Here is a 72089-nt window from a genome sequence, read left to right as displayed (position 1 = left end):
ACCTGCTCTTTCAGGGAGCCTAGGCTCCCATCCAGAAGGGGCTGCCTACCCAGTTCCTGGATCCAAGAATCACCAGCCCACAATGCTTCCATCTTGCCATGATTTAGTCTCAGTTTATTGGCCCTCATAGTCCATTCCAGCCCAGCAGCTGAAGAGACTCCCCTTACTCTTAAGTTAACAAAATATAGAGATGTGTATCATCAGCATACTACTGACACCACGTTCCAAATCTCCCAGTGACCTCCCCCAGCGGCTTCCATATATATTTAATTATTTACAAATTCATAATCTGCACGTTAACAAAAAATACAGCAAGGAAGAGTACAATGTATAATTATGAAAAGCAACAGAAGACCCATAATAACCTCATTAAAAATAAATAAATACAGAAAAAGAAAAATCATGCCGTAAAGATCTAAGTAAAAAGGTTTTCAAAAGACATTTGGCTCCCCTTCTCTCAAAGAATCCTGGGAACTGTAGTATGCTAAGAGTGCTGGGAATTGTAGCTCTGTTAGGGAGTCTCCTAATTAGTCTCGGCACCCTTAACAAACTACAATTCCCAGGACTCTTTGGGAGAAATAGCTGTTAGAAGTGGTACAAGAGTACACTTTAAATGTATGGTACAGACACAACCACGTTCGTTTCTGGCCCTCCCTACGACTAGCGAATGCATAGCAAAATGCATGATATAAATCATGTGCCCTTGCTGCAGCGACATAATTCATAGTTTGCGGAACTGAGCTTCCCTAGATTACTTTAGTGAAATGTGCTTTTTCTTTCGTTTAGTGTTGAATACAGAGGACACACCGGTCAACAATTTCACACAGTGCTTCTGCCTCCACCTGCCCACCCCCCCAAAAAAACCAACAACACTGTACTGTTATTTTTCTCCCTGTAACTACCGAGTATTGACGCTCTCCCCTGGACGTTTGAAAAAGAGTTCCTTGCTGCTTATCTCACCACGCTTCATTGAAATAACTTTTTATAGGTACCATTTCCTGAGAGTGAGTGGCAGAAGGAACATGGGGGAGGAAGATAAGACGCGGGAGGAGATGATAAAAACGTGGGGGAGAGCCCAATGATTACATTTTCAATGGCGCTCTCCAACGGCACATTGCAGCAGCTCTGCCAAGTGCAGAGAAGGCGCTGCTGCGCCTTTTCTCCTCGCCCTCCCTCTTCCAACAGCTCCTGCCTGCTCCATAGCAAAGGCCTCTTAAAAGGCCAGAGATCTTGATGCAGCCAACCTCAACCTAGCCTTGACCCTTCCCCTAGGGCTAGGCTTCGTGGGCTTTGATGTAGCAGCTAATTGAGAATGACCCCGGAGGTAGATGCCAATCTATAAATTAAGCAAGTCAAAACCACCTTCAAACTCAGCAAAAAACAAAACAAAACAGATGAGACTAATCCAAAGGCTTGCTGTTATTTAGAAAAATATTTCCATATCACTATTCATAAAAAATATCAGCGTAGCTCACCATGATAATACAAAAAAATTAAAATAAACAAATAAATAAGTCATGCAATAAAGAAGTTAACACCAGAAACCAGTTCACTATTATGGAAATATGTGTTCTTGGGTGCCTGCATAAGCCTAAACAGGTTTCCAGCAGGTGTGTAAAAGCTGAGTGTGAAACTGGCAAGGAGTTCGAGAGCGGTAGAATTTTGAGAGTGACCCACAAGACAAGTTGTGGCCGGAGGGGGTCTCTCTTGATCTCTCCGCCTGGAATTCCAAGGGGGGATTCTGAAAGCTGGAGAAACCAACCACCTCTGGTGGGGTACTCAGGAGATGCTATTGCAGGAAAAGCAACTAAGAGTCTTCTGGAGAAAAGATCTGCTCTGTTTGTTGTGCTCCTCTTTGACCAGGCCTTTGGCTGATTAACATCTGGTACCCTTTTCAATGTGTTGGGGGACGGGGGTTATTGGTTTGCTTTCATTCTTGTTTTTATTATGCATTTTGTATTTCTCATCTTGTATTTTTATCTTGCGAACTGCCCTGAGATCTATGGATGAAGGGCGATATACAAATTCAAATAACTAAATCAGTCAATAAATTAAAATAAATAAATGTAAACATTTTTAATATTAGTTTGCTCTGCAGGTTCTTAGGATTGCCCATGGCGGCACTGGATAATTCTTACACACCCATCAAACACTTGGTTGTGGTGAGCTCAGAAGGAAGAGCAAGTTTAAAAGGGTTTGAGAAGCACCATATTAATTCTTCTCAAATCACCACAGAATAGAGGTAATCAGACATTTTCAGACCACTTGAGAGAATATTCTTAGAGTGCTGGACAGGGCATCCTTAGAAACTCAGTCATGGCATGCTATCCTTTGAACACAGTTTCTTTACTTTTATATTCAGGGCACTACCTATTTAAATATCTATCCTAGTTTTGTTTTGCAGCAGAGATGGGGAACCTGTGGCTTGTTGAACTCCAGACCCCATCATCCCTGACCACTGGCCATGTTGGCTTGGGTTGATGGGGCTTGGAAGTCCAACAACACCTGGAAAGCCACAGGTTCCCCGTCTGTGCTTCACAGCCTGCCAGGAAGGGCTACAGGTCTGAAGAGATCCTTGGCAGATGCCTTTGTGATCCTCAGCACCATCTGCTTGCTTGCACAGAGCCACTGGCAAGCAACCATGCACACAAACAGACAATGGAAGCAAGGATCAGGGAGTCAAGGGTAGGTAGTGGTCTTTTCAAAGCACCGAGACATCAGCAACTGCCTGAGGATGCCAAGGTCTAACACTGATCCTCCTACACCTCGTATTGGGAGGTGGGGCAGGGGAATTACGCAGGTATGTGGCCAAGACAGATCATTATTCTGCACAGATACGCTGGAGAAAGAACTGCACTGCTAACTTCTATACGTTTCTGAGCCTGGCATCATTACCAAGAAATCACTCCCTGCCTGCCAAGATTAATTAGAGATAGAGCAATTCAATAAATATTTAATTACAAAACAAACTTTTGAAAAAAATAATTATTTTATTTGGGCTGCTTGTTTGTTTCGTGGCAAGATGATGCCAGACAAACAGGAGGAGGAAAGTGTTTAAATAAGTCTCATAAAAAATAAGCTGTAAGAAAAGGCACCAATACATTTCCACCAGGGAAAATGCGAACAGCGGTTATGAGGTCACTTCATTGTTATGCTGTTTCTAGACTTGGCACAGGGAGAAAAGGCAGATGGGCTCCGTCCTCTTTCAGAAAACAGTCTAAGTCTGGTTTGATCACTGATAGAAACCCCTATCTCCTCTGCCTGCTTTCTCAAGGTTTTCTGGGGTTGCCTTTCTTCTATTCACCATCATCAGGAGTGAGCATTTGTGGATGACGCAGGGGGGCTTGCTGCTTACCTGACCTCCCTCTGAGAAGTCAAGGCTGGAGGGAGGGAGGGCAGGTAAGTGGTGCAGGCCCACTGAGTTGACGTTGGTTACATCTCTGTCTTGGTGATGCTCTCACATCTATGAACAGCAGATGATGTGGGAAAGGGCCACGGCTCAGGGTCAGAGCACACACATTGCCTGCAAAAGATCTAAGGTTCAGTCTCAAGTATCTCTAGGCAGGGCTGAGAGAGATCCTACCCAAAATTCTAGGCACATTTGGAAATCTAAGAAAACGTTGTGAGCAGCACAATGTATCCATTTCACAGAATAAAAACTAGTGATGGTCAGAACACGCTTGACTTAAAGTCATTTATATCACTGGCTCTACTGCTAGTATTACAAACTAGAGCCAGTGTGGTGTAGTAAGAGAGCCAGTGTGGTGTAGTGGTTAAGAACGGTAAGCTGGGGAACCGGGTTCGCGTCTCCGCTCCTCCACATGCAGCTGCTGGGTGACCTTGGGCCAGTCACACTTCTTTGAAGTCTCTCAGCCCCACTCACCTCACAGAGTGTTTGTTGTGGGGAGGAAGGGAAAGGAGAATGTTAGCCGCTTTGAGACTCCTTAAAGGGAGTGAAAGGCGGGATATCAAATCCAAACTCTTCTTCTTCTACTACTACTCATATATATAATCGAGGCACCGAATAGCTCCTTAAACCGTCGTCAATACAGTCACCAAAACGGAATGCCTGGTTGCCATTTTTGGGCCAGGCGGCTTGGAAGTCATATTTCTCAATACGACTTTTTGGTTCCTGAAATGTATTCTGATTGTGCAGATAAAACACAACGGATAGAATTCCACAGGATGTGTTGCTAGCATGTGAAAACAGTCAAGATCCAAGGATCTCCAGGCATGCACTTCTAGATCCTGGCGCCCAGGAATCTTCACTTGGTCACAAGTGCAAAATGGGTCTGCAGCCTGGCAAATTTTGAATGCTAGTCTGCCACGATCAATGCATCCCTAATTATTATTATTGTACAAGTATAAGATTATTATATAATCTTGGAAAGTTTATAGTCTTAGGAAGCATGTGGCTGTGACTATCATGAGGGGACCACACATTTCTGAATTTGCCACTATGCTACTGATTATGACGAACCAAAAATGCCACAGAACAGTAAGCAATCTTTTGAGTCGATTAGAGCACTTCATCAACCTGAACTCTGAGCAAAGTATGGGGGGGGGGGGAGAAGCAGAAGGGAGAGGAATAGTAATTGTTGTTGTTGTTGTTATATTTATACCCCACCCATCTGGCTGGGTTTCCCCATCCACTCAGGGCGGCTTACGACATATCTAAAAACATCAATCCTTAAAAACTTCCCTAAAAAGGGCTGCCTTCAGATGTCTTCTAAAAGTCAGATAGTTGTTTACTTCCTTGACATCTGAAGGGAGGGCTTTCCACAGGGCGTGCGCCACTACCAAGAAGGCCCTCTGCCTGGTTCCTTGTAACCTCACTTCTCACAGTGAGGGAACCAGCAGAAGGCCCTCAGAGCTGGACTTCAGTGTCCGGGCTGAGCGATGTGTGTGGAGACACTGGGCTGAGGCCATTTAGGGGTTTAAAGGTCAGCACTAACACTTTGAAACGTTCTCGGAAACATTCTGGGAGCCAGTGAAGATCCTTTAGGACCAATGTTATATGGTCCTGGCAGCCACTCCCAGTCACCAGTCTAGTTGCCGCATTCTGGATTAGTTGTAGTTTCCAGGTCACCTTCAAAGGTAGCCCCACACAGAGCACATTGCAGTAGTCCAAGCGGGAGATAACCAGAGCATGTACCACTCTGGCAAGACAGTCCACGGGCAGGTAGGGTCTCAGCCTGCATACCAGATGGAGCTGGAAGACAGCTGCCCTGGACACAGAATTCACCTGAACCTCCATGAAAGAAAAGAGCTGGCTTGATATTGGTTCCACAGCACAGTGGTACCTTGGGTGCTACAGATGCTTCAGGTTACAGACTCTGCTAACCCAGAAATAGTACCTCGGATTAAGAACTTTACCTCAGGATGAGAACAGAAATAGCGTGGCGGCAGCAGGAAGCCCCATTAGCTAAAGTGGTACCTCAGGTTAAAAACAGTTTCAGGTTAAGAACGGACCTCCAGAACGAATTAAGTTCTTAACCTGAGGTATCACTGTATCTGCTTTACTCAAAAGTTCGTTTTTATGTTGCAGTCTTAGAAAAGGCAGGCTATGGGGACATGACTATGGGGATTGGAATAAAGAGTGCCTGCACTTCAGAATTAACCACAACACCTTGCTAACCTCGCATTTCCAAATTCTTACCCCACCCTGGCTTTGTTGCCTGCTCACCTCTAGCCCTGCTAAATTTTAAGTTCCTCTAGGTAGGGATCCATCCCCCCCCCCCTTGTGTTACTCGGTAAATCACTGTGTAAAGTGACAAAGATTTTAAAAATGATTTCTTGGGATTTTGAGAAAAAACAGTGCTGGGCTTGCTGGGCTGATGGGAATGGCTGTCCAAAACAGGTTGCCAAGTGCTTCTCTGCAACAGCATTCTCCAGCATTTAGTCCACCTGTGTTGTTGGACTGCAGCCCCAGTCAACTAAGCCAGATGTACTCCAACAACACCTAAGAATGGAGAATAGCGCTCTGCGGTATATTAGTACATGGATCACATGCTACACTTGAGGCTGTGGCAAGACTCCAGCTTCCCCCAGGAAGCACAGCAATGCTTAGGAGGCAGGGAAAACAGTACTTTGAGTTTAGATCATGGGTAGACAAACTAAGGCCCGGGGGCCGGATCTGGCCCAATCGCCTTCTAAATCCGGCCCGCAGGCAGTCGGGCCAGATTTAGAAGGCGATTGGGCCAGATCAGCATGTTTTTACATGAGTAGAATGTGTCCTTTTATTTAAAATGCATCTCTGGGTTATTTGTAGGGCATAGGAATTCGTTCATATTTATTTTTCAAAATACAGTGGTACCTCTGGTGACGTACTTAATTCATTCCAGAGGTCCGTTCTTAACCTGAAACTGTTCTTAACCTGAACCAGCACATTAGCTAATGGGGCCTCCTGCTGCTGCTGCGCCGCCACCTCTCGATTTCTATTCTCATCCTGAAGCAAAGATCTTAACCCGAGGTATTATTTCTGGGTTAGTGGAGTCTGTAACCTGAAGCGTATGTAACCTGAAGCTTATGTAACCCGAGGTACCACTGTATAGCCCCCCCCCCCAGGTCTGAGGGAACAGTAGACCAGCCCCCTGCTGAAAAGGTTTGCTGACCCCTGGTTTAGATGATGGTTTGTATTGGGCTACCCAGCAGCAAGTCTCTGTAGCCTAGCAGCAAGCCTTGCAAGTGTCACACATTATAAAGTGTGAATGACACCTGCAAATCTCTTTGCCTAGAAGTGGCCAAAGTGCAGGAATCATCTCTGCTCCCTTCTCACCCCTGCTTTAGCACTAACTTAGCTCACCCGCTGGAGTCAGGTTTACAGTGGTGCCCCGCAAGACGAATGCCTCGCAAGACGAAAAACTCGCTAGACAAAAGGGTTTTGCGGTTTTTGAGCTGCTTCGCAAGACGAATTTCCCTATGGGCTTGCTTCGCAAGACGAAAACGTCTTGCAAGTTTGTTTCCTTTTTCTTAACACCGTTAATACAGTTGCGACTTGACTTTGAGGAGCAACTCATAGAACGCGGTGTGGTAGCCTTTTTTGAGGTTTTTGGTGATTTTTGAAGCTTTTCCAAAACTTTTCCGACACCGTGCTTCGCAAGACGAAAAATTCGCTAGACCAAAAAACTCGCGGAACGAATTAATTTCGTCTTGCGAGGCACCACTGTAAATCATTTAAAACTGCAAAAGGAATTCAGGCGAGACAGCTTTTAGACTGCAGGACTCCGATGAAGGAGATACCGTCAAAATAGCTCCAGGGACAAAGCCATGTTTCCTTATCCGAATAGTGACGGAATAGAAATCTTTCTTGAGGGTTAGAAGGTTTCTCTGTGCTTTCCAGGCTTGTCTCTTAAGCTTGGGAAATTGGGAAACATCTAGAATGCACTGTTTTAAAGTTTGAACTATTTTTGTTTCTGTGGGGGGGGGGGCAGGGATTATGTTCCTTGTTTTAAAACCTCTGGGCCAGAAATGTACTTCTTCACACAAAGAAGTGGGGCTATAAATATTTATTGGAGATTAAATATAGTGGGGAAGCCACCCAAATACAAGCAATTTCAAGCAATCATCTTCAGTGAACCCCAGTAAAGTTGTGAGACCCAAGCAAGACAAGCTTTGTAGTAGTAGTTTAAATTCCACTCAAACTGAATACACATAAAAACTAGAAGTATGTAAGGAAAAGTTGGACCCTCCTACTTAAAATATGTACAGACAGATGATGCGTTTCAAAATGCCCTGGTTTCAAGTATTTTGTTTGTTGCGATTCTTTAAGCAGCCTTCTATTCATCCACCTTTCGCTGGTATTTTGGGCAAAACTGGGATCTGAATAAAGCAGGGCTTGCAATTTCAGTTGCACCAGCATCCTAACCCAAACCATCATCCTCATCCCCATATCCTATCGTCACTATTTATTGATTACATTTATATCCAAGAAGCTCAAAGTGGGGTACTTGGTTCTCCTCCACATTTCATTCTCCCGACAACACCTTGAGATAGGTTAGACTGAGAGAGTGTGACTGGCCCAAGGTCACCCAGTAAGTTTCATGGTTGATCAGGGATTTAATGGTTTCATGGTTGACCAGCCCAACACTCTAACCACTACACCACACTGGCTCCAACTAGCAACGCAAAACTATGGAAGTTTGGTCAAGGGTTCCACTGTGTTCAGAGGGGCCGACTACCTAGTAAGAGTGTTTGAAGATATCAAGTGTCCCTCTTTCCCAGGGACAGTCCCAGATTTACAGAAGCCATCCCAGTTTCTGAATTGATCCAGAAAGTCCCGGTTTTCCTTAGGATATCCCTATTTTCATCAGATAAATGATCATTGGATAAATGTTTCATCGGAGAAATGTTGGAGTGCATGAAGTTATCTGACCCCTAAGCCATCTGAAGGCAGCCCTGTATCGGGAAGGTTTTTTTAAAACGTTTAATGTTTTATATATATGTTGGAAGCCGCCCAGAGTGGCTGCGGCAACCCAGTCAGATGGGTGGGGTATAAACAGAAAAATTACAACAACAATTGAATAGGATGTCCCTATTTTCATCAGATAAATGTTGGAGGGCATGCAAGCAGAGGTAACAGAAAGAAACACATATATTTCTATAGCCGATTCCTTCTTCCATGACCCTGCCCTTCCTCCACTGGTCTCCCCATATTGAAATTTCAGTGTTAAGTTCCCCGCAAAAGCTGTAAGAAGTTTCCAGATATCTGCAAAATACTACCTTTATTTGCCCTAGAACACAGGAGGTATATACAATTTTTGCTGTTTGAACTTTAATAAATATTACATGAAAGAGAGTATAACATTCTGAAATGCTGATCTAAATCTCGCTCTGCAAAACCTTTTTCTGACCTCAGTGCTGGGCTCTTTTTTTTTGTCCTGCATTCATGTCTTCCAGTCTGTTTCCTGCTGCCCTCAACCATCAACACTGACGCCTGGAGTATTTCATAATATACAAAGACAACCTCAATTAAATGGACGTGAACTGACATGACGGTAAGCTACTACTCTCTCTCTCTTTAAACATTCAGGATTCCACTCCTTCCCCACCCCAAATAAACGCTATAAAGAAAATGCTATTATTTGGATGCAAACAAAGATATGATTTGTGCAGGATACATTATAACAAGACGGTTACCAACAAGACACAAAATATTTTCCTCTATATGGAAGCACACCACAGCACCAAACCTATCCCAGTTTTCCCCACTTAGAGGTAATTAAACATAGCACTATAATTGCTCCCCTGCAGTATGTATTTATTTATCTCTCTCAAGGGAAGTTCAAACATACATAACATTTCCCTTCATGGGAGAATTTAAAAAATAATTCTCATGGAGGAATTACTATTACATTATTATGGAAACATTCAAACTGATTTGGAAAACCTTGGTAGCCTTGCAGGAAAGATTCCCAAGCAAGATATTCAATTCCCACTAGCTTCTGGTATTGGATTCTTCCCCACTGCAGTAATTCCACGTGAATTAAAATTCCAACACAGTCTTCTACACCCTTGCACATATCAAGAGAGCAAGTGTAATCTATTGGATCAAAATCTGAACTTGAATTTGGGCACAGTGCCGCTAAAGTTAAGCATTTGTAAATCTCATTCAATGGAAGAGAATTAAGTACATGCTTAACTTCTAATTTCTTTAAAAGTTTGCTTACTTTAAGTTTAACTGTGCAAGTTTTAAAGATACATTGACTGTGAGGTCAAACTTGTGGAATGAAGTACAGAAGAAGGGAGGAAAGCAAATCCAGAAAGGAGAAAACGCTGCACAAAGGCTTCCATCCTTATGCTGATTTAAGAGCAAACAAGTCAGTATAAGAGCCCATTACAGACCCGCCCTCATTCTGTTTTTCTTTCATGCTTTTCATCCATGAGGTCACCAAATTCTATTGACTCTCCTAGTTTTAATTTGGCTTTCAGTTCAAAACAATCAAGCCACCAGGAGATGCAAATTCAGAAACCTCCAGCCAATCTTATCATATATACATTCAAGCAGTCTTTTAACAAACAATACTCCTCCCACCCTGGACTGGCCTGTTTCCTGCTTGGCAGGGGGTTGGACTCGATGGCCCTTGTGGTCTCTTCCAACTCTATGATTCTATGATTCTATGATCTTGGCACCTGACACAGACCCCCAAATAGCTACCTGTCAGCTAAGAAGGGGTCAGGGAAGATCTGCATCAGGAAAAAGGGGGTAAGAAGGTTCGACATCAGGAACTGCTGCTCTGGTGGGACCCTTCCCCTTGCCTCATGGGCAGGCTGGCTCTGCTCCCAACTCCAAATAAATGAAACCCCTTCTTGAGATGATTGCCCCTCTGTCCAGGATATCACAACTGCTTGGTACAAAATGTGCACCCCTCGGGTCCTAACACAATGTAATGCTTTCCACTATACCCTATATACAACCATGACATGCTCGCTTATAAAAATAATGGCGTTCATATTATTTGTTTGGTGCCAGCAATGCACATGGTGCTTTGCAAAGTATGAGAGCAGGTTCCTGCCCCAAGGAGCTCACAATCGAAAATTCAACACAGAGAAATCAACAGAGGAGGGCGAAGGAGTATGCAGTTGCTTCAGCTGCATGTGACGAGATTTAGTTCCACGGGCATTATGGGATATGCCAAAAGCTTCGTGGAAAAGGTGGGTTTTGAGAAGGGATTTCAACGGGGCTTTTTTTCACCCGGAACTCACCAGAACTCAGTTCCGGCACCTCTCAGGTGGGTGCCGTTGCCATCCAAAGCGAACAATGGAAGCATTCATGCTGAGTTCTGGCGCCTCTTTTTCTAGAAAAACGGCACTGTTTTAGTCATCATCCCCTCACCGTTTTTCTAAACTAAAGACCCCCAAATCTTGCAACCCTTGCTTATAGGAGAGTTGCGTCAGCACACTGATCATTTCTACCACTCTTTTCTATAGCTGCAGGATCTGTCCACGTTCAGGATGAAAGATACCCACTCCCTTGTCCTGCAACCTTTGACAAAATATGTTGATATGTTATCTTTCTATTGAATATATCCATTCTCTTCCATTCTCACAGTCTACTCAGAACAAGAATGATGGCGAAGCCATGATCTCAGATTGTCACTTTGGGCCAATTTGTACAGTTTATTGCCAACTTTTTTTCTGGCAGAGCTCTTTGCCTTTCACAGCGGTATGAGAAGCAGAAATTCAGCAAGTGAAGCTTCTTCCAGCATACGGATGTAAAGCACATGCAGATTTCCTGCAGAACATTCAAAACTTTAAAATAAATCTGACATATACCTTAAAGTGCCACAGTGTTCCCTGTAGGTTTTTTCTGCAACAGACTAACATAGGTAGCCCCTTTGATGCAGCAATGGGAAATTCACCTGTCATGCAGGTGTTAAGGTTTGAAGCTTTCCCTAGAAAAAAAATTGGCAATGCCACTGCAATTCAATGCACACCTAAATGTATTTGATGGTATTCAACCTGTGTGGTGAAATTGTCCAGTAGCAACTGGCATTCACTCATCAGCACTCAATAAGGTTTATACACCTTTACCTTGCATCACCATCTAGGGATGGGCAAACAAAACAGTGACATCAGAAAGCCACCTCTTCATGCAGTCAGGTTGAATGATCCACTCAAGCAGCCTATCTACATGAAAAGAGTTGTGTAAATCAGCCTTTGTTCTCACCCCTCTGTTCCTCAGCTCTCTAGAACAGTGTTTCCCAACCACTGTTCCGCGGCACACTAGTGTGCCGCGAGATGTTGCCTGGTGTGCCGCGAGATGTTGCCTGGAGGGAGGCGGGCGAGTCGGGCGGCGAGAGGCGGGGCGGCGGCGGCGAGGAGAGGCCGCCCAGCGCGGGGCTCTCGCCGTCTGCCTGCCTGGCTGCCTGCGAGCTCGGCGGGCAGCGCCTCCGTCCGCAGCGCCCGCCTCGCGGCTCTCATTCCCTGCCCCTGCCAAAGCTCACCCAGCCAAGCCGCGCTCTCCTTCCTGCCTCGCTTTGCTGCCTCTTCCCCCCCCCCCACCCCCAAAGCTTGGAGGTTCCCCGGCAAGGGGGAGGGAAAAAAATTGAAACTTACACTTTCGTGTGTCCCTCCCGGCGTGACGCTGCGCGCTGACGTCACGGGGCTGTAATGGTGGTGTGCCTCGAGATTTTTTTCATCAAACAAGTGTGCCTTTGCCCAAAAAAGGTTGGGAAACACTGCTCTAGAATCATAGAATCATAGAGTTGGAAGAGACCACAAGGGCCATCGAGTCCAACCCCCTGCCAAGCAGGAAACAGTTCTTTCTGTATATTTTCCAAGAGGTGAAAAAGGCCAATAAACATCGTGGGGACGGGGGGGGGGGGAGCAGTGCAGAAAAAATAGCTTTCACAAAACTAATGAGTGCAATCACTTTGAAAGATATCACAAAATAATGCATATTATATTCTTAGACTGTGGCTTTTCAAGTAGCACATATGACAAGAGAATTAACAAGCAAATTCTGAAGACCTTTTCAAGAGACAAATACATATGATGATTGGACTAAAAAATTTACCCATCCAATCCACCCATAGGCATAGCCAAGGGAGGGCAGGAAGGCAGCTGCCCCCCTAAATCAATCAGTAAGGTACCCCTGCCTGTATGGGCCAGTCGTATCCGACTCTAGGGTTGTGCGCCCATCTCACTTAAGAGGCCGGGGGCCAGCGCTGTCCGAAGACACTTCCGGGTCACGTGGTCAGCGTGACGAAGCTGCTCTGGCGAGCCAGCACCAGCACAGCACACGGAAACGCCGTTTACCTTCCCGCTATAAAGCAGTACCTATTTATCTACTTGCACTTAGGGGTGCTTTCGAACTGCTAGGTGGGCAGGAGCTGGGACCGAAAGACGGGAGCTCACCCCGCCGCGGGGATTCGAACCGCCGACCATGCAATCGGCAAGTCCTAGGCACTGAGGTTTTACCCACAGCGCCACCCGCGTCAATCAAAATCAATACAAATCAATACAAATCTGAGGTTCTGCACCCCCCCAACAAAAGCCTGCCCCACAACAAAACTCCTGGCTTAAATAGTTGTGCCTTGACATATGGCTTCAAGATCTGCTGTGAGTGCAGACATAGCCATGTCTATACTCTACCTAACTTCATTTCCCTGCATCCTTACAAGTTGTACCAGAGTGCAAAAAAAGGCTGATATTTAATTCAGAAGCCTTTCAAGATGCTTCCAGTGAATAAGATGATGGAAGAAAATGTGGTATCCATCATACAAAGACTAAGAATCTCTACTGGTACAACCAACCTGGAATAGGTGACAGTGAGCATAGTGATGTAAAAATCATAACGTGAGATTTTTATTTTTACCACTTTGGTCAGTATAGTAATATGAAAAGAATTCTATGTGTCTTACCGCACATGCAAATAATTATAAATACTTGATGGCTTAACTGAAAACATTTAGCACCTTCATGAAGTTAAAAAAACAACAACATTTCTCTAATAAAAAAAAGTATTCAAATCTTTTTATCAATTCTTACATCAAGTAAATGACAACTCCTTAACGGTAATATATGTCTGGCAGACCAATCCTGTGCACAATTATTCAGAAAGTCCCACAAACGCAGTGGGCCATAGTACCAAGTTAAGTAATCAAGGATAATGCAGCCTAAATGCTACACAAATTAAGTTTTGGCACTAGACCAAAATGTGTATCATGAATATCTGAATCTCTATAGCCATAGTCACAGAGGATGAAATGCACTGTACTGTATTTCAAAAACCAAACCAGCCTACACCTGTTTCTTCCCTTCTACCAAAAAGAGTAGAATGTTCAAAACTCTCAATACATTTTGACTGACTCACATTTGAGCACATTTCAGATATGCACGTTTCAGATACTGATCAAAATCCTTATTTTAAATTATTGTCCCTCATACCAGAACATAATGGACACAGCTTATTTTGTAACACAAAAAGTACCACAGACCAAAACCATCAACTTCCAATTGTCCCAAGGGGTGGTGAAACTGTATACCCCTTCATTCTGGATTATGAAACCAAAATTACCATCACCTTTCAGCTCACAATCTCTAACACAATTTAGTTGGTACCATGTATTGAAATGCACACTTTAACAACCTTCTTATGGAGTTCTTTAAAAACTGACAGTGCAACAAAATGCAGTTGAGTGGTCATAATACACCCATTTATTTTGAAACTTTGACCATACACAAGTAAATTCCCCTACACAAACATTGGGCAGAGGGGGTACAATACAGTTATTTTCTGGTTACAAAACTTAATGTGCCTCGGCTCTCAACCCAGCCAGTCTCCCCCCACCTAACAACCTTCTCATGTTAGAGATTTGTCAGATACCGCACCCTCTGTCTGTGGTCAGAACCACCACTTTGCTTAATAACACCCTCCCTCTTTTCTTCCTCCCCCTTTCCAGATGTATGTTGTAGGTCAGCCTAGGCCACAGCTCCTGTGAGGGACTTTCTTCCCTCTGTACATGTGTGTGTGTAGCAGGGAGGTGAACAAGCTCAGAAGAACAATTCAAGGTAAATATATATCTATACTACTCCAGATCTTAAGTTCCAGCCCACTGCAAGGTGCTGGCCTCTCCTTTGCATCAAGAGCATGATCTGATCTGAAGTCACCAGTAAGAAAGGAGCCAGCAATGTCCGCTGAAAAGGAAAAATAATACAACTGGGGTGGAGGAGGAGAAGCAGCCTATGAAAAACTTCCTATCTTTCCTCACTTTGCACATGCAGGTAAGCAGGAACAGGCAAGTGGCTAGAGGAGAAGTAACTAGATGAAGCCAATCTACAGTGTGTACACACACACATGCACACACTAGTGCCAGGATCATGATGTCCTTCACAGTTGCTATGTTAAAGTTCAAGGAAGCTTTTATGCTAACGCTACTTGGATTTCTTTTAAACTTCCTTAAGCACTAGGCTGCCATGCTTATTTCAAGGTGTCCTTATATTATGATTTCCCTAACCATTCCAACTTCTTTAATCAAGACCCACTATGTATGAATCACAAGTGTGCTGGCTTTTAAGGAAGAGAACTTTACAGTTTTCATCTGGTGTAGAAACCCTCAATGTCATGCTGATTGGGATTTTTTTCCTTTTTTAAATGACAAGCAATCTGTTGAAAAACGGAGACAAAACTTTTGCATGAAATCACTTCCTCTTACTGCGTATGGGAAAACAAGACACAGGGTCATTTTTCCTTTACACCCTTCGACAATGCAGTTATTTTATGATATTTTCAAACACCCCCCCCCCCAAAAAAAAAGAGTGGCTTGGAATAAAATGAGTTCCATGAGCTCCATCTTCTACTTCTTTCTGTCCCACAACACAGGTACAGAAGTGCCAAGAGAAGGGGAAGAAGATGGCCGTGTTTCTGATCCGGTATATAAAAGCTCTTTTGTTGCATTCACACACAAAAGCCAAGAATCGCTTTTCATCTCTAGGCCCTGAAGGAAAGGGAAGAAATTGCAAAAAGAAGCAGCAAAGTTCTCCCAAAAGTTTGTGAAGGGACATTGGGAGTTCAGAATGAACAACAATCAATAAATAAAAAAGATTGGAAAAGGAATGGGGAAAGCAAGGTGAAATCCAGCAGTTCTCCTGTGGGTGCTATTCAACCTCTTTTATGCCTTGTATAAAAGAGGAAATGTAATCCCAGTAGGTCCACCACCGAGATTGCTTTTTTTTTTCTCCTTCCCCTTTCTTTTTAAGGGGGGTTAAAAAAAGAAAACACAACCAACCAGTTGATCCGTTCAGGAGCAGCAAAAGTAGCAAGCTGGCTGTGATCACTTACTTGTCCGTCTCTTGTGACATGTTTGATCCAATGAACTCTCTCCCCTTTTCCAGATGCCTCAGTCTCTCTGGTGAAACTGGACTTTCAAGTCTGTGCAGGTAAAGGTGTGTGTGTGCGCGCGTGAGCGAGCGAGCGAGCGAGAGCAAGCGAGCGCCCGGGACGGCAGAACCAGAGCTACTGGTAATTCTGCTTTTCTTCCCCCCCTCTTACTTCTCCCTCAGCCAGCCGCGGAGGTAGGAGTGGGACAGGTAAAGCCCCCTTCTGCCCGCCCCTCGCATGTGAAAAGGAGACTGGCTAGGCTCGCCTGCCCGCCCTCCCTCCCTCTGTCGTTTAGGGCACCGCGCCGGGAAGCAACAAAAACCCAAAGGCGCCTACAGGTAAACTTTCCCAAGAGGACTTGGATTCTTTCACTGAAGGATACAAGGCAAGAGGGACGAGCTGCGAGCTGATTGGGCCGAGCGGGGCCTCAGGTGAGCAGCCATTGGAAGAGGCGCGCTCAGGTAAGGCCCTTCGCTTAGAACGCCGAGCGAAGCCGCCTCGTTGGGAAAGCGGCGCCGGAATGGTTGAGGGAGAGCGCTAGCTGCAGGCCCAGAGGCGGGCTGCGTGCGGGAGCCATGCCGGGGCACGCGAGGCCTGGCCGGCTGGAGGACGCGCTGGGTGCCTGACGACGCTCGAGGGGAGGCCGTGGTGGCAGTGGGAGGGGAATAAAGGGGCGCAAGGGCGCCTTTGAGATACCTATACGAAGAAAGCCCTCGTGAGCGTGAGGGAAAGAGCGGGGCTTAGAGGCCCTCGCGAACTCTGCCTTGGCTTGGGCCCGTTTTCTCGGGGCCCAGCGGCCGCCTCCGCCACCCTCGCCCAGCCACGGGGAGGGAGGAAAATTGCCGACCAACATGGAGTCTACCGAGAAGACCACAGCTGACCACCATCTCGCTTATGGACCTATGCAAGGGGGGTTGTGGGATAGAAACGGCCGGGCCTAAAGCGCCTTTCTTCCACAAGTCGTTACCTCCTTGTAATTTGGGACTTAGAAGGATTTGCAGGCCTGCCCAGGGCAATAAAAGGCTCCAATGACTACTTCTGCTCAGCTCTAAATCTCATTTTGTATGGAGTGGCATGCTTTGGGCTGCTAAAGCCAGGGAAGAGAAAAGGAAGCCAATCTCATTTCCCCCTATTCTTGAGTTTCTCCCAGGCTAAGAGAGAATTGAATTTATTGCATCTCTCTCTCTTCCTCTCGCATTTTCAGTAACGTTTTAGTAGGTACTCACTAAGCTCCGAGGTTATGGATATGTGGCGGGAATATTATTTGAAACGTCTATATCCTGCCTTACTGCCGGACAACAGGCTTCCAGTGGGGCAGACAATAAGTGAAAAATCAATGCACAACACGACTTTAAAGGTAGTGTTGACATATGAAGGAAAATGCCCACTCCCCAAGGGTTTGGATTCTGTCGTGCTTAGTACTCTGCACCTGTCTGCCTTCAAGAGTATGCACTAAGTGCGCATCTCTTATTTGTAAATGTTTTCATGACCTGCCAATGAAATACAGAGTTCCCCCACATATTTTTTTCTCCAAGAGAGGCAATTTTGTTCTGGCTATGTCGGCCTTCTCTTCAGGCAGAGGCTTGGCAGTCAGCAATTCAGCCTGCAATTCTGTGCCTGCTTATTTGGGATTAAGCCAATTTGAATGCAGTGAGACTTGCCTTTCAGGAAAACATGGATAGGTTTAGGGTGCATTTATTGTAAATAGTCACTAACTAGCTCACTGATCAGTGGTGCATAAAGATAGGCAACCAAGATAGGGAAGGCATTGTAAACTTAATGAGAAAGAGGGGTTTTTTCCAGACTGTTTGCTGATGTGCCACAAATGACACAAACAGGTATTCTTTATTAGGTGGGCTTGTAAAAATGTGGACTGTTAACCTTTATGGTCCGGCTTGCAAAGCAGAAGTAATTATGAAATTTACCACCCCAAAATGTGCTAGTGGTCACTGGTTGGATTTTTTTTTTTTAAGGATTAGACAACATAGTGGGAATAGCCTTGTAATTTGGGGGTTAAATGGAAACTAATGGAACTTCAGTTTATAGAGACAGTTTACCTCTGAGTACCAAAATGGGGACAAGGGATTATATGCTAGTCCTACTCAAAGTAGACCAATTGAAATTGGTAAACCTAACTCATGCCCATTAACTTCAATGCGTCTACTGTGACCAGGAGTAGCATTGGCTCCCATTCATCATACTAATTTGGGTGGCTTTTTGTCCTGATCTGGCAAATGTTAATGTGTTTTTAAATAAAATTAAACTTTAATTCCAAACATGTTTTATTTGGAAGTGAGATCTGTTGAATTCAGTAAAACATGTTTCCAAATGATGTGAGTTTAGGATCACAGCCTAACACCCTAATCTTAAACACATGTGGATGAAAGTCCCATTGAAATTTAGGTTCCATCTGCTGCTTGACTTTAAATACTTGTTGATTCATGCTTCAAGTTGTAAATCAAGAAAAGCTGTACAGTGCAACTTTCCTTTCCAGAAGTCTACCACATCCCTGTAACTTCTTTTTTATATATATCTGCCACTGAACCTGCTGCTCAGTAAAGTAAACATTTTTTCACTGGAGTGAGTGCTGCAAGAGATCAAACTAGTAGAGTAAGTCTGCAGTTCTGTGCATGCTTCAGGTGGGAGTAAGCACCAATAAAGAGAGCAGGACTTGCTTAGGAACAGGTTGCACAAATTTTATTTACTCTTCCGGTTCACAATCATTTCTCATACTTTCACTTTGGCTAGTTTCTTCAACGAACATCTGTAGCTCTGCTGTCACATTGCTTTGCTGAAAAGAAACAAGTTAAAAGGCAACTGTCTTTACACATCAGCCTACTTTATGTGTGCATATTTTGCTCCATTTAGTAATGGTATTGTTTGGACTTGCCAGTTGAGGACAGAGAATCAGGTATTCAAATAAGGTTTAACTAAGGTTACAGATTATACTTATAATTATAAGCACCTAAAATTATGTGTTATGAAAACTGCTAAAACAAATCTATGGGATAACAGGTGCTAATGGCTTGTGCTTGTATCAAAGCAATGCTGTTAACAAGTTCAATGCAAAAGAGCAGATGTTTGATGTTGCATTGTTTTAGTGCTGGGGGAGGCTTATCATGTGTTTGCACGTATGATAGCTTTTGTGCCAGATTTCAGTTAGGAGCACCAGACACAAAGCCAGCTGCTAATTTTGCAACAGGTAGCACTTACTGTTAATCCTTCCTACATCTTAAAACTTAGCAACCGTCTTTCTTTATTATTAGGGACTTCTGTGAGTCATTATGTCCAAGAAGGGCTCTTTCTTTCTTTCTTTCTTTCTTTCTCAGATGCATTGCAGGGCGTTGGACTAGATCACCCTCTGAGTCCCTTCCAATACTATGATTTTATGTAAGCTTGACTTAGTATCTCCAGTTATATGATCCTTGGTAACTCCTGCTTTCAGGTGTTGTGGCACTCATAAATTAACCTGGGGGATGGGAGACTTATGTAGCTGCTTCTGACTTGGGGAAGGGCAAAATGTCACATTTTAGGATTCGATCAAAGCATATTTACATAATTGGTTTAGATATTACTGACTTTCTGTCTCATCCTAAAATGTTTACACAGAAATAAAACCCCATTGAGCATTTCCTAGTAAATGGATTTATGACTACAGTGTTGCTCTGTTGACTTTTGTTGTCCCCATATGCCTAATCAAATACAGTCAAGTATCAAGGGAACGTAGCCAATATTTTTTTTAGTTCAGGAAGAACCACTCTATTACAGTGGAAACACTACCATTATTGTTGTTTTCTTTTATATTTATATATAAATATATTGGATGAGATTGGCTTTCTCAGTGTAAGGAGTAGACCATATAAGCATTAGCATTAAAGATTGCCCTTTATGGCAAACTGCTACCTGCATTTGTTTAATGAAAGCATCTGTATATAGAATGTGAAGACTAAAAAGTGGAAATGCATTTTGGTCATAGATATGAGCAGAGGTATCAGGAAGGCTAAAAAAATCATGCTAAAAATATACTAAAAGGGAGGAAGGCATAGAAAGCATCAGGCCTCCTCTAGTCAGACCGTCCCTCCCATCTCCCTCCCCCAGAACCAACAGACACAATAGTGGATGCTCTTTAAATGCACTCTCGACACAATCTGACTTTTTCAAGCTTCTTCTTTTTTAACTGAGTAAATCCTTTAAATGCTTTGTCAATAAACAATGACGCTATTGAAGGATTTGCTTCCTTATTCCAGTAAAGAAAGCAAACACCTCAGAATAAACATGCTTATATTTACACTTTCCACAATTCTTCTGCCTCTACATTCTATTATACGTTTTAATTTCCCAGGATTTCTTGCTTGGTTCATGTAAATGCTTTGTTTCTCCAACACATAAAATTAGTTTGATACATTTCTCACCTACAGATATTCTACACATATGTTTTTAGTCTACTTTATTAAACAGGTGGGCAAAGCAATCCTAACCCCCAGTCTACACTGCTGGAGGGTACTAGGATGCAGCAGAGGTTTCTTCTGCTGTAGACACCCCCACTGCAGCCACCAACAGCACAGCCTGTTGACAGGCCACCGGCCAGTAGAAGGCCCCTAAATAGGTCAGGGCAGCCAGTTATTTGCTGGATCCTACCAGAGAACTGCCTAATCTAGATAGTCTTAGTACTCCCATCCATCACATTTAAGTAGGGGAGCAATCCCAGCACCACACATTTGAATCCCTCACAGTCACACTGACTAGGACAGAAGGTATGTGGGCGAGGTTCTTAATGCTTCAAGTCTCATAATGCAGTTGATGTGCATATAAATCTGTGCACCACAATGATTTCAATAACCTTTCAATCTGGAATGAGCTGCTGCAAGTTGTACAAATTTGGCAAAACTTGTTTGCCACTGCAACAGCCCATGTGTGAGACAGCAAGCGCTGGCAAGACATAATTTGTCTGCTGTCAAGTATGTCATACCCATGAGTTTTAGAATTATTTTCTCTAGCTAGATAACAAAGAAGCATACTTGTCCAGCTTTGAGCTTACAACATTGCCAAGTGCTTCATGAATTGTTCAGTTCTTTATTTGTGTCTGTGTGGGTAATATTTGCAGTGGCCAAGAGCGTTTGTGGTGACTCAAGCTTGCATCTTCTCTTTTATTATTTACTTCATTTCCATCTCACTCTTTTGCCATAGAGCTTAAAGGTTACACATGGGTTTCTTAACTCACCTGTCCCCAAGCTTCATCTTCATGGTACCGGTAATCCTTTGGAGAAGGTTAGGCTAACCAACTGTGTAGCTTTGGGATGCAGTTGGGGGAGTTCTTTGTTTGAAAGCACTTGCATGTCAAAAGTCTCCATTAACATGGACAGTTAGAAGGTTTCTAGCCTAAATTTGCATCCTGCTATGTTAGCTTCTGCATACAAACCTATTTTTCTATTTAAATAATGGGGGCTTATTTAATTTATTCATAAGACTTCAGCAAAGCTTCCAGGGCAGTTTACGAAAAGAAGATAAAATTCCTATAGTTTCATTTCAGCTCGAAAGTGATAGCGGGAAAGATTCCTGAGTAGCTGATGTAAACTATACAGATTCTTATTTGCCTTTTCAAGGGAGGGAATGATTTCCGATGGGAAATACTCTGAAACTTTTAGGCAAAATTAAAGGGGGGGGGTGCTCAAACCACATGAAAGATGATGAGAAAAACTGCTTGATTCTTTTTTAAGACAACACTTAAAAGGGCTTGATCATAATTTTCTTGGAAATTGCTTTCCAGCTATAGTTAACAATAGCCTGACACTAAGTTTAGAAGTCAAAGTGCCTCTGGCCTTGGTTGAATATTGTTTCAGCCATCTGGAAAGATAAGCTGCCTGGATGGCATACAAATGGGAAATGAAGCTATGCTGGGAGAGATGACGTAGATAAGACCGTACCGTAGGAACATGGGGTCCTTGGTAAACATAGTGATAGATGCACCATGTGACTGTGTTTGGTTGGGCAGAGGTGAACTGCTTATATTAGACAGTTAGCAAATTATACCATCATCTAGCATTAGTGTGTTCTGCACTGCAGTCTATTGAGCGTCTTTGTCCATGGCTGTGTCTTTAGGCTTGTCCACACTTCACTTGTCCTGTGTCTAGAAAGCATGGAATCAAGAGGTTTTCATTTTTGTCCATACTTTATAGGCACAGGTCCAAGAGGTTTTCTGTTTCTCCCACTGCTTTCTCCTGGAAATCCCACAAACATCAATTCGCAGAAAACCCAGTTGATGTTTACTCCGATTCAGTGGTAAAGAGCGGGTTTTCCCAGGGGAAAGGGACAGGACAAGTGGAAACGTGAACGGCCTCATTCGCTGTAAAGGCCGTGTGTATGAAAAACATGTGCATATTTGTTTCTATTTTCAGCTGTGCTTGGATCAATCTCTTCTTGGAATTTCCATGCATGAACAAGATGTGTTCCTTCACTATTTACATAACATTGCCTTCTGGCTGTCATCCAGAGACAGTCAATTTCTCCTCTGTTTTTATATTACTTTTGTTGAAGATAAATTCTGAAGTCTGTCTCTCAGGTAAGTGTACTTCATATTGAGGTGTCAGCTTAGTAGTTTTAAAGACATAGCTCCCTGTTTTAGATGCTATGCAAATGCACTTTAGGAGCATATTATTCCTACTGCCTTCAAGCGACCACTAGAGTATGGCAATTGAAGTCATTGGCATACTCTGGAATTGCTAAGGAGTAAACAGTGTTTACTGTTTTCCTCTGAAAATCAGTAAGATGAAATTGTATTTGAAGGATTGATGTTTTTATTATGTTTTTAGATATGTTTTAAGTCACCCAGAGTGGCTGGGGTATAATAAAATTATTATTGTTGTTGTTGTTGTTGTTATTGTTAATACAGTGGTACCTTGGTTCTCAAACTTAATCCATTCCGGAAGTCTGCTCCAAAACCAAAGCGTTTCAAAACCAAGACGTACTTTCCCATAGAAAGTAACGCAAAACAGATTAATCTGTTCCAGACTTTTAAAAACAACCCCTAAAACAGCAATTTAACATGAACTTTACTATCTAACGAGACCATTGATCCGTAAAATGAAAGCAATAATCAAAGTAGTGTACTATAAAATAAATAAGACAGTACTGTAGATGATTAAAAAAAAAAATCTTACCTGCACTGATGATAGTCATTGTTTGGATGGGGGGCTTTTACCCATTTCCACAGTCACACAATCAGCCAACCAACCAATCAGTAGCTGAACAAGTGTTGTGATGCTAATTGGGAAGTCACAAAATGATGCCCTGCTGATGTGTGGGAATTTCATTCTGTGGGATTAGTCACTAATTAGTGGCTGACAGTTGACTGTACCTCTCCCAGTCCCCACCTAAACCAAGCTTAGCACACTCAGAGAGGCCCCATGTGATCCAATATTACCGTTGCTAAGAGCAATTAAGCAAATGCATTTTGGCAACAGAAAACTATAGTGTGATTGTGTGAATATTAAAAGTGGGTTGCAGTGCCCAAGTCGCAGAACAATGAACTATATAATTAGATATGGTGCTAAATGTTTACACAGACATTTTGCAACTTCAAAACCATGGGGAATGTTCTGCAGTAGCAAAGAAGCCTGTTTGTCTGCAAATCCAAACAATTCTTCCTTCTCCCCCTGTTTTGTGGCTTTAGAATGAAGTAGAATATATAATACACATAAGAAGAATCTAAATCTAAAACTGGATTTTATCCAGAATAAGAAAAGAACATACGATCATAATTTTCAGCACCTGCTTAAAGCATTTTTGTTTAGGCAAGCCTATCCAGACATACAGATATTTATATGCTTTCATCTCTTTTGCTTTTAATTACTTTTAAATGTTTTATTGACAATTTTAATATTATTGTAAGCCACTTAGAGGTTTTTGTAAAATCAGGCAGCATATAAAATGTGTTAAATATGAGTAGAACCCCTGTCTACAGTAGAATTGCTGGCATTCCCTCATGCTTGAGTGATTGACCTCTAATGTACACGGAAACTGGTGTGTGGCCTCATTTAAATGGGTCATTGGGTTTGCAGAAATGATCTGCAAGCTCAGGATTCCCTATCCCTCTCATTTTAATCAGATCGGCAGTCCCTTGTGCATGCTAGTATTTGAGGGGACATGCCCTGGGGACATGCCTTTTTGATGTGCAAAAAGTGTGCAGATATGGAATGATAATTTTTAAATATGGCACCAGCCATGTAGGCCTGGGTGGGGAACCTCTGGCCCTCCAGATATTGTTGGACACCATCTCTTACCAACCCCGGCCAATTTGGGTAATAGTCAGGGATGATGGGAATTGCTGTCCAAGAACATCAGAGAGCAGCAGGTTCCCCACCCCTGACACTGACACTCCACGCCAGATCTTCTTTTCTGCATGCCCAGTAGTGCTTGTAAAATCAAGGCTTATTATGGGATTCACCTGGAGAAACTGGGAATTTGAAGCGGAAGCTGAGGATCTACATTTCCATACCCACATATAAAACCCTATCAGAATGACCTCTTAGGGTGGCCACTGAAGCGTCACAAAGAGGAAATGTATCACCCCAAAATGAGAACAGAGTAGGACACAGATTTGCATAAATATTTTGATTTATATATATATAGATAGATGCCAATTTAGAGAAGATTACTATAACTTACATAGAAATACAATATTTCTCACAGAGTGAAGAAGATTGGGACTGGGTGATCTGTTTGCCAGCTCAGTCTGCTGCTCAGGTGCTAACTTCATGGGCAAAGTCAAGGTACCTGCTTTGTGGGTTTTGTTGTTGTTGTTCTCTTTAAACCAGACTTGAACCAGGTAGTCCTTCAAACAAAGAACCGTCCTTTTAAAAAGTAGGCTACATGGCCCCTTTAGATCCTATTTCAACAATATTAATTTAACCGAACTCTTGATTATCCAAGGATGGTGGTATCTGACTATTTGCACTGCCTCAAGATCCGTTGGATAAACACAGTTAAACAAACACATGACTAATTTAGTCTTCTCATGATGTACAAATACCAGCATAAGCATTCGTGGATCAAGGAAGGATGGTACAGCCATGTCTTAACACTATACAAAATCCAAAAACTTGCTTTGTTTTTCCCAACTCTGCATGAAACAATTCATGTGTCAGCCTCTCTAGGTATGGCTATTGCTATGTCAGCAAAGATGATCTAAAATGTTATAGAGTGCTCTTTGTTTGAATGAAGCAAAGCAATCACCTGGATCCTCAGTAAAATGAGGGTGAAAAAAATATAGAAGAGATGTTGTTGTGTAATACCTGAGTAGGCATAATTGTACCAGCATTAGGTGCTTTCCATCACGTTTGATGTTTTACAGTGTTGTCTGCTTTTCACAGTCTTAATTTAGTCCTCCTGCACCTTGTAAAAAGCACTCTACTAATCTCATATTGGGATAAAACGGGACCCAACTAAAGCATTATAGGGGTCCCTTAAGCCCAAGCAGCTCCTGCACATCTAGGGCGCCATTTAAATAACACTCGCGGATTGAACCTGGTCATGGCATGGAATTGGCATCCATTCTTCAGATCTGGTGCTGATTACATGGGGAAATGTCATGTAGTTGAAGTCCTGCCCACATCACAGAGTCATTGAGTATTCTCCCAGCCATGCAGGTGGTATTGTGAGCTACTTAGAGGCCCATGGCGCAAATTTGCATAAAATTTGCATGTGCTATTTATAGCTATAGATACAGATTTACACCTTGGAGTGAATTAAGTTGGTGGGTGACTGGTCTCACAAGCACTGTGCTTTGCAGTATGTCCAGCCCCACAGTAAGCTGTGTGTGTGTGTGTGTGTGTGTGTGTGTGTGTGTGTGTGTGTGTGTGTGGTTTTCAGAAAGGAGAGAAGGGGCCACCTCCTTGGTATGCCCCTGCTTACAGATAAGTGGCTTTCAAATAGCTAGGAGACAAGCTAAAGTAGGGTTTCCCACATTTGTGTCTCGCATCTGTTTTTGGACTACAATTCCCATCATCCCTGCTAGCTAGGGATGATGGGAGTTGTAGTCCAAAAACAGCTGGAGACACAAATGTGATCTAAAGAGTTCTGCACTCATAGTTTAAGAAATAAACCCAGTGAGGCAGAATTGGGGAAGGGCAATAACCCAGTGGTAGAGCATGTGCTTTGCATGTAAGTCACAAGTTCAGTCCCTGGGCTTTCCAAGTGGAGCTAAGAAGGACTCCTGTTTGAAACCCTGGAAAACCACTGCCAGTCCTTGCAACTGATACTAGCTAGAGTGGCAATTAGGTCTCATTCTGTCCAGTATTTCATTCGTTGCTTAAAAAATACCACTAGCTTGCACTTAGACCTCATATACGTGCTGCTTTATTTGACGCTAAAGGAATTGTTGCCCTTATTTTTTTGATGCACCTGCATTCAGAAGTGTATGCAGACCTTCATACAAACGGGCCCACTTTACTTCCCCTTAACTGCCAGGTACCACGTTGCATTCCTGTTTTTAAAATGGAACAGAAAACCAACTGCACAATAGCACAGCTATTGCGTAAGTCTCCGTTTGGAAACCCACTTCTTCTGAGCAAGTCGATCCTGTTGTTCTGTTGCTTTCCGTCGGACAAGCCTGAACTGGAAGAAAGGAAAGAACAAGAAGTGCCTGTTCCACCTTTCCTAAATGCTGCTTTGTAGCAGAACTTGTTCGGCCGCAGGAAACCTGACAGATTTGCACCGCAGTGTCAGTGAATCAGACGGAGGAATCAGATGCTGGTCGTTCTAGCCGCAGCTATACAGACAATGAGCTTTGGTTTCAGAGAGGACTGTTATTATCATGCTTAGCAACTGGCTGCTCCTTTCTGGCAGGCTGTGGTCGTGCTACGCTTCGCTGTAGGAATGATTGTGGGCAATTCCATTTTTGCCACAGGTGGAAATCAAGCCTTCTCTTGCTAGCACTCAAGAGTGCAGTTGTCTTAAAAAAAACACACCCAAAAAACCAGCCCTGGTTAAATTCATTTGTGGCCCTGCAGTGAGGTCAAAGGTTGGGAGGTTTAGGATTTCATGGGAACATGCCCTTGTTTGGACTTGGCCCAAGAGCTTAGTTTACCTGTTTGACAGGTAGCAATTAGAGAGTAATAGCTTGCCAAGCTGGAATGTCACTGCTGAGGCCCTTTGCTGAGGCTCTGGTTTACCTGTTCAGCAGGTGTGGGCTGTAGGGCTCAGATAAGTATGTGCACACACAGCATTCCAGAGAATCAATTTTCTCTTAAAAGACACAGCCATGACTGCAGGGCACAAAAGGGCTGGGCTAACTCCCACTGGAAGATGGTTGGTTATTTGCACGGCAAAGAAGCAAAATAAATAGTGGCATAGAATATAAGCAAAGGCAAAAGACTGACGGCAGCACAAGGCTCTTTTCTCTCTTCCTTTTTCTTCTTGTCTGGCAAGAAAAACAAATGTTTGTATAGTGAATGGAACAAATGGAAATCTCGGGGCACTTTTCATGTCCTACGCAGAGGATTTACATGGAACTTTCTTCTCCCCATCCTTCATGGATCTGTGAACATCTTCCCTGAGTGGAGTTTTGCAGGGTGGTGTGATCTTGTCCTTCTGAGGACAAGGTCACAAAATTGAGCAGTTGAAATGGCATTGATAGCGAGCGTTAAATTTCAAAATGTTTCTAATGCAAGTTTATGAGCAAGAGTTAAGATTGTTGTTGTTTTTAAAGTATCCCCTTTCTACTATTTTGATAACATTTTTATCCCATTTTTTCTCCCAAGGGAACAAACATGTTTTTGCTCTTTTCAATTTATCCACACAAAATCCCTGTGTGGAAGGTTGGACTGAGAGTGACTAGCCCTTGGTCATTATGGCTGAGTGGAGATCTGAACCTCAGTCTCTGTGGTCCTAGTCCAGCCCCCTAGCCACTACACCACACTGCCTCATCATCACTGCTGATGAAGTAAGACATCTTGTTTTACAACGGATCTATCACTATTTCGTGTGCCACAAAAATTCCAAGTTGAATGTCAAAAGGAAAATCTGAAGATGTGTGAAGTTTGAATACTGAAACTCTTCCAGATGTGGAATTCTGTGGCAGCTATTGTTGAAATCAGGTTCATCTAGAAATCCAAATCATGCACAAAAGCTAAATTTGGGGTTCTTTAATATGCACGTGGTAGCTGCAGCAGGGAAAATGTATTTGTTCAAGTCTCAGAAAAAGTAACATGGCGAAGGCACACATCTCAATTCTATGAAGAGCAAAATACAAACAGATTAGAAGGACATATTATTTGCAAGGGAAGATGCCTTTCCAATTGTTTTCTGCTACTGAAAATTCACATTTTCTTTCCGTGAGGATAGAATGACAGAAGAAGTTCAGAACAAGTCCAGATGGTGGCTGGACTATCCCATTTTCAACTTCAAAGACTGGAGAAGCTGCACAGTCAGTGTAAGCCAGTGGTGAGATACTAATGGCCCTTCAAACACTGGTGGACTTCAAGGCCCATCAGTCACAGCCAACATAGCTAATGGTTAGAGATGGTGAGAGTCTAACAAGTTCTGGAAAGGCCACAGGTTCCCCATTCCTGGTTTAAACAAACTGAGCAAATGAGGCTTTCATTTTTTTCTGTGCAGATTCTCCAACTGGAATCCTAAGCAGACATTTTTCTGGAACTGTTTGGATACAGTGGCATATAACATGCTAGAGAATCCACATTCTGTTAGCAAGGTGGTTGACGCAACCATAATGTCAGGCAAGAGACAGTATGTTGGGTCAGCACAGTTTGACGCCTGCTCCCTGTGGGAGCTGACAGTCCACCCTAGAATCTCCAAGAGACATTGCAGGTGTTTGTGTAGGGATGCACTTGCCTTACACTGCTGCTTTCTGTACCGCAACACCCTAGCTGGAGTGAAAGAGCCAAAGTCCTTACTACCTTGGAGATTTTGTTTCAACCGAAATGTCACGGCGAGGTGCTGCCAGCTTGTTTTGGAGTAGAGAGGAGTTATGAGACACCCCCACCACATGGCTTTCCTGATCAAAATTGTCACCACTGCAAGCTGATGTTTGCAATTTGGGAGAACATTTTGGGGCAAACAGCAGCTTGCAGTTGGGTGCAAATTTGCCAGGGAAATGTTAAAAATCCTTTTGCACCAGCTGTTCCTCCAAACAAATGCAACTGCATTTTCAATGTGTGCATTAACATCGGCAGAACTATTATGGATCTGCCCTGTAATGTGTAGTTTGAGCCATGTACATGTTTGCTGAAAAGTAAACATGAGTTCAATGGGCATTACTCCTAATCCCAAGTATGTAGGAGTGTAGCCTAGCTCTTAGAGCCTGGGTTGAACTATATAACACAGTTACACAGGGAGGGAGGGAGGAATCCTGTTATGTTTTATAAATTGACATTTTAGAAGTGAAATGAACCACCAGTGCATTTAATATTGCCTCTCCAAAGCCACTTGAGACTTGGCTTCGCCTTTTAATTGCCTTAGAAGAAACCACAAGAGCAACTGTTTGCTTTATTTCACTACAGCAACTGGAGAAGAGACAATGTTCAATTGCTCGGGTGTTTTTCTTCTTCCAAAAATGCTTTAGAAAAAGAATGCTTTTAAGGCTTGCTTCATACGATACTTTTTGTACTTCGTTACTTCAAAGTAGTCAAAGCTATTGCCTGGCTCAGTTATGAAAAGCACATAAATGTCTAATTTGGAACATATCCCTTCCAAAGAAAGAGCACAATCCTTCCCCAGCAACAAATTACATAAGTGTGAAACCGCAAACCTCATGGTCTTCATAGATCAGTTGTTCATATATTGTAATCTATTGACCAACCCAGACTGAAGGCTCAAGTTGGCTATGAAAACCAGCCCTAAGGTCTTCAGAGGACGACCTTCTCATAGTTTGACCATTGGAAGATACATCATCTATGTGGAGATACAAGAAAAGGTCTTCTCAGTGGTTGCCCCCTGGTTGTGGAGCCTCCTCCCCTCAGAACTATGTTGGGTACCCACTTTTCTTTCATTTTATCACCAAGTGAAAGCCCATTTGTTTGCCCAGGAATTTGTAGGATATCAATTCAAGTCAGTTCATGCCTGGAAGTTGTAGACTGCTTTGTGACTTAAATGTTGTCTTTATGGTTTTCATTGTGCTTGTTTTATCTGTTCTGGTTACTACTACTACTACTACTAATAATAATAAATTTTATTATTTGTACCCCACCAATCTAGCTAGGTTGCTGCAGCCATTCTGAACAGCTTCCAATAAGATATAAAAGCACATCAAACATTAAAAATATTAAAATTCAGTGGACTCTTTAACTGAGTTTTTTTTTTTAATTGACTTGTGTTTTAATTACAATTGTGCTCCAACCTGAGATCAGCTATGATGGAGGGCAGGGTAGAAGTATACTAATTTAATAACACATATACATTCCGTCATAATAGATTAATCAGATTCATTGAAATTTCGCCACCCTGTCCATACTCAAACCCCAGCGGCTAAATCAAAAAGCAGATTCTTATCTTAGATAGACTCTTATAAAATACCATTATGAACTGTCACTGTCACCCGATTAAAGAAATCTTAGTCAATTAAATCAAATGTTTTAATTGATGGTGGAATCACAGCTTCTAACTCCTACTGGTCTCAAGACTGGCCAAGATGGGAGATACAGGTCAGACTGTTACCTTTTTCTTCATTTTTACTCACTAGTTTTTTATTTCCTTTTTTCTTGGTTCCAGTGTAAGAGGAAATAATTTCAACTACACCAGAGCTAGTCTAGTTTTATGCCTGTTCTGGGGACACACCTGGACAGTTAGGGGGCTTTAAATCAGGTGAATACGTTGTGCATAAAGCCCAAACTCAAAAGGAAACAACTAGTTGGAATGCTTTGTAAATGCTAAGTCAGCAAAAGGCATGCCTCCACTGGCATATTATTGCATCTCAACTTTTTTTAATGAAACTTGTTTCCAAGTGAGCATGCTTAGGAAGACCACAGCCTTAGAGAGACAGTATGGTGTAGCAATTTCAGACTAGGACCCTAGGAGATCAGAGTTCAAAAGCCAACTTAGCCATGAAACTCACTGAGTGACCTTGGGCCAGTCACTGCCTCTCAGCCCAACGGACATTGCAAGGTTGTTGCTGTGGCGATTAAATCAAGGGAAGAAGAACCATGTACGCCACCTGCTGCGCCTCGGAGAAAAGGGTGGGATATAAATGCAAAAAATAAATAAATCTGATTTGTGTCAATATGGTATGACTGAGGCAAATCAAGTTCCTGCAAAGAAGAGGATTGCCATCTGCTCATATTCTATTAGAAGGTGGTTGCTGAAAGGACAGGCCTAAGTTCTAAGTGAAAATAGTTGCAAGATCCATTTTACACAGGAAAAGAGTTCTTTTTTGGCTACTGAGGCTTTGCTTTCATTTTGACATATGTGTCCAGGATTACCTAAATTTAACCTGTGATCTCTGGGCTCCGGATGCACATAATGCTGTCTATGTCTTGCTTAATAAATCCCTTCTTTAGTTTAGAGACATCAATTGAACAAGCCTGAGCTTATCTGATGCAGTTACCGTACCTGTAGCAAAGAGCATTGATCACATTTTATTTTCTTTTTTAATCCTTCTTGCCGCCCCCGAAATCAGCCCATTTCCACCATGTCAGACCTGTAATCCATAGGGTTTCACCTGGGCTTAAATCCTGACACTTCAGGAAAAAGAATGGCTTCCCTGCATTCATTCACAAAAGAGGGAGAACGAGTAAAATAGTTTCATGTCAGCATTTCTTGCAACCCGCAGTCTTTTTGTATTGCCTGCAAAGCTACAGTTCTTTAAGGGGGGTGGGGGGGGGCACAGGTGCCATTATGGAAAGATGACTGGAATAATATAAAGCAAATATTGGTGTCACTAAATCCATCTTTCCATACCTAGAGTAAGGTAAAAGGTAAAGGGACCCCTGACCATTAGGTCCAGTTGTGACTGACTTTGGGGTTGCGGCGCTCATCTCGCTATATGGGCCGAGGGAGCCGGCGTACAGCTTCCGGGTCATGTGGCCAGCATGACTAAGCCGCTTCTGGCGAACCGGAGCAGCGCATGGAAACGCTGTTTACCTTCCCGCCGGAGCGGTACCTATTTATCTACTTGCACTTTGATGTGCTTTCGAACTGCTAGGTTGGCAGGAGCAGGGACCGAGGAGCGGGAGCTCACCCCGTCGCGGGGATTTGAACCGCCAACCTTCTGATCAGCAAGTCCTAGGCTCTGTGGTTTAACCCACAGCGCCACCCCTGTCCCCATACCTAGAGTATCCAACCTAAATAATAAAAAAAGCACCAAAATCCTACCTAAATAAAAAAAAAAGCACCAAAATTGAGCCTGGAGGAAAGTTCTGCTAGGTGTGAATGCTGGGTGTAGTAAATCAAAACCTAGTATCCTTACATAGTGAGACTTACTGCCTGCGAAATCAATTAAAGATTGCTAGTGACAGACAGCCGCCATGTCAGAATGTTAGCTGACTGGAGATGGAAGGAAGAGACAGTCCTGACCAGAGAAGAATGGCGAACCAAGTTGATGGACTGTGCCGAAATGGGAAGCTCAGAAATCAAGAAGACAAGAACTTTAAAAAAAGAATGAGAAAAGTTTATACATTTATTTACGAGACCACTGTAAACAGGTTAAAACATTAGCAGGGTTTTAACCACACTTGTGAAGTAATGGAAAGTATGGATGATTTAGAAGGATAAAAAATTGGATAAGTATTGATATGCGGTTGTAAATATTACCATTAGGACCCATGGAAGGGGTGGAGGGAAGTCGAGATTCAGAATCATCTCAATATTTGGATTTTGAATTGTTTTTTGTTGTATGTTTATATATATAGTGGTACCTCAGGTTACTTACGCTTCAGGTTACATACGCTTCAGGTTACAGACGCTGCTAACCCAGAAATATTGCTTCAGGTTAAGAACTTTGCTTCAGGATGAGAACAGAAATCGTGCTCTGGCGGTGCGGCAGCAGCAGGAGGCCCCATTAGCTAAAGTGGTGCTTCAGGTTAAGAACAGTTTCAGGTTAAGAATGGACCTCCGGAATGAATTAAGTACTTAACCCGAGGTACACACTGTGTGTGTGTGTGTGTGTGTGTGTGTGTGTGTGTGTGTGTGTGAATGAATTATAAGTGAGAGACCAAAGCCAAAACCTATGAAGGAATCTTCACAAGTGCACAGATGCTTTGAAAGGATTTGGATGCAATACACCAGCACAGAAATGCTCAAGTTGCAGACAGTATCAGGGAAGGATATGCAGTCCGTATGAGTGCATCTCCACTTATCTTTCAAAGAGGGGAGAAAAGTACCTTCTCTGCTTTCCATTATTCCTGTTGATTGTGGGGTGCTGCCGTATCGATGGTGTGCCCCAATGGTGCAGCCAGACAATCAATATTTTCCCAATGTGCTGAGATCCTTTTGCATAATCACCCAGCGCTGGGATTCCATGGTAACAAGGTTGTTTGAAGGGATCCCATCTTCAGTGAACACCGCTCCAGTTGTTTCCACAGTTGTGTAGGAATTCTGCAGAAACGTCATTGGCTGAAATAGTGGTGGCAGTGCGTATATTGATCTCCTATGATCGCTTCCGGCCTGTTGGATTCCGCCACTTGTTGAAGGCATTGCACAAAATGGTGCCTTAAATCTTAGCCCAGAACCTTGACAACTAAGCTGGCAGTCTTTAATCTGATCCAACCTGACAATAAAATCCATGTGAGTTATTAGACCACAGACATGTCTATTAGTCCTCCTGCCCACGCACATGCTTGTGTGGTTTATTTGTGTCACATGGACAGTCCAGAAAGAAGGGGAAAAGACTTATCAAACAACTGTCTTCACTCCTATAAATAGGGCTGGCTATTTTGAGGGGTCCAAGTTTGAGGGCTCCCCTGGCAAAGTCTGCCAAGAGTCCCATAACTGCCCACTGGTAAAAATGAGAGAGGGGCAGAGGGCTTTCTGGCAGTTGATAGCAGTAGTTCAGTCTGTGCCACCAGTTCCAAGCTGCCTGCTATTTTAATGGCCCACAGTGCCCCAAGCACCAGAGCATTGTGGGAAATTTATAATTGGTGGATGGCTCACAGCTCTACTGCTGCTGCTATTAGTAAAAAGTAAAAACCAGGCGAGTGGCTGGCCTGTATATTTATTTATCTCTTTGTTTATTCCAGTGTTTTTTTTTCCTAAAAAAATGTTAAGGGGTACTCTCATTTTCCTACTCATATTGAAATACTGCGCCTCAATGAGGCCAAACTTAGATTCACAAAATGTTTAGGGGTATGCGTACCCCCAGAGAAAAAGCACTGGTTTATTCTATTTTTGTAGCTGCCCCTCAAAATATTTACTGTATGTTTTTTTTTTTATTTCATAAGATAATGCATTTGGTAAATTGTCAGCCACTGATGTGTGTTTGTACAAAAATACGATGTATAAATATTTTAAATAAAATATTTAAATGAGCTATCCAATCAGCTTTAGATTTATTTTCAGACCTGTGTTGTTTTCATCGTGGGTTGTCTTGGTTGGTTTTTATTGCCAGCCAACATGGGAGTCATTGTGGCGGAGAGGCTGTCTATAAACGCAGTCAGTAAAAAATGAATTAACATCTCCAGCTGGTCACCTGGCAGGGATCCTTTCTTGTCGGGAGGAACAACTAACAGGGGTGGCCAACTCCCAAGAGACTGCGATCTACTCACAGAGTTAAAAACTGGCAGTGATCTACCTTTTTGGGGGTTCAGGTCAAAGTTGTTGAGCTTTTTCAGGGAGGAGGTAAAATGTTGAGCTTTTTTAGGGGAGCCACAGTTGTTCAGCTTCTTTGAGGGGCGCCAGTGATCTACCACAGACGTCCAGTGATCACAATCTACCTGTTGGACATGCCTGAACTAGGTGAATGGCCATTTGCAAGCTTGCAAACATCCTCCAAGAAAGGCCGTGAAGTTTTATTAACCAATACTTTCATGGTTATCCCAATGAAGCAGGATCTAGGATGCAAAAAGAATCCTTCTGCATGCTCCAACATGTAGCCCTCAATGCCTGAGACACACAGAGGTAGAATCATAATGTAAACATTCTCCTTTCCAAAGCAAAGCTAATCACAGTGGCACCAATGCGAAAAAATATGTGACACGGCCTTGATGAAGTCTGTTCTCAAATGCAGATGTGATGTATTCAGTCCCATTATTCTATCTGATCTTTGATTTTTAATCAACTTGTCTAGAATGAGCTGTTTAAAATATACAATATATTACTTCAGAGAAAAAGGAGGTCATTATTTTCTCCCCCTCTTCCCCTAGTTCCCAACAGGATAGACAAAATAAAGCAATGTAGCACATGCAGTATTTGACTTGCAGAATTAGCTTTCATAGGATGTGAAAGTGACTAACAATAGATAATAATAATAATAATAATAATAATAATAATAATAATAATAATAATAATAATAATAATTTTATTATTTGTACCCCATCCATCTGACTGGGTTGCCCCAGCCACTCTAGATGGCTTCCAACAAAAATAAAAGCATAATCGCTTCCATTTGTAAACATCATAAATGTTTTCAGTATGTAATGTTATAAATGTTACTATTCTAGATGGTATACTTGTATGTGGCTTTAAACCAGGGCAAGGGAACTTGCAGCTTTCCAGACATTGTTGGATAGGATGATGGTAGAGGAAGTCCAGCAATATCTGGAGAGCCACCAGTTCCATATCCCTGCTTTGGACAAATTCACAGAGGACAGGTCTATTAGCATTAGCTTTTTGTCATGATAGCTAAATGGATCTTCCATATTTAGAAACTGTACCTCCAAGTATCAGTTACTGGGAGAGACCGAGTCACATGGTTGGTCCATCCTACTACCTACATTGACTAGCAACAGCTCTGCAGTTTCATTTAGGACATTCTCTGCTCTACCTGGAGATGTCAGGAATTTAACTGAACCTGGAACCACGTACATGCACATACATGTAAACTATGGCCCTGTCACCTTCACGTCCTGCTTATAGACTTCCCAAAGGCATTTACTTGGCCAGTGTGGGAAATGGAATACTGTACTAAATGTCCCTTGGACCGATCTGGAATATGCTTCTTCAGGGCACATGTTCTAGACATGGAGCAGTGTTAAGTTGCTTCACCTTATCCAGGGATGGGCAACCAGATGTTGTTGGACTACCACTCCCATCCTCCCTGACCCTAGGTGATGCTGACTAGGGCTGGTAGGAGTTGGGAGTCCAACTGTACCTGAAGAGTCACAACTTCCCCATCCTTGACCTAGTTGGATGTCTTGAGCACTCTGCGATGAACAATGATAATCCTTATGGTTGATTTATGTTGGGCACCATAGTTGTAGCAGCTGGAAGGAAAACCATAAGCAATGCAAAAAATTATGTGTCAGGGAACTGCCATCAGAGGGAAGAGGAGAGGAAAGTCGCTCCAGTGATGCAGGGGAGGGAACTAGCAAGGAGAGAGAGAGGGTTCCCACGGGGGAAAGAAATCCAGGGGACACCAGGGAGAAAGGGGAAGCCGAGAGCAAGGCGGAGGGAAGGCTCAGAGACTCTTCCAGTGAAATCAGCGGAGAGAGCACAGGACCTCCGCTTGGCACGCCCACGCTGCGCAGAAGGCTTCCACGCAGGGAATCTAGGCGGAGACTTGGAGTCAAACAACTCCTATGTTGGCGCAAATTTAGGTCCCGCCCACTGACGGATTCTGCCAGTGACTAAGACAGTCGCGTTTCAAGGGCTGTCAACTGGGGAAAGTTTTAGCTACACGGCTAGCTTGGAGCAGTTTGCAGTTTACGCACAAGCAACCCCAATTCCCATTACATTATGGTTGAGTTCTTGTAGCTCCTTTAATTTTATTCTTATGATCTAGGGTATAACCAGCCCAGTGAAACCTCTGTAGAAGCCTTATTAAAGAAATGATGGAGTACACTAAGACCTGCACCATCACTGCTCTCCCCAACATTTGCATTTTGATGCTGTCAGCCTCCTCGAGGAGAGATGTGGGAGACAGCTGTATATTGTCTACTTCTCTGCTCTGAACTGTATTCAAGCCAGGTTCCTTGAAGGGCAGCAAGACCCATACCAGAAACTTGATTGCTTTATATTTATGTACTCAAGCTTAGATTTTTTTTTTCTTTGGTAATATTGAATTTATTTTGTGTTTGCTGTTGATTTTTGGTTGTTTGGAATTTCCTGACATATTCTGTATTTTATATATTCTCTGTTTTAATGTTTTGAACGTTTGCTGTAAGTAAAATCAAATCGGCAGGAGTTGGATTGGGAAGGTAAGATCAAAAGACATGGGTGGGAATGTTGTTGGACTATAATCTAAACAATCATCGGAGATTATGGGAGCTGTAGTCCAACTTCTGGAGGGCAATATGGTGGCTACCTTGGAAATTTATGTACCTATAAGAACATGCATCAGGCTGCATCAGGCCAGTGGACCAAAAAGTCCAGCATCCTGTTCTCACAGTGGACAACCGAATGCCCATAGGTAGCTCACACGCTGAACCTGAGTACAGCAGCAGTGTCCCTTCCTGCAGTTCCCAGCAACTGATATTCAGGAGCATTACTGCCTTCGACTGAGGTCCAGCGCCGAGGGCCTTCTGGCAGTTCCCTCATTGCGAGAAGCAAAGCTACAGGGAACCAGGCAGAGGGCCTTCTCGGTAGTGGCGCCTGCCCTGTGGAATGCCCTCCCATCAGATGTCAAAGCGATAAACAACTACCTGACATTCAGAAGACATCTTAAGGCAGCCCTGTTCAGGGAAGTTTTTAATGTGTGATATTTTAGTGTTTTTTGGTTTCTATGGAAGCCGCCCAGAGTGGCTGGGGAAACCCAGCCAGATGGGCAGGGTACAAATAATACATTATTATTATTATTATTATTATTATTATTATTATTATTATTATTATTATCATTATCATCATTATCATCATTATCATCATTATCATCATTATCATATCTTCCCCAGATGCAAAGGAAAATCATGCATCTAATATTCCTCAAGTTGGCAAAAAGAAGTCAGACACTCTGTCCAGAACGGAATCTTCTGTTAAACATCTTAATTCTCAAATGCCTGCTGTTGCCTCATTAGAACTCTTAGGATGTGCCTTTATTCCTTAAAAGAAAGGCTAGTGCCTCAAAATAGACTGGAAGTAAAAATAGAAAATAAAAACTGATTCCATTTAATCATTCATCTCGTTCCAGAGGAATGCAAAGGTTAGGCTAGCAGCTAGAACATGTTCGTTGCTACGAGGGAGGAGGAGGAGGAGGAGAGGAGCCAGCCCTTCTGGCAGCAGATTTTATTAGCAGAGTCCTTTGAAATGACTCAGTAGCTTAAGGTAAAAGGGTGGCAAGGCTTTGATTTGGAAAATGAGGCAGTCTGTTAAGCACAGCTACCAAACGGTGGACCATGGTCTCACGTGCAACAAGGAAAACTTAGTAACTTACTAACGTAATTTTTAATATTAAAAAATTGAATTCCCCACAAAAAATATTTATTTTATTTAGAGACCGGCTTTCATCACAAAAGATCTCTAAGCAGTTTGCATAAGTGTGTCAAAAAAACTACAATGGCCTAAAATCAAATGGAACAAGACACTATTTCAGAATAGCAGACTAAGTTCTAGAGTCCCTAAAAGGCCTGGGAATATTAAATGAGTTTTGCCTGAAGCTGGGATAGCTCAGTCTACTGAGCATGACACCCTTAATCTCAGGGTTGTCTGTTCGAGCCCCACTTTGGCAAAAAGATACCTGCAGGGGGTTGGATTAGATGACCCTTGTCCCTTCCAGTTCCATAATTCTGGCAAGCGGAAAAGGGATTATGAGGCATTCCTAAAGGATCCCTGCAAACTGGGTAAATGGGCATCGCAATGGCAAATGTGATCCAATGCAGGGAAAATTGTGTTTTACTGGTTTCATTCCTTAGGAGCATATACTTTTAATGTCTACTGCTTAGGATAAAGTGCTTAAATTAAAAAATAATATTCCTCGTTCTGTCTAGATGCTTACTATTACAGTTGGCTTGTTTGATAGCCGCTGAAAATCTTGACCCGTTTTGCCACCTTTTTCGCTGATGAAATCATCAACTTTACTGTGGACACCAGAGCCACAGGCTCATTTAGTTGGTTTTCCTTTTATTTTGCAAATGAACATCCCACTGGTTTCAGTCTCATCATCCTTGCTAACAAAGGCACTAAAACAAAAGATCTTCGGAGATTAGACTCCGTGATGCAATTAGGCCATAGATAGTTGGGGATGGCGACTCCCTCTTCGCTTCCTTTCTTATGCCTAGAGCAGCAGAAGTAAAGGTCAGATCACCAAGTCCATACTCCTTGAGGGTGAGTTACAACAAAGGCAGGTTCAGGTATTCTGGAAAAGTTTATGTATATCACGTTGATCTGGCATCAGCCTAGAAGATCCAGGATAATGGCTTTTTCATGTAAAACAGTTATTGATAGTGTAAGTAAATACACTCTTACACACAAAAACCAGAGCGAGTGGGCAGGGTGGGGTGAGTATCAGGGTGAAACAAAAACTTTGTTCACACCTGCTTTATGCAGAGGTGGGGGTGAAATGGTTTTCTTCCCAGGTTGTGATAACGTATAGGGAATTTTTTTAATATTTAATGTTTTATGTTTTGAAATATGCTGGAAGCCGCCTGGAGTGGCTGGAGCAACTCAGTCAGATGGGTTATTATTATTATTATTATTATTATTATTATTATTCCAATCCAATGTGGTTACCATCTTGAATTAAATTGAGTCACACACACATTAGGGAAAACTGCCAAGCTAAGCTGAAAGTATGTGCATAAGCCTCCTTTGAGACTTGTAAAATCCAGGTGAGACGACTATGATTCACTGGTGTTTCATTGCCACATCCCATTCATTGTCAGATGGTGGATTCTCTGCTAACGAGGAAAAACGAGGAAACCGTGTCCAAGGATTGTACCTTTCACATGACACCATGGACTTGTATCTGCAGGGCGGCCAATAATATGGAAGAAGTGATAATACAAAAAGCGCAATACCCATTCAGCCAGGGCATATTAGTTTACACCAGGGGAGGAGTAATGCATGTCACTCTTAACATTAGAAGTAGGCTACATTCTAGCCACGCAAAAGCCAAAGGTTTCTACATATCCACATGACTCTCCATCTTTCATCCAAATCAGCAAGAGGTATTATTACAGCATATTTCATCCAGGCAAAAACATTTGAGGAGGGCACGGAGCAGGTCTGGTGAGGGATGTGGCCAGGTAGGAAGGTTGTGGCCTGAGAGGTCTTCCTGCAGTCCGTGAGCCTGAGATTCCCCACCCTTGCATTGCGCTTATGCTAACAGTGATGCCCATTCTGAGTGTCAGTCCTTATGCAGTCGGAAAAGGCATCACACATGCAAACACACACAAACCCCATGCATAAGAGGGAGGTATCAGCAGGCTTGGAATAACCCCACGGTTTGCAGAATTATGAAAACATTTAGAAAAAGAAAACTTCAGTGGTTACAAAGCAAACCCTCAAATAGCCCAAAGAGGACTGTGCATGTTCAGTGGCATGAAATGCTGATTGTGGGGTAGGTGGAAAACCAGGTGAGAGCAGGTGTGGCATAGAATGGCTGGGTTCCTGAACAGAGAGCTCCAAACTGCAACAGTTTATTGTACAGTGCTGGATTGCCAAATAGGCAGAGCAGGCACCGGCCTATTTCGTTCCTGCTCCCACCCCGCCATCTTGTCCCTGGTCCCGACGTCCACGCCTTTTAGGGGCCCAGCGACAATGGATCAAAATAATACTGATTTGACCTTGAAAGAAAATTACAATCAAGCTATCTTAGTTTTAGGAGATAAAATTATTTCTTCGTTTTAGGGGAGAATTTTTGGAGATTTATTTCAGCACTGTTTTCGTAGGTTCTTCTTGCTATACCACTGGAGGCTGATCAATGAAGTCTACTGAGGTATTGCCAAGTGAAATTTCAAGCAGTCTTTTTAAAAAAAGTATTCTCCAAAGTATTTCCTGCCCCACACATACTCAAACTCACTCTCCCATTTTCTGGCCAATCAGCTCTCTGCACCACTCAGCCAAATTGATTCCCAAACAATCTTGCTATGGCCCAGATATTATTGAACTCCAACTCCCAACAGCTCCAACCAGCTTGGCCAACGGTCAGGGATTATGGGAGGTCCAAAACATCATGTTGACTACCCCTGTCTTAGATCTCCTTCCCACATAATGTTTTCTTAGACTGATAGACTTTCCCCCCAATCATATACATGGGAACTCATTTAACGTTTCCTGGATGGATACACAAATAGGATCCTCACACTTAGAGCCAGTGTGGTGTAGTGGTTAAGAGTGGTGGACTCATAATCTGGTGAACCAGGTTCGCGTCTCCGCTCCTCCACATGCAGCTGTTGGGTGACCTTGGGCTAGTCACACTTCTTTGAAGTCTCTCAGCCCCACTTGCCTCACAGAGTGTTTGTTGTGGGGAAGGAAGGGAAAGGAGAATATTAGCTACCATACTTTTCGCACCATAGGACGCACTTTTCCCGTCTTAAAAACTAAGGGGAAAAGTCTGTGCGTCCTATGGAGCGAATGCAGGGGGGAGGCAGGCAGGAAAAGCCCTCAAGAGCCCCACACAAGCGTCGCGCGGCTCTTGCGGGCTTTTCCCCGAGAGGGAGAAGGGACTGACACCGCCAGTCAGTCCCTTCTCCCTCCTCTAGAAAAGCCTTGCACAACCTCTCCAGCCGGGGGGAGGCTTCGCAAGGCTAAAGAGGAAGCCAGGGCAGGGAGCGCGATCCATCCCGTTCGCTGCCTTGGCTTCCTCTTTAGACTTGCGCGCCTCTGGGGGGGGGGAGGAGGCTTCGCAAGGCTAAAGAGGAAGCCAGGGCAGTGAGCGCGATCCATCCCGTTCGCTGCCTTGGCTTCCTCTTTAGACTTGCGCGCCTCTGGGGGGGGGAGGAGGCTTCGCAAGGCTAAAGAGGAAGCCAGGGCAGGGAGCGCGATCCATCCCGTTCGCTGCCTTGGCTTCCTCTTTAGACTTGCGCGCCTGGGGGGGGGGGAGGAGGCTTCGCAAGGCTAAAGAGGAAGCCAGGGCAGGGAACGCGATCCATCCCGTCCGCTGCCTTGGCTTCCTCTTTAGACTTGCGCGCCTGGGGGGGGGGAGGCTTCGCAAGGCTAAAGAGGAAGCCAGGGCAGGGAACGCGATCCATCCCGTTCGCTGCCTTGGCTTCCTCTTTAGACTTGCGCGCCTCTGGGGGGGGGGGGAAGGAGGCTTCGCAAGGCTAAAGAGGAAGCCAGGGCAGGGAACGCGATCCATCCCGTTCGCTGCCCTGGCTTCCTCTTTAGACTTGCGCGCCTCTCCAGCGGGGGGGAGGGGGGGAGGCTTCGCAAGGCTAAAGAGGAAGCCAGGGCAGGGAGCGAGATCCATCCCACTGCCCTGGCTTCCTCTTTAGCCTTGCGTGCCTCTACCAGAGGTAGATCTTAACCCTTGCCTCACCTGGGAGCTTCTCTGGGCAGGAATTCCCTTAGCTTAAGTGGGGTGGGGGAAGTGTGGCAGGTAGGGGGGTACCTGCCTAGACACTGAAGCCACATGTCTCTCAGATGAAAATTGGGAGTGGGCATTGTGTGAAGTGGTCTGATGGTGGGCATTGTGTGAAGTGGTCTGATGGTGTGGGCATTGTGTGAAGTGCTCTGATGGTGTTTCCTGCTTGGCAGGGGATTGGACTCGATGGCCCTTGTGGTCTATTCCAACTCTATGATTCTATGATTCTAAGTGGCTGTGGATCTCCTGCTGCAGAACTGTAGGACTGTATAGAGTTGGGAGGGCCACCCGAGGGTCATCTAGCCCAGCCCCCTCACAATGTAGGAATCACAGCTAAAGAACGCCAGACAGATGGTCCCCCAACCGCTGCTTAAAAGCCTCCAGTGGTGGAGACCCCAAACACCTTCCGAGGTCATAGAATTGCAGGGTTGGAAGGGAACCCCAGGAGTCATCTAGTCCAGCCCCGGTGGACAGCGGGCGCAATCCATCCCGTTGCGCAAGACTAAAGATGCTGCGCAAGGCTAAAGAGGAAGCCAGGGCAGTGAGTGGGATGGATCGCGCTCACTGCCTTGTCTTCTTTAGCCGCGCTGGAGAGGTTTAGCTCCTGGCTGGAGAGGTTGCGCGGCTATGGATCCCGTGCGCTGTCTTGGCTTCTTTGCTCTTTGGGGCTGGTGGGGGAACCCGGGCTTTCCCCGCAGCCCCGAGAAGCTCTGGGAGAAGCAGACAGGCTGCACGCAGCCTGTCCGTTGCTCTTTGGGGCTGGGGGGGAGGGATAATATTTTTTTCCTTGATTTTCCCCTGTAAAAACTAGGTGCGTCCTGTGGTGCGGTGCGTCCAATAGAGCGAAAAATACGGTACTTTGAGACTCCTTAGGGTAGTGATAAAGCGGGATATCAAATCCAAACTCTTCTTCTTCTTCTCAATTTCTGTTGCACAATTACTTTGCCAAGAAATGTTTCTTGCAAAATTTGTCCATGAGAAAAGAAGCCCGGGTAGAGAATTACAGTTACAGGACAGGTGACTCACTATGGTTTGGAAGCGAATTCTCAGCCGCTCTGGTAAATATCAAGACCTGTAGAATCTTCCATAGTAAATATTTGGTGATTGCACAATGCTTCCAAAAGTTGTTTAACTCCTGGAGGCATTTTTAACTTGTGCCCCATCCTGCTTTGCCAATTTCCCTCGCCTCTTATTATGCATACCTGAACTGTGCATGTCGTATCATGATGGCTAAGCCCATTTCTGCTGTATTTCTGCGAGTTCTTTTCCAGATGAACTCAAAAATCACATTCTTTACTTAAGCAGGAAATCGTTGAAGGAAAACCCAGGATCTTCCTCATACATTTTGCTGCTGAAACCTCTTCAGAATGGAGAAGGTAGAAATTTGTGCATGTACACTACACTTCTGTGGGCCTTTACTGAGAATAGATTAATACATTGTATGTGTGGGAAGCACATCGGTTTCTCATTTCTTTCACAACATTTAAGGCGGTTCTTTAAGCAGCTCAGCCCAGGCTGTTTAGGTCAAAATGAGATCCGGTTGGTTACATTTGTGGCTGTTGTATCACAGGGATGGGGGAATCTGTCGCCTTCCAGACTGCTGGATTCCAACTGCTATCAGTCCTGGCCCAAATGGCCAATGGTCAAGGATACTGGGAACTGTAGTCCAGCAAGGGCATACATTTTACACATAAAACAGATATTGCCCTCCTGTGAAGATTAACTGGACCTGCAGTACCGCAATCATTAGGAGATCTGAGTATGTTTTTATTCCACCAGGCTTTGGGAGAACTAAGATTGAAATAGTAACATGAAATTATCAACTGGTGGCATTCGTGCCTTTTGTACATACTGTATGTTGCAAAAGAATATTATTGTGGTGCTATATTATTGTAGAAGTCTTTCAGGGCCCCCATCACCAAAAAGCAGCCTGAAATCTAATCAAAAAAGGAAGAAGGGAAGAAAGATTTGAATGACCTGCATACCCTCTAGAATTGAGAAGGGTAGATCCAAAGGAAACTTATGCCAGGCCCTGGAAAGAAAATGCAGGTAGGTACTCATGCCTCCAATGCATTTTTTGGGTGCTTTGTAGTGCTAATGAAAATTGTATAGGTTCTGGTAATCATCAACATGTCAGAGTTTTTAATGTGCAGAGTTGACTGTTCAAACAACTGAAGCACTGAAAGAGAAGCTCAAATGAGTCAGGGACAACAGATTGCCCAATCCTGAACCAAACAGCTTTCCAAGACTATTACAATGCAAATCACCAAGTAAGAGTCATTTTGTTCAAGCACACACACGTCCTGCAGAGTAGCCACAAGCTCACACGGACCCGAATGTGCTATCGCAGTTCCAACAGCAACAGCAGTTCCAGTGCAAACTAACTTGAGAATCGTGAGTCTCAGCGTAACCAGAGCAACCACTTCATTTCACTGAGAATCCAGCAATGCATATGGAGATCTGTAAATAAACTATATTACTTTATTATCTGCTCCTGATTCACCATAACCCAGGAGCATAATTATTTGCCAAAATGCCCATACAACTCGTGTCTGTTGACTGACAGGTAAGCTAATTCAACAAGGCTTACATCTGATTGAATGTGCATCGTATTGCAGCCAGAGACTCTCTTGAAATTCCCTGTGTAAATAAAGGAAGGCTTGCCTCTGTCATGGACTGAGTATGTTTCAGCTGCTAAGCCCCACTCCCTTATCTTGGAGGTCCTGTGTTCTCTTTTCTTCCTCCACGGCCAGAGCCATGATGCTTCTGAATACCAGCTGCTGGGAATGTGCTCATGTCAGGCTTGTAGTGGACCACAGTGAGAACAGGACATGGGACTAGGTGGGTCATTGGCCAGATCTAGCAGACTCATCTTCTGTCCTTCATGAGCAGGGGTGGCTTTGACTTTTAGAAGACATCTGAAGGATGCCCCTGTATAGGGAAGTTTTTAATGTTTGGTGCTTTATTGTGTTTTTAATATTTTGTTGGGAGCTGTTCAGAGTGGTTGGGGAAACCCAGTCAGATGGGTGGCATATAAATAATAAAATTATTATTATTATTATTATTCCAAAACTGGAAGGTGTCACCACCTCCCACCACCAAAGCCTTGCTTACCAGGGTCATGAATGGTTAGTTATCTCATGCATTTATCCTGCCAGGGAGGCACATGTGGGATTTTTAACCCCAGGTGCCAAAATAGCTTTCCCTGCCTAGGGTTCTGTGCCCCTTGACTTGCAAGAGGGGGCAACAGCTGCTCTGCCTCAGGCAGCAAAATATCTTGAGCCAGCCCTAACTTTCACAGAAACAAATGTCAATTAAAATACTTGGAATATATCGTTGTTTGGCTTCGTGCCACTGAAAAAATGTGTGCATTGTCTGCTATGATGCAGATTTTTGAAGCCCCCGCCCCCAAGCAAGACACTGTCACACCCGCACCATGCATTTAAAGCACATGGCTTCCCCCCAAAGAATCCTGGGAGCCGTAGTTTGCTAAGGATGTTGGGAACTGTAGCTCAGTGAGGGGTAAACTACAGTCCCCATGGTTCTTTGCAGGAAGCCATGTGCTTTAAATGTATTTTAAATGGATGGTGTGGGTGTGACCACAATCTAGACAGCCCCTTATAAAAAGTCATACAATCCACCCAAAGTAAGATGGCCTTTTTAACATTTATTATTGATTTAGTACACTTATATCCCACCTGTTCTTCCAAGGAAGTCAAGGTGGCGTACATGGTTAACCTGCTCCCCATTTTAGCCTCACAGCAACCCTGTGAGGCTGGTTAAGCTGAGAAACAGTGACTGGCCACCCAGAGAGTTCCAAGGCTGAGTGGGCTTTGGACCCCCGTCTCCCAGGTCTCAGTCCAACACTCTGCCCAACACCCATCCTACATTATTTGTTTGCCATTGGAAACTCTACTTCAGATTCCTCGATGCTGAGAGGCCCAGCTGGCAGCTACCAGGCACTGCCAAATGCAGCTGCCTGCCTATTGTTTTAGGGAGAAAGAAAGCTTTGTCATTCGAAAACAGCTTACACAGAATTTATATTTAATGGAGGAGCTGAGGCATTGTGGATTAATTTGTACATTTAAGATACAGCTAACTTCAGCCATCGCCACCACCACTACCCTTTCTGTTATTTGACTTCTCTTTTACACACCATTCTAGCCAGGACTGTTGAAGGGGAAACTGACAAGAACCGGGGCTCTTCTTGCCTGACTGGAAGGCAGTTTCTGTTCCAGGTGTGTTGGGCCTGGAGGAAAATCTGGACCACAAAAGGGTTGTTTGAGTTTCACATTGGTGGGTGCGTTTTACACCACTGGCGATTAACTTCTTAAGCTCCATGGATGGACTGACCTTCAGCTGAGCGACATTTGTTTCTGCCAGCCGTTGTTCTGCTGAGAAAGAGTCACAATAAAGAGTTTCTATGGCCTGTGTCCTTCACAGATATCGATGTCATACATTACAAGGTGTAATGGGTAACCGGATGGTCACCTGGAGGTCAAGGCCTCCTTTTATTCCACACGCTTCTGAGGTAAAAGAGTGTGCTTGAATTCTTTAGCTAAATATCTTTCCATCTTCAATTAAGATAAAATGAGAATAATTTCAGGCACTGGATGTGCTACCTAAATTTCCCATCTGGTTTTAAAATTATTAATACAGTATTATTATTTTCGAGTATTTGGCCTGATCCAGCAATGTTCTTCTTATATTCCTCCATCCATGAATAAAAGCTTTATTAGTGATAACCATGGAAACAGACAATTCAATCGGTTCATTCGGTTGGGATAGGAATGAGCCACTAGTGAAAATGGTGAACTTCTGTAAGATGGAGAATTGCCCTGAGGTATAAAGGAGTCCCATTTATAGAAAGGATCATCAACAACTACTTTTTAGCTGCTCCTTTGGCTCTCCATCATCTCATTTAACACTTACCTTGAGATTCTGTCATGCCCAATCTACGTTCAGTGAGGTTTGTTTAAGTAACTAGCCACAAGAAGATTACAGTGGGTCATTCCTAGCCTTGGCTCCGATTAGCCACTTGTAGCATCAGTAAATAGCACAGGTTTCATGTAAACAACTCAGGTATCCCATGTGTCACAACTGTTTTACTGACAACAAACGAGCTGCAGGATGAAAGTGATGCAGAGGAATTCCATGACATGGACTCTCCCACTGCTCCTCAGCCACTGTGGGGGTTTTTCTCCGCTAACAGGAACAATTGGGCTGCCTCTCACTGGAGTTTTACAGCACATGGACACCATACTCAGGGCCAGCCCAAGACTTTTTGCTGCCTGAGGTAAAAGGCAGGGTGACACCTTTCCCGTCAGCCTCTTCCACTGCCTCTGAAGGCAGATGGTTCCCTTGGGTTACGGTGGGGGTGGGGAGCCTTAGGACTGTGGGCCAAAAGCAGGACATCAGTATCACAGTGCTCTCCCCAAAGGTGATTCACAGAGACTGGGATTAAGAGGCATATAGCCTCTTGGTACTGGAGGTAGTGCTTAGCCATCATGGCTATCCTTAGGTAAAGGTAAAGGGACCCCTGACCATTAGGTCATCTCGCTTTACTGGCCAAGGGAGCCGGTGTACAGCTTCCGGGTCATGTGGCCAGCATGACTAAGCCACTTCTGGCGAACCAGAGCAGCGCACAGAAACACCATTTACCTTCCTGCCGGAGCGGTACCTATTTATCTACTTGCCCTGATGTGCTTTTGAACTTCTAGGTTGGCAGGAGCAGGGACCGAGCAATGGGAGCTCACCCCATCGCAGGGATTCGAACTACTGACCTTCTGATCAGCAAACCCTAAGATCTGTGGTTATCCTTATCCTCCATTAAATTGTATAATCTCCTTTTAAAGTCAACCAAGTTGGCGGCCATCACTACATCTTCCGGGAGCAAATTCCATTGTTTACCTATGCACTGGGCAAAAAGGACTTCTTTTAGTCTTTCCTGAATCTTCCAATGTTCACCTTCATTGTGTGTTCCCAAATCCTAGTATCGTAAAAAAAAGGTAAAGGTAAAGGACCCCTGGATGGTTAAGTCCAGTCAAAGGCAACTATGGGGTTGCGGTGCTCATCTCACTTTCAGGCCGAGGGAGCCGGCGTTTGTCCACAGACAGCTTTCCAGGTCATGTGGCCAGCATGACTAAACTGCTTCTGGTGCAACGGAACACCATGACGGAAATCAGAGTGCATGGAAACGCCATTTGCCTTCCTGCTGCAGTGGTACCTATTTATCAACTTGCACTTTGACGTCCTTTCGAACTGCTAGGTTGGCAGAAGCTGGGACCGAGCAACGGGAGCTCACTCCGTTGCGGGGATTTGAACTCCCAACCTTCCGATCGGAGGGTTCATCCATAGTCTTACGTGTCAGAAGCAAACACAGATATTGAGCAAGTTGTCTACAGAACCAGCTCTACACAGACTCAGTGATGGTGATATAAGCTTACTTACCACTGAGAAAAGATGGTTGCTTTGGTGACCAATAAAGGCCATGATCCTTAAATGCAATATAAATAGTGGCACTAAGCAAACAGTTGTGTTTAGGCCTCTAGTTTAATATGTACAGTGGTTAAGTATCGTAAGCTGAGCAGGACTGAGAGATTGCAAACACCCTCTATTCAATCTGAGCCAATATCCCGAAGCAAATGTCTTGTTTGCATTCAGTTTCCCCTCCCTGTCCTTCATTTCATAACAACTGCCCCCAAAGATGTACCAAGCAAGGTGTAGCTAACCGACCGCAATCTGCCATGGGGCAGCAACGGAGTCAGTTCAGCAACGATGGGAGAGCAGAGACCCAAATGCCTCTGAAATGCTGGAACAAAGGAAGTATAACACACATTGCCCTTCTTAGAGACTCCGAATTTCTGGAGAGGATGTTGCAAGTGCAACTGAACGAGCCAGAATGGCATTGCCCTAGGAATAACTCATATTCTTCCAGCACTTAAACCTTCACCCAAGAATCTGGATGAAAAACAAGTCTTACGCACACAAGGTATGTCTGAAGCAACTGATGATGGCTGCTTCATGTGTGGCAGTTGGTAGAGTATTCCACTGTAGGCTCTGGATATACTAGAAAGACGCTGGGCAACGTTTGCTGAAATCTCAGAGGCCAGATGATGGCTAATCAAGATAGTCTGGTGGCTGGGTGTGGAGTTTCAGTGTCTGAGCCCTTCCCCATCAGTCGCAAAACAGGATAAATTATGCAAAATAAGAAATCGTATTTAAATTTGCACAATTTACTCAGGCCACACACAACTGAGCTTGCTGCAGAATTCAATCCCACTGAATGCATTTTATTTACTTCTCCCCAAAAGGCGAAACCAGGGACAATGATTTACTCAGGACAGAAACAGATAATAGGGATTTTTTAGGACAGTTAGAATATATAGCACAAATAGCCTTGCCTGTTGGTTGTTGAACAGGGGAGATGCACCCCCAAGCTTCTCCTCTGTCTGCTCCGCACCATTTTCCAAAGCCTTCTGGTTTATTTATGACTTCCCATATTTCAGACCTTCAGAACAGAGTCCCAGAGAGCCCAGGGGCAAATTAAGGCCCACTTAATGCTCATCAAGGGTCCTCGGAAGCTGTTACAGTACAGCTCCCTCTTCAAAGGGCAGGGTGCCATCCCTTCGCTTGTGACACATTGAAGGATGGATGTGGACTTGCATGGTGCTGAGATCAATGCATGCAAAAGGGTGTGTGTGTGCATTTTCAGCCATAATAAAAGGCTGCCTAAGGTCCAAAGAGTCTAACAACTGGTTGAGATATTACAGGAAGTATAATAAACAAAAGCTACTAGTGAAGGCCATATTTAATTGTGGCCATCTTCATTATTTTCCAATTCCATTAACATATCAGAATATTGATAGTGCAAATATAAACAAGGATGTGTATCACTTCCATCCCCATTTATGAAACCTGATCCCCACTGATCAACCAAAGGGCTGTGAGAGGTGGTATAAAGCAGCACCTATGAACCAGAAAGTCCCCCATTTGCATCTTCTTATAGCCAGGAGTTCAGGAAGCTGCTTTCATACTGCCTCAGCCTCACTCCAACTGTCTGTAACATAGGAATAAAATACAGGCCAACCGTATGGGTTCTCTCCCTCTGGCCCACTCAGGATTACAAGAGAATATTCATGCTAAAATAAAAATCCCCACCCCCTGCCCAGCTGCTATTTGCCTCCTGGGACCAAGCGAGGAGTAAGAACTGGGAAGGCAAAACAAGGCAAGAGTCAGAGCCAATGGAATTTATCCATTCCCAGGCCAAGTTTCAGCCTGAACAGGGAAACCCTTTTAACCCTTCCTGGGGAGTAGCCAGCCTGAGTGGGCAGAGCATTCCTGTACTTGGGATCCATTTGCTGCCCAAGGAGGTGCTCCAACCTGCAACCGCACAATGACCCAAATTTAGCAGCTTCCAGGTCTAGCCCCAGCAGGCCCTGACTGCAACCGACAGGTATTTCGCCATGTATTGGCTAAGAACCAGATGCTTCATAAGAACGCTGCCTTGTAGTACAGAGTAATTGGAGGTACGGTTGCCAGCTTCTATTAGTGCAGAATTCTGCAGCGTGATTGTTGGCAGGTTCTTACTGCGTTCTTATGAGAGTCTTTTCCAGCTCTACCTGTAGATGCCAGAGACTGGACCTCAGATCTGGACAAAAAAATGGTTTACACTCCCTCTGTCACAGATCAACAAGCCTTACCTCTTTCTCAGTGTGTAGAGGCTAAGGCCAGTTCTATATAGGAAGTGGCTGTGCACTTTGGGCCTATGTGTGTTAGTTCCTTTTTAATTTTTTTTAATTGATTTTAACATATAAATTATAAAATGTACCACAAAACTTATCACTTATACAATCTTTTTAGACTTCCATCAGCACCTCTGATGATCCACCGTTTTAACCACTTCTTATGCATTTCTTAACTTTATATTGCCTTTACATCTCTTAACAAATCATCCTTCCCCTTCTCCAATTTTGCAATACTTCCAAACCTTCACAAAACTTCTTGCAAACCTACAAACGTTGTCTGATCTTCACAAATACTTTTCAAGTAGTCTGTAAATTTACTCCAGTCTTCCATGAATTTATGGCCCCGCCAGTTTCGAATCCTTCCTGTTAGTTTATCTAGTTCTGCATAGTCCATTAACTTCATTCTCCATTCTTCAATCGTCGGTAATTCTTGGGCCTATGTGTGTTAGTTCCAATGCACATAACAACTCTGCAAACAGGATGCCCAACACAGGGGTATCTGGTGTCAGAAGTGAGCCAGCAGTAAATCACACAGAGTAGGTGAAGTTAACTCTTTATTAGAAACAACCAGGATATGCACAAGAGTGTCAGGCCTAAGGAGGACAGCGACTCGGCTCTGATAGGTCTTGTCCCTATGCGGCAGTTGTGGAGACCGAAGGTTCCTGCCTTTCCTCAGCTGCCTAAGTCTCCTCCTCTCCAGGGTTTCCCCAAGAAATCTGAGACTGCCCCAGGGTGCCTTCCTTTGCTCCCCCCACTTCATACCTCCCCTGGTCTTGAAAGACAAGAGAAGAGGGCAGCTTATCTCAGCAAGAGGGGGAGATACCTTGGCTTCTTCACCAGCCTGACTCATCTCTGCCTCTTGGCCTCCCTCATCTCCTACCAGTCCATGACAGGTGTGGAAACAGGACTTAAACACCCACCACATATGGCTGGGAAGTACAGTCCCACATCTCCATCACATGTCATCTCCGCACACTTGGAAACCTCATAGACCCATGAAGCCCTATATAAAAGGTAGGCGACTATTTTAGTTCTGAGGGCCACACTCGCTTATGGGAAATTTTCTGTGGGCCACACACCAGTAACGAGTGGATTCGGAGGTCAAAAGTGGGCAGAGCAATGAATGTCAACAATACATTTGTATACAATAGGCAAGTTTCTACACACACACACACACACACACACACACACACCTCCCTCATCACCATCCAGGAAAGTATCGACACCATCAGAGTACAGGGACATATTACAGTCAGGCCCTCCCCCCAAAACCCCTCAGGGGGTGAGGGAAGGTTGTTGAGGGATGTGGCCTGCAGGGAGGTGGTGTGGCCTGCCTGGGGAGAGTCTCAGGGGCCAGACAGAGAGGGCTATAGGGCTGGATATGGTTCCTTGGCCCGAAAGGATGCTGCCTGCTGAGAAAGTGAAACGTTCAGTGCTCTGTTAGGGTAGTAATAGGCAGGGAGCAAAAGCAGGGTGCTCCCAGGATGAAAACTGTGGGAGAAATTCATCCTTCAAGGTGCCTCTGCCGTCGCTGCTTTCCTTCTCTGCTATGGGTCTGTGTTTAAATTTGCACCTCTTTCCCCTACAGGCTAAAGATGGCTCTGTTCCAAGCGAGTTTTGTCTGAGAAAATAATTAGTATATTGGGAAAAGCGTCCCGGCGTCTCCAGTACATGTTTCTCTTCCCACTCCTTTTCATTCTTCCTTCATGCCTCTCTGGGGCTCCCGCTTCCCAACTCTCCCTTTTGCTCCTCGCTCGCTGCTTGATGAATGAGTCAGGCTTCTTTCTCATTCCCTACGCTGCCTGGGCATTATTATTAAGGAGCAGGTCATCTGGAGAGGTGTTTAATTGCACCAGCTAATGGAAGCAGCAGTGGGAGGGATCACGGCCATTTGTGGTGAGCGTATTTGGTTGTTTCTAAAATGGGTAACTCACTTTTCTGTGGAAAGGGACCATTAGATAGAACTGAAGTAGCTAATGTGGTTCCCCCCAGAAATTGCCAGACTGTGACTCCCAGACACCCCTAAACATTAACCATGCTGGCTGGGGCTGATAGGAGTTTGAGTCCAAGAACATCCAGGGGGCACTAGGTTGGGAACAAGCTGTCCAAGCCCAAGAAAAGAATCTATTAGCTATAAGCTCATGAAAGCAAATGTGAAGATTTTTCAACAACAATGTGGGGGAGAATCAACCAAACACACACACACACACACACACACACACACACACACGAAAAACACCAACAACAACCTGATCACACTTGCAGTATTTCATGCCACAGGTGGGCTCAAAACAAATCTCTTTGTCCTGTTATAATGAAGCTGGAAACCACAACTCTGATTCTTCCCTTTTCATGAGCAAAAACACACAACACACCCTATTAGCAGGGAACTGTGGAGATCTCAAGAGTAGCTGGCTCCAGCTCCCTCCTGGATTATATGGTGATTGCCCTTTAGATTTGCAGAAGAGGATGGCCACGCTCCACCTTCCTTTCTTCTTCCTTCGTTTCCCTTCCTGCTCAGAAACACACGGCTCAGTCCTGCGAGAACAGCCTAAGTCTGCAATCTTATTCTGCCTTGTCTGGGAGCAAGGCTCCTCTGAACTCAGCACAACTTCCTTCTGAGCAGACAAGGCAGCAGAGGCAGAGAGATATGCTCTCTTTGCTACCACCTGCCATATGGCAGGAGCAACTACACACTTGTGCCTCTGCTTTGGCAGTTTTGCACTGGGACTTTCTCCAACTGCACGCTAGCAGACGTCCGACCTGCTTCATTGCTTGGACCAAGGACTTCCCATGGCCAGAGAGGGCGCTCAGGAGCAGGCCAGCCAATGGCCTTTTCTAGCTCACCACCCCAGGGAAATTGAGCAAAAGCACCAGATGTTGCTGGACTAAAACTCTCTACATAGGTTATGCCTCTGAAGATGGTTTGGGAGTTTCAGCCGGTGCAGAATTTGGCGGCCAGGGCAAGACAGTTTGAGCCTATTACACTGATCCTGGTCTGACTGCACTGGCTGCCAATTAGCTATTCTGGGCTCAATTCAAAGTGCTGGTTTTGCCCTAGAAAACCTTAAATGGCTTAGGCCCCATATAAACTAGCCTAGACCTGAGATCATCCTCTGAGGCCCTTCTTCTTGTGCCTCCTCCACGAGAAGTCTGGAGAGTGGCAGCACAAGAACGGGGCCTTCTCTGCAGTGGCACCCCATTTGCAGAATGCTCTCCCCAGGGAGGTTCCCTGGAGCCTTCTGTATAGATTTTTAGGCACCAGGCGAAAACGTTCCTCTTCAATCAGGCCTTGGGCTAATTAATATTCTACAGCCTTTTAAATGTGTCTTTGCAAAGCGGGGTACTGTTTTGTTGCTTTTGTTTTAACTATTTATTTGTGCTTCTACTCTGTATTTTTAACTTGTGCTCTTGTGATGAAGGGCTCTAACAAATAAATCAAATAAATAAATAAAGACCTGACCATTGTCTGGACTGGCTATTGCAGACAGAAGTTGGAGTCTTCCCACTCCTGTTTTAAGCTGTTGGACTAAAACCAGGGGGAGACCCAAGTTCAAATTCCCACTCAGCCAGGGAGTTCAGTGGGAAACCTTAGTCTAGTCACTACTCTCTCAGCCTAACCTACCTCACAGGGCTGATGTGAAAAATGAGGACAGAATAATGTGCATTACCTTAGAGTGCTCTCTGTCTCTCTCTCTCTTAAACACACATACACTTTGCATGTAAAGGGTTTGCTTCCATTGGCATACATAAGTATTACACATAACCCCATACTGATGTTTATATTGTAATAGCCGGAGTGTAAAACTAATTAGCTGGACAGAGGGACGGCTAATGAATAAACACAAAGGAGGTGACTACCCTCCCCTCTCTATTAACCAGAGGTGCCAGCATGGGCAATGGTCAGGGCTGATGGGAGTTGTGCCCTTGAAGAAGAGTTCTGTGTGATTCGGCAGCTTGCTATTTGCATCGTAAACTCGAACTGGCCCCCATTAAAGAGACTGCCCCCACTTGCGACTCTGCATCTTGTTTTATGATGCACCAACATAATCCAGAACCATGCAAATAGCGCTAGATCAATTAATTATAAGGGTGGGGGAAAGCATGACGACTGTTTCCTCAACAATGATTCTGATTTATCACCTCAGGGCTGTTGGCCTTTGCAGTTCAATACTTTGTAGACTATCGCAGTCCAAGACGATGTCTTTTCCAGCAGCAATATGTCCACAAACAGAGGCATTGTTATGGAAACAAATCCTTTTACCTCCGGCAGACAGTGAAAACAATGGAGCCAATGGTTCCTGGTGGCACAATGGCGCCATCTTCTGGATAGAGGGATAAAACACACTTTCGCTGCTGCATTGGGACGGTTGAGCAAAAGGCTAATCCACAATTTTCCATCCAGCAGTGATTGACTCCTACATTCCTGGAGCAGAAATTCTTCACTTTTCCCCCAACAACTTTTAGGTTGCACTAAGATAATACTGCACTATGTATTGGGCTCTACCCAGATCAGATAAGGCCTCAGCCGGAGTATTGTTTGGGTTAATATCATGCCAGAATGACAAGTAAACTCAGGATTCACTGAAGAGCAAAGATTTTAATGGATTTGGAATGCTCTGATCGCCGAAGAATTGATGCTTTTGAATTATGGTGCTGGAGGAGACTCCTGAGAGTCCCATGGACTGCAAGAAGTTAAGATCCATCCATTCTGAAGGAAATCAGCCCTGAGTGCTCACTGGAAGGACAGATTGTGAAGCTGAGGCTCCAATACTTTGGCCACCTCATGAGAAGAGAAGACTCCCTGGAAAAGACCCTGATGTTGGGAAAGATGGAGGGCACAAGAAGAAGGGGAAGACAGAGGACGAGATGGTGGGACAGTGTTCTCGAAGCTACCAGCATGAGTCTGACCAAACTGCGGGAGGCAGTGGAAGACAGGAGTGCCTGGCGTGCTCTGGTCCATGGGGTCATGAAGAGTCGGACACGACTAAACGACTAAACAACAACAAGTGAGGTAAAGCACATAGAACACTTGTAAGTGTCTCCACTCTGCCTCTTCTTCTTCCTGCCTGCCCAGCAGAATGCTGAAAGAAGAACATACTGCTTTTCAGAACTGGACCAACAATGAGGCAAGGTGAGTCGACTGCCTCGGGCGGCAGGATCAAAAGAGGCCGCCAAAGAATGCATCGCCTGCTGCCACTGCCACACATTCCAGATCTGCCGCCTCCTCAGCAGCCTCCTTCCATGCTGCCTCTACAGCAGCCTCTCAGCCGCCGGTTTCCTCTCTCCCCATGGAGAAAGTGCCCTCTGGGGTCTCCTGGGTTCTGCCCACACCCAGCGTGATTCAGAGCGGGGGGGGGGTGGCATGACAGCCTTTGATTCCCATTTCAACCATCAGGTAAGATGAATTGATTCCCCGCCTTGTCCCCAAAGTATTTCCTCCTCCTTCCCCTGCAGGGTGCGTGTGGTTCGCCTCAGGTGCCAAAATATCTCTTGATAGAAATTTGAACCGATCACCCACAGAGGGCTTTCGAAATTGGGCGGGGCTGCATGTCGCCAACCTGTCCTCTCCTGTCTGCTCCAGGTAGCAGCAGACTTCCTCATGCAACATTAAAGTAGGATAACATCCCAGAAAAGGGGGGTATGAAGTTACCTGGCCCAGGAGGGGACTGTGTGTAATGGTTGTTTGTCTGAATGGAATCAACTGCCCTATTCCTTCCAGTGCCTTATTTCCCCCCCTCTTTGGCCAAGCAGGGAGGAACGCAGAAATCAGTCCTCTTTCGCAGTCTGACAGACTGAATAAGCAAAGCCAAGAGGAGGGGAAACCTCTGCCTGGAACATCATCCCTGAAAGGCATAAAAGGCGACAAGATCCATTGTCCTGGAAATCAAAGGCAGAGGCATTCTGCGCTGAGTCACTCTCTATCGAGGGGCAACAGGAGTTGAGAGGCCTCCACCCAGAGCAGCTTGAAATGAAGGAAACAATGTTACAAAATATTTGCAGACATTTTGGCAAATAGATTTAAAAAAGTACTAAATGAAGTAATTCATAAGGACCAAGCAGGCTTTCTTCCAGGCAGGCATTTGTTTGACAATACCAGGAACATTATTGATATTCTGGAACTTTTACAAACAAATATTAACACTAAAGCAGTGTTAATATTCATCGATGCAGAGAAGGCCTTTGATAACATTTCTTGGAAGTTTATGAAGAAAAACTTGGAAGGGATGGGAGTGGGACGGGGGTTTGAAAATGGAATAGAAGCAATTTATTCAGAACAGAAAGCTAAGTTGATAGTAAACAATGTGGTGACAGAAGAATTTCATATTGAAAAAGGAACACGACAGGGGTGCCCCCTATCCCCTTTATTATTTATCTCGGTCCTGGAGGTGTTGCTGAATATGATTAGGAAGGACCGGCAGGTACAAGGAATACGGGTCGGAGCGAAACAATATAAACTGAAAGCTTTTGCAGATGACTTGGTTTTAACATTACAGGAGCCAGAATCTAGTACCAAAAGAGTTTTAGAATTGATTCAAGAATTTGGTCGGGTGGCGGGATTTAAGTTGAACAAACAAAAAACTAAGGTATTAGGAAAGAATTTGACATCTTCTGAAACAGATGGGTTTCAGAAGGAAACAGACTTAAATGTTGTTAAAAAAGTGAAATACCTGGGGGTTAACTTGTCTTCCAAAAATTTGAACTTATTCAAAGACAACTATGAGAAATGTTGGTCAGAAGTTAAAAAAGACTTAGAAATTTGGTCAAGACTGAAATTATCCTTGTTAGGCCGAATCGCAGCTATAAAGATGAACGTTTTGCCAAAAATGTTGTTTTTGTTCCAAGCCTTGCAGGTCGTGGACAGAGTGGAATGTTTTGGAAAGTGGCAGAGGGATATTTCAAAGTTTGTTTGGCAGGGCAAAAAGCCCCGAATAAAGTTTAAAATATTAACTGATGCAAAAGAAAGAGGGGGGTTTGCCCTGCCAGACTTAAGGTTATATTACGAAGCTGCAGCCTTCTGCTGGATGAAAGATTGGATTTTGCTAGAAAACACTGATGTCCTAGATCTGGAAGGCTTTAACAATTCGTTAGGTTGGCATGCGTATTTGTGGTATGACAAGGCAAAAACACACGGAATGTTCAAAAGCCATATTGTCAGAAAAGCAATATTTATGGTCTGGACAAAATACAAAGACTTACTTGAAAGTAAGACCCCGAGGTGGCTATCACCACTAGAGGCCAAGGCTCGGAAAAAACCCAATATGGAGGCCGGCTGGCCGAAATATTGGGAAATAATAGAAAACATTGGAGACAATTGGAGGTTGCAGAGTTTTGAAAAATTAAAGGACAAGGTGCAAGATTGGTTTCATTATGCCCAAATTAATGAGGTTTTTAAGTTGGACAAAAAAACAGGATTTCAGGTGGAAAACTCGAAACTTGAGACAGAGTTGTTAGAACCAAAGACCAAGGTATTATCGAGAATGTATAACTTGCTGCTTAAATGGAACACCCAGGATGAGACAGTTAAATCAGCCATGATAAAATGGGCACAAGACATTGGGTACAATATTATGTTTGAAGACTGGGAAAGGTTATGGACCACCGGTATGAAATTTACGGCATGTAATGCCTTGAAAGAAAACATTATGAAAATGATATACAGGTGGTACATGACCCCAGTCAAGCTTGCTAAGATATACCATTTGTCTGACAATAAATGTTGGAAGTGCAAAGAGGCTGAAGGGACATTCTTTCACCTTTGGTGGACCTGTCCAAAAGTGAAGGCCTTTTGGGAAATGATCTACAATGAGTTAAAAAAGGTGTTTAAGTACACCTTTCCTAAGAAACCGGAGGCCTTCCTCTTGGGCATTGTCGGCCAAAAGGTGGTAAAGAAGGACAGAACGTTTTTCATGTATGCTACTACAGCAGCAAGAATTCTTATCGCTAAATATTGGAAGACTCAAGATTTGCCCACACTGGAAGAGTGGCAGACGCAATTGATGGACTACATGGAGTTGGCCGAGATGACTGCCAGGATCCGAGACTTGGGAGAAGAAGTAATGGAGGAGGACTGGAAAAAATGTAAGGACTATCTGCAAAAATTTTATAAGTTATATGAACTATAGGATTTCGCATGAATTTGAATGTTAGCCCCAGCAAAGAGAATGGAATATATATGAAATTAGATAATATTAATGAAAGACTCAATGTTTAAATGGTCAAAAAGGATAATATGTTTGCTTATAGAGTAAACAGATAATAAGGGATTTAAACTTAAATTGCAATTGAAAGTACAAAGTAACACATGAAACAAGGTTATAATTTGCTGATAAATTTATTGTTAAGAATGCTCTGTGCGGGAGACGTGGGGAAGTCCGTTGGAAAGTTGAAACAAGCTGTTGAAATGGTTGGTTTTCTCTTTCTTTTTTCTTTTTCTGTACTCTTTATCTTTTCTTTTCTTTTCTTTCTTTGGTTGTTTAATACTGTATCTGGAAAAAATGCAATAAAAATTATTTAAAAAAAAAAAAAAGAAATGAAGGAAACAATGAACTGGGTGTTCGAATGCAGGGGCACCAGGAAGAATCCCTCACCATCTACTATTCTGATTGAACAGTTTGCCCTACAGCAGGGAAGGGGACTGTCATGGACTGGCTAGATGCAGAGGAGTGGTGGAAGGCACCAAGGGAAAAAGGCTCAGAGTCAGGGAAGTGGTGGTGGGATGATCGTGAGTGGTCAGATGGAGAAGACTGGGAGGAGGAGGTGTCCACAGCTGAAGAGGTAACAGGGCTTAGTGAGCTGGGGGAGTCTGTGGCAGATGGAAGTCCAGAATCAGACGCAGGAGAGGAAGGAAGCCAAGAGGCACAGATGGATTAGTCTGGTGAAGAAGTCATGGTGTCTCCCCCTCCTGCTGTGACAAGCTTATCTTTCCCCTGCTCTCCCAGAACCAGAAGAGGCATGAAAAGGGCAGAGGTGCAGTCTCAGATTGCTTGGGGGAAACCCTGGAGAGGAGGGGATTAGATAGCTGTGGGAAGGCGGTGTCCTTCAGTCTCAGCAACTGCTTCATGGGGGAGCAAGACCTGCTGGGAGTTGCTGTGCACATTAGGCCTGAGACTCCTGTTTTACTTATAAAGAGTTAACTCCGCCTCTCTTGGTGTGATTTACTGCTGGCTCCCTCCTGGCTGGGAGCCCTTTTCAGCTTGAGGGCCACATTCTCCTCTGGGTAACCTTCCAGGGACCGCATGCCAGTGGGAAGTGGCAAGCTTGGGCAGGACAACAAATGTGAATTTTATCTTTGTAGACTAGCTCCTACATGCTCACTCTTCCCTCTCTAGCCTCTGTCCGGGCAAGCAAGAAGCACGATCAGAGTTCAAGCACACATTCCAGCTTGGCAAACAGCATGCAAGGAGATTGCAATGCAAGGCTAGTGTGGCCAGGAGAGATGGAGTGGGTGGTCTGGAGAGGGTCCCAAGGGTCAGGCAGAGAGGTCTGGAGGCCGCATTTGGCCTTGGTGCTTCAGGTCCCCCTACAGCTCCTATTGCTGGTCCTGCACAGGATCTGTCTTCTGCAGAGGGATATTAACAGCAGGGGAACTTCGTATCCGAAGCAGCAGCAGCAGCAGCAGCTCCTGTTAAACTTGCAGGGAGCACCGCTAGACCACACACAGCCCTCCTTCAGGGCTATCTCTGAAGGGTGCTGGTTTGCCCCAGCAGTGGATGTTTACAGAAGAAAGAAAGCACCTTGAAAGGCAGTCTGGTGGCGAAGAGGAAGCAAATGGCTTGGAAAGAACAGTCTGGCGTGGACTCTTGGCTTAATTATCTGGAAATCTGTCCTTTCCTTGTCTCGAGGCAAATCGCAGTACCGAGATGTTGCTGCTTACTGATCTGCCCAACGCTGGAGCCAACGGACCAAACCGAAGAGGCTCGCAGGGACTTTTCACTCCTTTTGCCAAGACAAACTAGCTCCCATTAACTCCCCCAAAGATGGGTTCTTCTAGGCACCGGCTAAGGGTGCAACTGGACATGACACCGTGAGAGGCTCGTGATCAGAATGGCTCCTGCCATTTAAGAAAGAAAGAGAAACCTGTAGAGACACTCAGGATGGATTGAGGCTGCCAGGGTGAAGGGGCAGAAGTTTAACCTTCGTCCAATTTTGTGGGCAAGAAACGTACCCCAGATGCACTTTTAATTGTGGAGTGTATGCATAAGTAGAGCTACAGGGTGGTCTTTCTAGGGCACTGTTACAAATTTGTCACCTATACAACATCCCCAGGTTTCAGCCAGTTACCATTTACTGTTTTTCTTCTGCAAACAAAAAACCACCTATATCATAAAATGTCCCAGAAATGCACTGAGTTTTGCCATTGGGGTATATTTATTTACCCCAGCCAATGTAAGCAGATTGGGGTCGTAAAAATAGCCCCCCCCCCATAAAAAAATAATAAGTGAAACCTGTCAAGAAGTTTGTGGGGTATCAGAAGTGTGTAGGTTGGCACAAACCATATAGCATTGTTTGGGGGCATTAACCAAAGATGGGTTTCTTATTTGAAAAACACCTTGCAAAACTGTCCGTGTTGGTTCTCAGTTTTATTCTAGAGAGTTTGCAGTATTTTCTGAACATTTTTACTTTAAACTATAAGTTTTTTGTGGTTTGCAATTGAAAATAAAAATCATAATTTATTCAAGGAACATAACTTGTGTTGTTTACTCAACATACAAGGGCATATATTTCCTGCAGAGAAATTTTTTACCTTCTTTGAATTAGCGTTTTCTGACGCTGGATGTTTGGATGTTGTCAAGCACACTTCACCTGATGCCAGAGCCACAAATGTTATCTGAAGTCTACATTCTACCACACCATACACTGGGAATATCATTGTGGCATAAAACACACCCCAAAAACTGTTGATGTGGTTGAACCAAGCTGGGAGGTAATAAGAGGAAAACAGCTATGACGATGCAAAACAATATTAAGCTGATATTATTAATAAGAGTTTGCCAGTATCAAAATTAATCGGAGTCAGAAAAACAGAAATAACTTAACGCAAGTGTTAAACAGAAGCATGGAAACAGTATAAGAAGGGTCCATTCTCCAAACAGTTTTAACAAGCTTGGCTTCACAGTACAGGAAAACCACACAATTCCTTTATTCATGCTGCCAGGGAGTTGTGTAACAGCTCATTCATACCTAGTGGCAAGATCATCCCTAAACATGACTTCCCTTTTTAAGCACTGAGAAGAAGTCTCTTGGTTTAGAAAAATAAAAAAACCTGTCTGTTTGCTATGCAGCGCAGGCAGGCCAGCCTTTCAAGGCCGGCTAAGATTAAAAGCCACCCAGAAAAATACAACCCTCTGCAGCTGGCACCTCTTACAGATATACTGGTCACCCACCTGCTGTGTAAGGTGAGAAAGCAAATCCTTTCCCCTGCCCTAATTAAGTCCCTTGGGCATCTCTGCATTTGCATAGGCACAGCGCTTTTTTCCAGGGGGTACTAAAGGATCCGCAGTACCAGTAGCCCTACGTCTTTTTACTTACTGTAACAACTTCACAGTGAGTACGGGCACCTATTTTTCCTAGGGAAAAAGGCACTGCATGAGAATGGAATAAAAGCAACTTGTACGCATTAACTTTATTCCAGCCCTGTGCCAAAGCTTCTAAGGATATATCCATGTTGCCTGATGAGAAAAAGGGGTTTTCAAGCCCCTGTACTTGACTTGGAAGAACGGCTAATTAAGTTATCAAACGGTAATCCTTAGAGTAGCTCCTTTCGCCAACGTAATCTGCAGACAAATTGTAGACAGATCAAAGGGTTGTATATTTACAGATGCTCACAGCAAGATAACTGTTCATAAAAGAGATGATTAGTGTCCTCTCTTCACCTTCCACCTGTCCCACATATTCATAGCCATCACCTGATCCAAAGTGGGTCACAACAACAGCCCTACCACCACCTTTAAGAAATGCAAATGCATGTTTGGATTAAAAGTGGGTCCTGGGTCTGAAAACATTGAAAACATCTGATCCAGACAGCCATATTAGCACAGCACCAGGATTTGTGTTTTGTTGGCAACCATTTGACTGGCTTCCCATATATACTCAGGTGGCAAAGCAGGAATGAAAAATGCTGTCTGTCTATCATGCCCTGCTTACACAACCTTCTCTGACCATTGGCTGAAGCTCCTGGGAATTATAGTCTAACAACATCTAGAGGGCACCATGATGGCTGTCCTTGACCTATGTGAAAGCCCTTAAAATATTTGAAGACAGCTCTCTTATTGCCTCTTAATTCTCTAACCAATTCCTTCAACCTTTTGTCATTGGCCATGCTTGCTGGGGCTTATGGGAGTTGTAGTTCAACAACATCTGGAGGGCCAAATATTCCCTGTGCCTGTTGTAAGGGATACGTGTAAAGGTGTTGAAGGGGAAATTCAATCTTGTCCCCGAAACCTCTGTCTGGAGAATAGCATAATCTTTCAAGAAATGGAAGTTGGCTATAGGGGGAAATAATAATAATTGGATACCCTTATTGTGCAGGAGAACTAGTTCTGCAGATTCAGATTTAACAGACACAAAGTTATTATTGTGGGAAAGGACACGAAAATGATAAAAATTTAAGCTCGGTGTCTTCTAGGTGCCAGGCCAGTGCTGAAAAGCAATATAGAAATATCATCCTTGTCAAACAGCCTAAACCACCTTGATGTTTGTAAAAGTCATATCCTTAATGCTTCCCTCTCAAGAGGATTCCTGCGGACTTTCATCTCTCATCTATTGTGCCCACACAATGCACCGAGCTCCAGGGAAGCTGCTGGCAAAGAGCTTTAGTGTTGGGTCTACAAGAAAAGAGGGCTGCTTGGTTATAGTGTTCTATGACTAAGGCTAGGAGAGGCACGAAATATATACAGATTTGAAGCAGCAGGGCTGCTGTTCTCACCAGGAACATTTGGCACCTGTCAAGGGCAGGTCTCAAAAGAGCGCATCAAGCGCCACGATCCAGGACCCTCGCGCTCCATGTCAACAAAGAAGGGGGCTGCTTTGCCTACTCTGCTTTGATGCCACCATGGCAGATGAGCAGGGCCAGCGCTCCCATTAGGCAAATGGAGACATTTGTCTCAGGAGGAGTAGTGGACTGGCTCTCAGCCTACCTCAGCGCCAACCTCCTGACCTACTACACAGCCATGCGCAGCTTTGCCTCCCCCAGCCTGTCTGTTCTTGCCCCCCCCCCCATGCCTTGCTCTGGGGAAAGGCCTTTCTTTGGGATGAAGGATTGTGGGAGAGGGTCTGCACTGCTACTGCCGCGAAGACTGCTTAAATGAAGCAGCCAGTGGCTCTATGCGGTGGCTCTCTGAGGTCGGTTTGCCCCAATGCCTCAGTCTGAGGAAGGACCCTATGGACTGCTGAGTGAAGTGAAAAAGCGCCTGTATGTTTGCTGATCTTAATCAAGGACAGGGGAGGAGGAGACAGAGGGACGGGGAAAAGCATCTCATCATCATCATCATCATCATCATAATTTATTATTTATACCCCGCCCATCTGGCTGAGTTTCCTCAGCCACTCTGGGTGGCTCCCAATCAAGTGTTAAAAACAGTACAGCATTAAATATTAAAAACTTCCCTGAACAGGGCTGCCTTAAGATGTCTTCTGAATGTCAGGTAGTTGTTTATCTCTTCGACATCTGATGGGAGGGCGTTCCACAGGGCGAGCGCCACTACCGAGAAGGCCCTCTGTCTGGTTCCCTGTAGCCTCACTTCTCGCAATGAGGGAACCGCCAGAAGGCCCTCGGCGCTGGATCTCAGGTGGCTAGGTGTGTTGCAGATGGTAAGAAAGTGGAATTTCAGTCCATGAGAGCATCAGGGGGGGAAAATTGATAGAGAGGTGCAGAAGGGCTAAAGCCAAGCTCCCCCACCCCTGACTTAGAGGTGAGCTCCGCTAGGTCAGGTGGGACTTACAACCTAATAACTCTGTTTAGAATTGCAGTCTAAATATGGCAACGATGTTGATTCCTGTAAGCTGCATGTTTTGAAATTAACAGTCATGGGGTGGGTAGGGGGATATATATCAAATCCCAGATGTTGGGAGTTGCTAATTTAATACGAGTGCACCCGTTTCAGTCTCATAAATGTTGGAGTGTATAATCTGGATCAGTTATGCGTGAAATTCCAGCAAGTATGCTGATATTTAAACTTCTGTTTTATGCATGCAGGAACGGTATTCAATTAATTCTTCAATTTCACACTCCTGACTAGAAACAGTAGCAGTGCTTGGGAGAGATCACCTTTGGCACCCAGTGAAGAAAACAGAAATCCAATCCTGTGCTTTACTGGAGAGTAAGCCCCACTGCGTCCAATGAACTCACTGCCAAGTAAGCTGTCGTAGGAGCTTACGAAGCTGTTACTTTGGTGGTTTTTCTTTCAAAAGCTGTTTTAAGAAGATGCATTTCTTGCCCTATTAATATCTAATTCTCACCAATATGGCTCCCCAAGCACAAAATGTAAGATTTGAATTTCGCATTTGACCCTTGGAAGAAGAAGAACTATATCCAAGTACCTCGTCTCAACATGAGATCATGCTGTCGTTTTCTCAGAAGTGTTAGATTTGCCATCTGCGACATTTAGAGGCAGTGGACAAGCTGGACTCATTTCCAAGAAGTCACAGAGCCGGTGAAAGAAGATCTTGCAAAGAACACTTCTGCTACAGCAACAACAAATTATGTACGTAATAGGAAGTGTAGGTGATCAGGAGAAAACTGAAGATGGGGCTTCTTTAATAATTGTGCCGAAGAGGCGATTCCACACACACCCGACTGTCCCATTTTAAGCGGGACACCCCAGATCATAGAAGCCAATCCCAGCTTCTGTTTGGATCCCAGAACGTCCTCTTTAAAGACTGGCACCCTGGCACGAGCCAGGACACCTTCTGGGATTGCTTTGCTGATCTTCAAACAAGAAACTGACTTTTTGCGTTTAGGAAAGTGAGGGGGAAATGTATTGAAAAGAGTAGAACAAATGAACAATTCACAGGGGGGGCATAGAAATACCTTGAAAACAAATCAGAATAAATGCAAGTTAAATGCTGATTGCTGTATGACCTTACCCCAACCAAATAAGAATGGATATTGAATAAAGATCAGGCATAGTCTAATCTTGGTGTAAGCTTTGTGCAACCAAATCAAGATGAATTCATGGGACTTGCATAATCATGTTTTTAAAAAATCTACCTCAGTATCTTTTCTGGTGGTTAATCTTTATTTAGGCAATCAGAAGCCAAACAAATTAGATATTGTAATCCTTTTGAAAGTAGCTATTAACCTATTATTGCAATTTCCACGTTTTCTCTCCAGGTCAGCAACTTCTTGCATCTTAACTAGTAAGAATAAGACTCAAAAGCATAGAAGGCAGTTCCTAGAGCCTGATTCACTGGGCTCTTTGCATAGCTCAGGCTTCAGTTCCCTGTATAACTACAAGTGGGTCGGTCCCATTGAAATCAGACAGCCTTACTTCCAAGTAAACAGGTTTAGGACTACTCTGTCTGCACGTACAAAGTCAGAACAAAGTTTTTATTTCGAAACCACCCTGGGGAAAAGCTAGACTGAGTTAAGAGGAAAAAGCTTGAGCGGTAAGACGTTTCTGACTAGGCATACATGCTTAGGGATTTGGTGGGTCCCTAAGCCCAAAACAGCCCTGCAAAAGCTGTTTCAAGTTCTCCGCATGCTTTTTGTCAACATGAGCAATTCTGACAAGATCCTGGTCTTTAATCTCCTTGTCGAAATCTGAGTACAGATGCTAAATTTCAAAGATACTTGGAGCTCTCAGTGTCCTTTCCCGGGTCGCAGGACTTCAGCTAGCAGATGCAACGTTTCGTAACAAATAACAGATAGTGCAGCTATGCTTCTTAAAACTTAATAGAAGAGTAATAATAGAAAGCATATTTTAGCAGCAGTCTGAACCACAAAATTCCATAGCCCTGCACTAACATCAGATTACCAGCGAGGTTACATGGGATGGGTTTCTCTTGCCTGCTTATCATTAGTGATATATAACATACAGCTATCTGCGCTGTGGGTTAAACCACAGAGCCTAGGACTTGCCGATCAGAAGGTTGGCGGTTCGAATCCCCATGACGGGGTGAGCTCCCGTTGCTTGGTCCCTGCTCTTGCCAACCTAGCAGTTCGGAAGCACGTCAAAGTGCAAGTAGATAAATAGGTACCACTCCGGCGGGAAGGTAAACGGTGTTTCCGTGTGCTGCTCTGGTTCGCCAGAAGCGGCTTAGTCATGCTGGCCACATGACCTGGAGGCTGTACGCCGGCTCCCTCGGCCAATAAAGCGAGATGAACGCCGCAACCCCAGAGTCGTCCGTGACTGGACCTAATGGTCAGGGGTCCCTTTACCTTTACTTTATATGCAGGAAATGCCAAGAGTGTAATGGGTAAGTGATTTGATAATGATCCTAAGGAACAGATGCTCCCCAGGACCTCCCTTATGCCATTTCTTGCACCGGCAACAAGAGTGATAGGGAGAGGGCCAGCAACAGCACTCTCTCCTCAGTGCCACCAAAAACCATTGTCCCAGAGAGTTGTAGACACCATCTGCTCAGAGGAGCAGCAGCAGCAAAATCAGTGGTAGCGAAACACTTGGTAGGCTGAGAAGAGGACTATAAAGGTCACCTCTTCCCACATATGCGGGACTTGACATCTTTCCGCAGGGCCTGCAAGACAGAGCTGTTCCACCAGGCCTTTGGCCAAGGCACAGTCTGACCCCCTCCTTCTGTAATCCTCATAAAACTCTAGCCCAATGGCTGCCATTAATTTGACTCTGAATTGATTTTAGAATGAATTTATTTTAGAATATATTACAATTGATTGTGATTTTATGTAAACTGTGTTATTTTTACTGTTGTTAGCCTCTTTGAGCCCGGCTTTGGCTGCGGAGGGCGGGATATAAATAAATTATTATTATTATTATTATTATTATTATTATTATTATTATTATTATTATAACATAAGAGGAGCTGGACCATAAAGAAGGCTGATCGCCGAAGAATTGATGCTTTTGAATTATGGTGTTGGAGGAGACTTTTGAGAATCCCATGGACTGCAAGAAGATCAAACCTCTCCATTCTTAAGGAAATCAGCCCTGTGTGCTCACTGGAAGGACAGATCCTGAAGCTGAGGCTCCAATACTTTGGCCACCTCATGAGAAGAGAAGACTCCCTGGAAAAGACCCTGATGTTGGGAAAGATGGAGGGCACAAGGAGAAGGGGACGGCAGAGGACGAGATGGTTGGATAGTGTTCTCGAAGCTACCAGCATGAGTTTGACCAAACTACGGGAGGCAGTGGAAGACAGGAGTGCCTGGCATGCTCTGGTCCATGGGGTCACAAAGAGCAGGACATGACTAAACGACTAAACAACAACAACAAGAGGAGCCTGCTGGACCAGGTCCAATGACCCTTCCTTTCTTTTCTCTCAAGTTTCAGGAGCAATGGCTTTCCTGGCAGGGCTGGGAGAGTCTCTGTTCCGAAACTCTGTCAGTGTAGACAACGCTGAGCTACAGGGACCAACTGGTCTGACTCAGTATTAGGGATGGAAAGATTTGTCAGCTACAGATCCCTCAGTATCTCATTTCCCAGGTCTTTAATTTGGTTCTCTGCATTTTGCATCTATTTGTGATTTATATATACCCCCCCACAAGTGTCCCGTTTTTAGAGGGACATCCCGGATCACAGAAGCCAATCCAGGCTTCTGTTTGGATCCCAGAATACCCCGTTTGTTTTGGTCCATTCTTCTGGTGCTCATCTGCAGGGCTGCGCCAGAGCTTCTTCCAGCCCATATATATATATATATATATATATATATATATATATATATATGCATTATTTTCACTAATATGTGCATTGTTTTGCTGGAGAACTGCATCACAGCATTGGGGTAAGTGTGAATTTTAAGGGATAGCTGTTTTTTTGGTTTGCTTCAGCATATGTGGCCTGCAAGAATAGGATGCCCAGCTTTTTATTTTTTTGTGGGGTGGGGTTCATCTTAATAAAAGGACATGGGGAAACCCTACCACCTTACAAGGCATGTAGCAAAAGATGTTTCTGTGTGGTTATTTTAATCCCTGTGTTAAAAGGATCCTCTCTGAGCAACGCTCACCCTTCTGGAGTGGGTCTTGTTCCTTTAAGCCAGTGTCTCGAGACACTTTTGGAATGTTGATGATTATGCCTCATGAATATGTATGGCTTGCTTCCTATTCTTCTGCCCTCAATGATTGAAAGGTAAAGTGTCTTCTGAAAGGCGCCTCTCTAGAGAAGGATACAGAAAGAAGCTGGCATCAGCTGCTGGAGGCAAGGCAGTGGTGTTGGGAAGAAGATTCTGGCTTCTTCCTTGGTTCTGTATATCCACTTATGCACAAGATCTTCCCAGTAGATATTTGGGGCCATCCTTTCCAGCCGTCATAATGTGGTAATCCTGAAGCAAAGCCAATTAATTAAGGCAATTGCTGAGGGATGCATTCAGCCAACAATGCATCCGTCCCCATTCTTCTCACCCCCCCCCCCCCGCTGAACAAGTCTTAACCTGCTCCCATGCTTGAGGTGCCATTGAACCACATTTTCTGCTAGAGCACTAGCAAATGAACAGCTCAGTCCTATGCATCCTTACTCAGAAGTAAGTGATGGGGGACTTATATCTGAGTAGATGTGCAAACAACTGCAGCCTAAGGCTCCGACCCTCTCAAAGCACAAATGGATGCTATGGATTTTTTAGACTGTGGCCAATGGAGCAAGCAAGCAGAGCTGAATATCCAGCCTCAAGGCTGTAATTCTGTGCACACATTTGGAAGTAAGCACCATTCACTTCAGTGGAAGTTACTTCTAAGTGGTTTTGCTTAGTTTCTACAAGCTCCAATCCCAAGATTCTGAAAGTTCCATGAACAGGTTTTACACCTAGGACTGAATTTCCCCCTTAGCACGGCTCCTGTGTCTTAATGACCGTACAGCAAAAAGAAATTCGGCTGTGGATTTTTTACCTGGCATGGAGATACAGTGGTAGCTTGGTTTTAGAACATCTTAGTTTATGAACAGCTTGGAAATAGAACACTGCAAACTGGTCTCCCAGAAACCAAAAAGGTATGAAGAGGGGGAAGCAAGACAAAGGAGCCTCTGATAGCTTGGGAAGGAACCGGGACAGGGGGGAAACTTAGGGAGCTGTGGGAAGGCCCACAGTCAAGTTCTACCAGGAAGAGTTGCTGTGTTCAGTAGGCCTGGCCTCCTGAGCTGTCTTGTTTCTTTGAATAAAGAGTTAACTTCACTGGATCTGTGTGAGTTATTGACCTGTCACACGTTCCTGTCACCCTACAACATTGGAGAGAATCCATATGGCAAGAGAGTGGCAGTTCCTCCCGTGCCCATGCATGGTTTCCATGAAGGGCAAAACTCTCATGGGGAAATTCCATGGCATGTGTGTGGCTAAGAACTGGGATGAAGAGATTGCCATGGGAGGGTGACATGGCAAAGGGGACAGAAAGCCAACGGACACATTGCTCAGGAGCAGCGGTAGACTGAAGTGATGGAATTCCCGATGGCACTGCTTCAGGGATCAAGTGTTGACGGAGGTAGTGGGGAAGGAATTCCAATCAGTTTGCATTTTAATGTGAACCTACCTATTTGGCGCTGTGGGTTAAACTACAGAGCCTAGGACTTGCCGATCAGAAGGTTGGTGGTTCGAATCCCCGCAACGGGGTGAGCTCCCGACTTTCGGTCCCAGCTCCTGCCAACCTAGCAGTTTGAAAGCACGTCAAAGTGCAAGTAGATAAATAAGTACCGCTCTGGCGGGAAGGTAAACAGTGTTTCCGTGCGCTGCTCTGGTTCGCCATAAGTGGCTTAGTCATTCTGGCCACATGAGCCGGAAGCTGAATGCCGGCTCCTTCAGCCAATAAAGCGAGATGAGCGCCGCAACCCCAGAGTCGGCCACGACTGGACCTAATGGTCAGGGGTCCCTTTACCTTTATCTATTTGGCACTTCCCGAAAAAATATGTGGAATGAAATATTTGCAGCTTGCTTTTGAAATTTGCATTTTTTCAAATTGTGCATTGCAGCTATCTAACATGTGCAATGATTTGTTCATTAGGGGGAAGTGTGCACAAAAATGAATATATCAGTGAAAACAGCATTAAAATGCATTACATCAGGCAAAATTGCACACCAAAATGTTTCCGTTAGGAGTAATTTGCACTCAGGCAGTGAAAATTTTTAATGAGAAGTACTGTTTTTGGGGGACAGGGGGTGGGCTGGTGTGGAGGACTCCCTGGTCCTGAATAGGGTAACTGTGCCCCTGAAGGACCAGGTGCGTAGCCTGGGAGTCATTTTGGACTCACAGCTGTCCATGGAGGCACAGGTCAATTCTGTATCCAGGGCAGCTGTCTACCAACTCCACCTGGTACGCAGGCTGAGACCCTACCTGCCCGCTGACTGTCTGGCCAGAGTGGTGCATGCTCTAGTTATCTCCCGCTTGGACTACTGCAATGCGCTCTACGTGGGGCTACCTTTGAAGGTGACTCGGAAACTACAGCTAATCCAGAATGCGGCAGCTAGACTGGTGACTGGGGGCGGCCGCCGAGACCACATAACACCGGTCTTGAAAGACCTACATTGGCTCCCAGTACGTTTCCGAGCACAATTCAAAGTGCTGGTGTTGACCTTTAAAGCCCTAAATGGCTTCGGCCCAGTATACCTGAAGGAGCGTCTCCACCCCCATCGTTCTGCCCGGACACTGAGGTCCAGCGCCGAGGGCCTTCTGGCGGTTCCCTCATTGCGAGAAGCGAAGCTACAGGGAACCAGGCAGAGGGCCTTTTCGGTGGTGGCGCCCGCCCTGTGGAATGCCCTCCCATCGGATGTCAAGGTGATGGACAACTACCTGACATTCAGAAGACATCTTAAGGCGGCCCTATTCAGGGAAGCTTTTAATGTATGATATTTT

The 72089-nt window shown here is 44.4% G+C and overlaps 2 long non-coding RNA genes across 2 annotated transcripts; one reads left to right on the top strand and one right to left on the bottom strand.

Annotated features, from left to right (window-relative positions):
* Positions 1–17113: 17113 nt before the first annotated feature.
* Positions 17114–18153, top strand: LOC308593130. Its single transcript, XR_014010763.1, has 2 exons — positions 17114–17231; positions 17270–18153. It is a non-coding gene; the product is annotated as an uncharacterized lncRNA (long non-coding RNA).
* A 14786-nt stretch (positions 18154–32939) lies between these two features.
* On the bottom strand, positions 32940–44254 carry LOC308593171. Its single transcript, XR_014010809.1, has 3 exons — positions 43580–44254; positions 36075–36186; positions 32940–33536 (listed from the first exon to the last, which is right to left on the bottom strand). It is a non-coding gene; the product is annotated as an uncharacterized lncRNA (long non-coding RNA).
* Between the last annotated feature and the right edge of the window lie 27835 nt (positions 44255–72089).

This window comes from Podarcis bocagei, assembly GCF_964188305.1.
Source record: "Podarcis bocagei genome assembly, chromosome: 8".
NCBI lineage: Eukaryota > Metazoa > Chordata > Lepidosauria > Squamata > Lacertidae > Podarcis > Podarcis bocagei.
Note: the sequence above shows the minus strand (reverse complement) of the source record. Positions and strands in the feature narration are given on the sequence as shown.